This window comes from Chaetodon auriga, chromosome 16 (assembly GCF_051107435.1).
Source record: "Chaetodon auriga isolate fChaAug3 chromosome 16, fChaAug3.hap1, whole genome shotgun sequence".
Taxonomy (NCBI): domain Eukaryota; kingdom Metazoa; phylum Chordata; class Actinopteri; order Chaetodontiformes; family Chaetodontidae; genus Chaetodon; species Chaetodon auriga.
Window position 1 is genome coordinate 21243354 of NC_135089.1, and position 61564 is coordinate 21304917.

At 41.3% G+C, this 61564-nt stretch overlaps 3 protein-coding genes across 5 annotated transcripts; all 3 read left to right on the forward strand.

The window, feature by feature from the left end:
- Positions 1 to 9881: 9881 nt before the first annotated feature.
- On the forward strand, positions 9882 to 17217 carry atp5mc1 (ATP synthase membrane subunit c locus 1). Its single transcript, XM_076752920.1, has 5 exons — positions 9882 to 9995; positions 11483 to 11530; positions 12513 to 12593; positions 13706 to 13884; positions 16797 to 17217. The coding sequence occupies exons 2-5, from the start codon at positions 11492 to 11494 to the stop codon at positions 16909 to 16911; spliced, it is 414 nt and encodes a 137-aa protein (XP_076609035.1). The 5' UTR covers positions 9882 to 9995; positions 11483 to 11491; the 3' UTR covers positions 16912 to 17217.
- A 1097-nt stretch (positions 17218 to 18314) lies between these two features.
- On the forward strand, positions 18315 to 30777 carry ube2z (ubiquitin-conjugating enzyme E2Z). Its single transcript, XM_076752589.1, has 7 exons — positions 18315 to 19221; positions 19762 to 19834; positions 21461 to 21648; positions 22353 to 22464; positions 24947 to 25059; positions 26355 to 26445; positions 27569 to 30777. Exons 1-7 carry the CDS (start codon positions 18764 to 18766, stop codon positions 27749 to 27751), a joined length of 1218 nt encoding a protein of 405 aa, XP_076608704.1. The 5' UTR covers positions 18315 to 18763; the 3' UTR covers positions 27752 to 30777.
- A 3574-nt stretch (positions 30778 to 34351) lies between these two features.
- On the forward strand, positions 34352 to 54480 carry LOC143334660 (oxysterol-binding protein-related protein 7-like). 3 transcript variants are annotated; one of them, XM_076753548.1, is made up of 23 exons: positions 34352 to 34409; positions 42769 to 42992; positions 43294 to 43437; positions 43664 to 43717; positions 43919 to 44032; positions 44220 to 44387; positions 44881 to 45022; positions 45180 to 45298; positions 45586 to 45672; positions 45774 to 45930; positions 46396 to 46529; positions 48014 to 48106; positions 48627 to 48807; positions 48929 to 49003; positions 50200 to 50414; positions 50515 to 50652; positions 50772 to 50835; positions 50925 to 51003; positions 51527 to 51671; positions 52428 to 52578; positions 52895 to 53021; positions 53146 to 53268; positions 53866 to 54480. In XM_076753548.1, the coding sequence occupies exons 2-23, from the start codon at positions 42825 to 42827 to the stop codon at positions 53972 to 53974; spliced, it is 2787 nt and encodes a 928-aa protein (XP_076609663.1). In that variant the 5' UTR covers positions 34352 to 34409; positions 42769 to 42824; the 3' UTR covers positions 53975 to 54480. The 3 variants fall into 3 exon arrangements, with proteins under 3 accessions (XP_076609663.1, XP_076609662.1, XP_076609664.1); XM_076753547.1 differs by lacking the exon at positions 34352 to 34409 and adding an exon at positions 39709 to 39917; XM_076753549.1 differs by lacking the exons at positions 34352 to 34409; positions 48014 to 48106 and adding an exon at positions 39709 to 39917.
- The last annotated feature ends 7084 nt before the right edge of the window (positions 54481 to 61564 follow it).

The following is a 61564-nucleotide window of genomic DNA, read 5'->3' on the forward strand; positions in this document are numbered from 1 at the left end:
AATAACAATAACAATATATGTGCTAATTTTGTATTGTAGTGGTATGACCGAACTAATCCACCTCAATACAGGTAAGGTAGACGGAAATATAACTCTGCAAATCATCCCTGAACAGGAGATATGTAGAGGCACCAGGGTCAGTTTTCTATTTTTTGCTATTTCCCAATTTCTCAGAGCCGAAGGGAATGTCTTCAACTATCCAAAATGAAATTTTTAATTTATTGTTGGATAAAACAGAGATGCACAGAGATTATTCCTTCACAAATGACAGTTAAGTGATCACCAAAATTGTTGATGAATAATTTTTTCAACTGAACATTGAATCACTTCAGCCCAACCATCCAGAATAACCCAGAGAGACTGTTTCTGGAAAGACATGTTGTATTTTGATGATAACAGTGTTGTTATCAGTGTTGTGAGCACCAAAAATGAGAGTGGCATGTGTCACTTCCTGGAAAATGAACACCAAAACTGCACAGGTATACACAGGCATACAGGTATATCTATATGTCACAGGTGAGAAATGTTTCTTTCATTCACAGTGAAGCAGCTCTGCTAACAAATATTTGATCAACCACTGAACTTTTGATATTAGTTGCCTCTAGTGTTGGCAATAGGTGAAGAGACAATAAGAGACTCTGCTCTGTACATGCATGCTGCATGAGACTGCGATCTCACTTTAGTCTGAGACCCCGACTGCAATTAAAGTAATGTCTGCGCCCACCCTCTGCCCCCCCACCCCCACCCCTCACTGCAGCTTCCTCATAAACTGAGCCAGAGAGAACTCAATACCAAACCAACCAGCCTATTTCATTCACATGGCGCTTATTGGAGCTGCCTGTGTGTGCATGTGTGTGTGTGTGTGTGTGTGTGTGTGTGTGTGTGTGTATGTGTATGTGTATGTGTGTGTGTTCTGCTCTTTCTTCGCTGTGGTGGGGTAGTAAAAGTAGGTGTGCGCCACACAAAGCAGTAAAGAGATTGCTTGTAAAACTCCCTCACAGCCACACACACACACACACACACACACACACACACACACACACACATAGACAGAGGCAGTGTAATAAGCACCACCCAAACACACAAATTCATGTACACACACAGAGACACAAATGGACACAGGCCCTGGCAGTGATCACACATTGATACAGAAGCACGTGAACTTACAGTGTCTTTGTTTTGAATTCAGCATTTGTTGCAAACTGTCACAGAGACCAGACTTAATCAGACAGGAACAGAGGCCAGTTTATGGCTGACATCTTCTCCTGCTGGCAGCTATGGCAAGCCCTCAGTCCTGTTTTCGTTCTTGCTGTTGTTGTTCAGAATTGACCAAAAAAAAAAATACATATTGCATTCACTTTATTGAAATTAAAAATCACCAACTATATTCAACTGAGCAGCGTGTGGAGTTACTCTTCAATACATCCAAGCTCGTCATCTTTAAAGGATGCTGCATGTCCACTTTTTTTTTTATATGTCTCATAACAAAAGTCAGATGCCCGTGTGAACGCTGAAACAGGTTTTACATGTTGTAATCATTCCTCTTGTTCATACTGGCTGTTAAAAGAAGCCTTCTTACTGTAATGCCCTTCCACTGTAAGTAATGGGAGATCAAATCCACAGTCCTACTGTTTATCTCTATGTACCAACTCCTGGTATTCACATTACAGTAGTGGAGGGAAGTTCTACAGTAACATTTGTGATAAACTGGCTTTGATACTGTAGGGAAGGTATAATATTGGTACCAGTATGGAAAATTTACAAACGATACCCAGGCTTAAGCAGAGTTCATGTGAAGCTATTAACATTGACGCCGGCTGTGTTCCATCTTGATGTTCCACTAAGCCATGCAGCGAACCAGCAGGCACCACTGCAGCGGATTTACTGGGACTGTCTCATTTTCTACAAACACGTTCCATCAACGTAATTTGAGATTCCTCTTTGTGCATCACGAAGCAGAATGTGATTAATCACTAAATACGCCCCTACACATTACATCACAGCAGCAGCCATTCCCATTCTGTCACGCTCAGGCCAGTTAGACTGCTGAATTAAATCTGAGACAGTTCAGGGTTTTCCCATGAATGAATCTGATACAAATGATTAAAGGGGGACATTCGGAGTCAGAGTTTCGGTCCCGATAATTAGACTATTTGGGTGTGTCTTATTATCACATTTTATTTGGCAGTGATATTCTGTGACTTAGCTTCTGGTGACATCTGAGTCACACAGCTACCCAACAAAGAGTTTATTAGAACACATCCCACTGTCTGCTACCCACACACACACACACACACACACACACACACACACACACACACACACAGATAGAGAAAGAGTGTAGAGAGAAGACACAGATATACAGAAATGGCTAAATGAAATAGCTGACATGATAATGGAATTGAATGCAAATGACACTATAATAAATAATTACCTCACTTGTTTTTATGGTCAGGTTTTGTTGATTCTGTTGGATGTATTTGATTCTACTAGTCTCCTATTACCCTCCTTTCATGTTTGCAGAATGAAACAGGAGAAAAGAAACTCCAGGAAGTGACGATGTCCTACCAAGAAATAGTCTGACAAGTAACATCCCAACATCTGTGTGTTGCGTTACTAGAATATTTGATACGAAACACGTGGTAAGGCTTCATTTAGCTAGGTAAATATTGCATACTCACCATAGACAGATGTCAGGAGGCTGTGATGTGCAGGTGAAGAGATTCTATCACCCCCCTCTCCTGCAGTACTCATAGAAAACACAAGAGAACAAGAGTGATTCATGTTTCCATCACAATGCTCAAATAGCTAATAATAATAACAGTTGTGATATCTGTGTTCTGTACATCTATGCACTCATACACTGAGAAATTACAATTTTATTATGCCAGAAAATCAAAATACACATTAATCTAATCAATAGTTATCAGTTTCTGCAGAACCAGGACAGACAGGTAAAAGCAGTGTAACACATGTTCAGCTCAGCTGCTCATATATTACAGTGAACTAATGGAAAATACAGACATGGGAGGTACTATGGGCCTTCTGGTGCTATGGTGGCTCAATAAGGATATACAGTGTCTCAGGAGGGACATTTTCACAGCTGGCTATAGGTAAGACATCCCTACTGAATAAACTCGTAGTTGTAATTGAATTCCATAAACTGGCTAAACAAATAAGTGATATAAACATAAGTCACAGGATTGGTGAGGACAGAGAATGGCAGTTTCTGTCTGTGGCAAACGCCTCAGTAGGTGGATTTTTCAGTGACAATTGGCGACAAGGACTCTTACTTTCTGAACCAGGGGAAAAACAACTGAAGTAATGGATGCTCCCTCTTCTCAACCTTACTGACATGAGCAATAAAGGGTCTGTAATCTGTGGTGGAGCAACACTGTTGGGAATGAGACTGGTGTGTTTACCCATAGTCTGTGTCCTCCACACACATTCTGAAGACATGCACCTCTAAAGTGCCTGTGATAGACTGACGACCTGTCAAGACTACAACCTGCCTCTTACCTATTGCATGCTGGGATGGGCTCCAGAACCCCATCACCATAAACTGGAAAAGCAGTTTAGAAAATGGATAGATGGATTTGAGGGAGGGAGGAATATCCAGCCATGTTTCCATCATGCAATAGATCTTTCTCGAACACACACACACACACACACACACACACACACACACACACCATGCTATCAGTCTTGTAAAAACATTATTAATTGCAGGGTGAATGCAGCTATCCATCTTCCTGAGCTTACACCAGGCCAGCATAGTGAAGATGCGTGCGTGTGTGTGTGTGTGTGTGTGTGTGTGTGTGTGTGTGTGTGTGTTAACCAGGCTCATCTGTCTCCAGTCTATTGATCCCACTGAGGTTGGTCATTATTACTAGGCTACTGTGGAGTGGAATGCTGAGGAGGTGTGTGTGTGTGTGTGTGTGTGTGTGTGTGTGTGCGCGTGTATGTGTGTGTGTGAATGCGTGTGTAGCTATGTGTGTATACAAGTCTGCTTCCCCTCTGCCTGCCAATAAATCCAGAGGCCACATTGGCACTCAGCACTAATGAAGATGGCAGTCCCTCTTGGTGTGTGTGTGTGTGTGTGTGTGTGTGTGTGTGTGTGTGTGTGTGTGTTGCGTGGATATGTTTGGATGGTAAAGGGAGAGTTCAATCTGTCTGCCTCAGTAAAAATGGGAAAAAAAGGAAAATGAGCAGAGTTTTCTTGCTTGCTGACAAACATTCGAGTTAATAGATTTATTTTTCTGCTGTGACAGCGCTACCCGACATTAGTGTTCTTGTGGGGGGCGTCAGTTTTTGGCACAGACTGAAGCTGATGGTACTGTTATTTGATTGAATTAATATCTGTGTGCATGGACACTAAAAATATCATCTCAATTCCAACAGCCAAACAGGCAGTTAACCAGCTGTCGACGGCACATGGCTGTATCAAAAGAGCTGAATACAGTGCTGCCAAGCTGTCCCAGTGGCCAACCGCAGTACTGCGGCCATTTTCCCATGTCATACTCTATAACGTCTGTAATGATGTCTGAATTTCAAATCCACGAAGGTTTTATATTTGCAAAACTTTCTCAGAAAATTTAACCATTTTTGTTTTTGTGACATCATCCCAATATATGCGAACATGGAGGCAAACAACGGGTGAACAATTTTCACTTGAATGGGCGCCATCTTGATGCTTTATCAATATAAACCATGAAACAATGTCATTAGCCATTTCTTTGCAACATCTGTATTTGGGCACTCCCTATATTAAGCTACTCTGCACATTACTGTCTGTCTTTGCCTCACCAGGTAATGTACTGAGATCACAGTACCGGATGACATGGGTTTTGACAGTCAGGTCATTTACGATCACCACAACTGGAACCATAAGACAGACAGCTGACACTAGCTAGACCCCACCTTCCTAAATGTGGGACAAACACAGCACTGTCTGTAAAGCTGCTGATGACTCAGTGAGTGTTGAAAAGTGAAAAATAGCATCCTGCAAAAATCAGGGATACTGTTAGGTAAATGCTTTCCAATTAGAAGCTACTCAGCCTATCTTACTACCTTCAACTTTGTGAGTGAAACACAAACGTAACAGCGTCCTCTGTCAGAAAACAAAGATTCAGGAGCAGTAAGCAGAGAGGACACTGAGGCAGCTTCTCTCATTGGATAGTACTGATGGTTTGAGGCAGGCACAAAGGAAAAACAGAAAAACCATCAGCAGAAGGCGACGGAAGTACACAAGAACTCTAGCTGGTAGATCAGGTCGTTACACTCAAGCATTGACTGGTAAAGAGAAGCGACTGTATACGTTGTGTAGGCTTCAAGAATGAGCAGATCTGTGTTAATGAAGGGAGTTGTGGTTTCCGTATTTGAAAACTCATCTACAGCTGTGGCATGATGGCACATAGCCAATGCTATGTGTCCTTCTTTATTAAGGTAAAAAACATGTTTTAACCTTTGTACAGGTCAGTAGTTTCTTTTGAAACACTAAGAAGTATGCACAATAGCTTTCACATAATTTATATTTCCTTCAACAAACAGTGAGGACAACCAGGACAAACAGCGAGCATTTCTTGACCAAAAAAAGTCAGAATCAGAATCAGAATGCTTTGTTTATTGATCCCCACGGGGAAATTGGGGAAATATGTACACTATACAATGTAAATCATCCATAAACAATAAGAAATATGTAAATGTGAATATGTAAACTATGTGCAATATGCAACAATAAATAGCAGCTGTCTATAGAAATATCTCTGTTGTGCAACATTCTACATCAACTTTTGTCTTTTTTTGTTTTCATTAATTCATATTTGGCTGTAGCTGTTATATTGTGTTATACTGTTGTATACTTCGCAGATATCATGTTTGAACAGATATGTAATGATGGAATTAAGCATTCATATGAATGGAACAGATTAAATGAAATGATCTGTATGTGTCAACTGACCAGAACAGTACATAAAACTGATTATAACAGACCTTATAACAAGACAGTGTTAATAAATAAATGCTAATAATGAATAAAATGAAACAATACAAAAATGTGTACAGTGTATTTTCTTGCTTTCAATGTAGTTTTCTAATTAGGGTGGCAAACATATCCATAGTTACACTTGGGGGTGGTCCATTTCTGCTAATGGATGTAGAATTTTCTCCTCTTTAAAACACCAGAAAAACAGAGAAAATTAAATCTTTAACCGTCTTGTTGCCTTCAAAATAAAAATAATGTCTTTATTCAGCATCTTGTTAATTTGCTCAGTCTTTCCTCATTTAAACTGTTGAAGGTCTATCCAGAATATTTTTTGTGAAGTCTGAATTCAGCTTCGTGAGTGTATTGACTGTGACAGAATCAGCTCCAGCTCTGCAGTCTCATGCTTAGGAGGACATCTGTTGGACAGCTAGAGGACAGTTTGAGGCCATGGCGGAGGGTCCATCATGGGCAAACCTTTCTCTTCTGCAAACTGGGCATCTGTGGAGCTGTTTATCAAAATGCATAGACAAGAAGGAAAGAACAGAGAATGAAACACACAGTATTGTTTGACTGCTAGTGTCTGTCCTTTTCTGGAGCGTTTGTGTGATCTGCCTTTATTAGATAGAGACAGAGTGAGAGTTGGACAGGAAAAGTAAGGGGAGAGAGGGTATGACCAGCAAAGGTTCCCTGGCAGAACTCAAACTGGGAACATTGTAGTTACTGTATGTGGTATGTGCCTTAACCATGAGGCTGTCAGGATACAACACATTGTAAACGACCACAAACATTAGCCATACAGCAGACCTGGGGCAGCAGTCACGGTTGTTGCTGCATCTCTAGGTAAAAAAAAAAAATGCTGTCTTGTGTATATGGTGTACACATGTGGATGTTTGAAATAGATGGAGAACATACAGAATGCACAGAGAGATGGGGTTAAACAGTTTTTTCAATTTCTGAAAGAGGGACAAGGCTTTGAAGAGGTCTGCTCTCTGAGGAAAAGCCTGTGGTTGTTGTCTCTACACCTGACTTTATAAGATAGAACTTTAGAAGTGTAACCCAAACATGGAGTCATCCCTCTTTCAGTGACACCACAGCATAGAAAAGGACACTGCATACTCTATCAGTGCAATAAGTCAGAATCAAAGAGAAAACCATGAGAACACTTTGTATGATAGGCAAGAGTTTCCTCACTGCATGTCTTCACTTTTAATTGCCATTGTCAATTGAGGTTGCACATATCGGAATCGTGTTGTGGTGATTTGTTTCTGTAGGTTATTTAGAATAAAATTATCAGTAAAATATAAAATATAGAGCATGCAAATACTCACTGTCAAGAGTCAAAGAAGAAAGTATTCCAGAACCCAAACTGAATCTAAACTCAAACAAATTCTGACATAAAGTATATAAACTTTGTGTGGCGAGTGGAGGGAATCTTTGGTTCGTCTTATCTTCTGGCGCCCTCTGCTGCTACAGAGTCTGAATAAATGAGCTTTGTGTCTCACCCTCTGTCTCGGTGAGTCTCTATAGAGGAATCTGTAATTTCTTTTACAAGATCTAATGAATATTTATGAGCAGGGCCTTCATCTGCGATCAGCCAATCGGCTGACAGCGTGCTAAGCATAAATCAGCTGACAGCTTGCCTTCTCTGCTCAGTGGTGGCAGTAAATGGCACTGAATTATTTACATTTACATTTTCAACATTTAGCTGACGTTTTCATCTGAGTGCGCTATGAGAGGATGTTACGCTGTGCAGGGGTCAGAGGTCACAGTGCCTGATAATGGGTGGTATGGAGGGATGAAGGAAGGGATAAAGACTACAGAATTCTACAGCTGTCAATGATGAAACAAAATCGTTTAAGGATTTAGAGATTTATTAGTCAAATTCTATTATAATATGTGTAGTGAAATGCAGTGTGGCATCCTCCTAAAGCTGTGTTAAAAAGAGCAGTGCAAAAAATGCAAGAATTGCAGACTGGACTTGTGTATATGAGTTTGAATTATGTCTGTTGACATCCACAGATGGGACAAGGGAAAGAAATTTTTAAAGCATCTGTATCAAACTTTTCTTCTTCAGACAGGAGGTGCAGTGTTACTTCCTCCGAGGCTGTCCAAACATTAGAGGATGAAATGAAACTTTGTCGGTGCCAGTTGCTAAGGCATATGGTTATGTCATTGATGTATCAGAAATGCCTTTGTTTAGACAGAAGTGTTAAATGACAAAATGACATATTTCTTTTCTCTTTTTTTTTTTTGCATCTGTACATACCAGAAGGTGACTTTCTGATGGCAGCATTTTCTGCTACTTAATACTTGTGCTCCACTTCAAATCAGAGGGATATATTGTACTTTACAATATTTATTTGATAACATTTTTGATCATTCAGTACTGCTCTCATCCTTAAAACCACACACATCTACTTCCAGCTGGCCTACATCTGTTCGTCTGTCTCTCATTACATTTACTGTGATGAACTACCACTCACTGTAATTACATAACACTGCATAGATTTTTATCCTTGGCTTTCATCCTTCCTTCCTTAACCCTTGTTTTTGTTCCTTCTGTTTTATCATAATGCCTTTGTCCCATTCTCTCTCAGAGACCAGCTATCAGCATGGTGCTGGGGATAGCAGTGCCAGTTGGCCCACAAATTTGCTTCAGGCTGAAATATCTCAACCACTATTAGATGTACTGATCTGTCCATGGCCCCCTCAGGATGATTTGTTATAATGTAAGTGATCCTCTGACTTTTAGTCTGGGCCATTATCAGGTTAACTTGTCTAGTTCATTATGGTCTATGGGAATCATGATTTGAACTGACACTTTAAATTCACTCACATTTACACATAAATTGGCGCTCCATCTTCATTAGTGCTTAAACTGAAATTTCAGCTTGCAAGACTTCCATTTTAACTGCTATTTCAACTGCTTTCAGTATTTGTGCTTCACCTGATACTTCAATAAATGATATTGTATTAAATATTTATTTATTATTTATGTACTTAATATTTTAATTGTATTTTGTTTTATTTTTTGTCTAGCACAATGGTTTCTGTGCACATGTGTATAGAATTTTATGTTATGTATGTTTTGTGATATGTGAATTGCTGCTGCAACACTGGAATTTCCCTTAGGGAATCAATAAAGCAATCTGTGTATGTATGTATGTATGTATGTATGTATGTATGTATGTATATGTATGTATGTATGTAAGTATCTGTCTATCCATCTATCTATAAGTGCAAAAATTCAGCAGTGAAAACAGAAATGTAAATCTTTCTAGTCTTAAGATAAGTTTGGGCATGAGATTGTCATTGTTTTGTCTACCTGAAAGTAGCTTCTCCAAGGCATGCTCTAATAAGAATAGGGTTATATTTTGTCAATTGAAGCTAATTGTGGATGAATATGTTGGTAATTCACTACATTCTTAATTAGAAACAAGCAAATGTTTGTTAATGTATTGCATTCATTTGGGTTTAATATAAAACAGTCTGTGACTGAATTGATACCCTCTGTCATCCAGGTACAATGGTGGTATTAAGGGGTGAGAAGTTGTGTCAGAACTTACATTACAACATAATTTACCTTTGGAATTCTGACGTGGGGAACTTATTTATACTCTTTATAATGGGCGGGACTTCCCATAGACTAACCAATAGGTACATAGGACACTGGATGTACTTTAAAAGGTCGTTCCTCGTAAACTCATCATTCCCGGCAATACTGTCCAATTAAATTAATGAAAGCTCCTCTGATCCCGCCCTCGTAAACCTTCCGACCAGTCACAAACACTGTAGTTTAATAAAGCTGTCTCCGATAGGCTAGAGTGACGGGTGTAACATGGCGGTGAGCCAATTCTGAATGCAAGGAGGCTCTCTCTAACCAATGGGCGTTTAGGACGTAGACGCTGATCTTATAAATGACAAGGTGACAATCTACACATCCTACATTCATTGACTGCCGCTGTGTGCGAGAGCAGCTAATCCCGGACCCTCCGAAAGCCGTAACAAACCGGTAATATGTGCCTTTCATTCTCCCACGCTTCACGCGTACTCACGTTGGTCCGTGTTGTAAATGCATGTGCGTCTGATATCCAAGCTCAGTCGCCAGGGGAACGTTCGTTAAGTTAGCTGTCAGTGCTAACGTTCGGTAGCTAGCAGGCTAGGTCGGCCATTCAATGACTTGCTTACCAGGAATAACTTCGGAGCCGATTGTCAGCTCTTGGTTTACACGTGTGACAGGTAGTAAGGTGGCGGCACCTTCAGGAGAGCGTTTCGACCAGTTGCTGTGGTTGTTGTGCTGCAGTTGTAATCAGCAGGTCACACAGTGGTCACAGCACGGGGAAGCTGGGTTGACACTTGAATGTAAAATGTCTGACAGTCTGAGGCCTACCGTGCTCTGAATCAGTCCGCCGCTGCAAGGACATCTCTGTCAGAGACATGCGATGTCACGTCGCCCCTTGCCATACCACTATATCAGCTTTATTGTAGCAGGGAGTGCACCGTGCCTAGTTTCCAGGCCAAGTGTGACCGTCTGTGGCTCATTTTTGACCTTCAAGACTGCAGGCTGGTTAGCTTAGCACCTTAGCTTAGCTCCGGCGCTTCCCTTCTTCTCCGAGGACAGTCAACCAAACTCAGGTCTAAACAGGTGACACAGTAATGCAAGCCAACCTTTATTCTGGCCTTGTCAAAGTTTAAAATTGTATTCGTATTTTCACAGAATACTGATGTTTACTGAACCCCCACCGTGGGCGATGTGAATCTTCTATGTAGAAATGCCCTCGAGGTTACTGCTAATGGCGTCTGGAAGTGGGAGTGTTAACGTTAGCCACTCACTCTGCAGCATGTGTGGATAGTTAGCGGTTTATCTCGAGATGATCCTTGCTGTAGTCGATGCAATTGGATTAACTGAGCCTCTTGGCTGAACTTGCCAGGAGCAGCAGAGCAGAACTGCCCCTCTTGATCAACTTATTGCTAGACTTGACCTTTGCATACTAGATTTTCCTGTATGTGACCGGGACACTTTTCCTGAAACTGATTAATTTCACGTGGAGAACCTTTTTTGTTGCACTGGAAACGTACTTAAGTACATGTGTGCATGTGTAGTGTGACCCTGAGTTGTGGACCTAAGGTTACTTCTGTCTACAGTGACGCTGCCAAAGATACAGGTCATTGAATAGCAAACTGGCGCTGAGCTGCAGCCTCTGCCCTGTGTCTTTGTGAGATGGATGGATTTATTGCACACATCGTGACATGAAGATGAAGATGACCAGCACCTAATGTACATATAGTTGTACACGTAGTGTACTGTCTTGTTTCAGTGTCTCAGACTTAACTCATCACAACCTCTAGATGTCCACCTTTCTCTTGTAATTACCATCTGACTGTAGTTCCAGGTTTGATTCCTGTAATGGTCTTTAACCACATCACTGAATCTGCTGCCTGATCAAACAGTGCATGAGGACATTGACAGCATATATAAAATGTTTCCTCTCTCTCCAGCTTCCAGCCATGTATGCCTGCGCCAAGTTTGTCACTTCTCCTGCTGTGGTATGTCAGCTGAAATACGTTTTTTTGGAAGAATATTCTTCCTTCTCTCCTGTGTAGACATGTATAAGTGTGTGTGGGAGATGAGGGTTGAGGTTTCTAGCTTTCGAAACATCAACCCATGAAATGAAAATTTCAGTGACATGACTCCAAAGGATGATATGTTCAGAGTTATGTGCCTGCATTAGCTTTTCCTTCAAGGACACAGTAGTTTTGAATGGCAGCCATATTTGGTCCATGCTCTTTATGACAGTTGCACAGTTAGTTGTTTTTCCATGTCAGCTGACCCTGCAGCATTTAGGCATCTCAGTCATGGAGGTGTTGTGGAGGACAACGTTCCATATTTACATCTGACACACAGTTCAGCAGGACAGGCAGATCACCACAGTACAAGCAGTGGTCTAAATGGATTGTGATGCAGAAATGCTATGAATCACAGTTTGACACTGATCAGTCACTGCTTTGCAAAATTGGCTGCAATGAGCAAATTTTAACCATGGTAGAAACGATACAGCTTAACTTCTGCTGACTGACTGATCACTGTCATGTGTGCACCTGTAGCTGCATTGTCTTACTATACCTGTATGTTAAACTACCAGTGTGATGTGTCAGTGGATATTTCATAGTTTGACCTGTACTAAATCACAATACTGATACAGTACAATCATTTTATCAAACTTGAAGTGTAGTTTTGTTATTCTGCTGTCCATTTCAACAGAATCCACTTTCTTTAAACTTCTGTTGTGGACTGACAAAAGGCTGTGGTTAGGAAAATGTTGACACATGCAGCAAATTGCAATTTTTAGCCCATTATGTACATTACATTGCAGCAGGTCCGTGTCCAAAAATGGCAATTTCATGTAATTCTTTAGTTTGGATTAACTTCTACATGGGTGTTTTTGGCCTTTTGTTTGTTTTGCAACAGATAATAACATTGTGGAAGTGTGCTAATACTAATAGTTATGTTCTGTCTGTCTGTCTGTAGCTGCGTGGGGGGTCCAGAGTCCTCGCCCGGCCAGTCTCAGTCTCCCTCTTCAACAGACCTGAAGCCACAGTGGAGCAGCAGGTCAGTCCTTTGACCTTCAGTGATCCTGCTCACAATTGTCTTTAAATAGCTTTTGCCTTCCTGCCAAGTCCTGGGTTGTGCAGAGGGATGGCCAATACTAATCCAATCTATAGTGGTATATCGCTTTCTTTTAGTGTTCATCTTCATCAGGATGTAGTAGTTTTCTCTACAGATTGGTCTTTTTAAAAAAGGCATGGCTACCTCAACTATACATTTGTAGAAAAGTCTGACTTTAGCATTATCTTGATTTTGGCCACATCAAGCTGAGCACAAACAGAACCTCATTCAGATTCAGGCTAAATGTCTGTGTGGTGTAAAATGGCTCTGCAGTATTAAGTAACAGAATATATCTGTGAACAAAGATATAACCCCAATTCCAAAACAGTTGGGATGCTTTGTAAAATATTAATAAAAGTCCATGCAGTAATCTCCTTTATACATTCATGTGTTCACAAATTGGTGACCCTCTCTCCATCCTCGCTTGCGAATGACTGAGCCTTTCCAGAATGCCCCTTTCAGACCCAATCATGATACTATCACCTGTTACTAATGAACCTGTTAACCTGTGGAATGTTCCAAACAGGTGTTTTTGGAGCATTCCATAACTTTTCCAGTCTTTAGTTGCTCCTCTCCAAACTTGTTGTTCCAAACAAATTCAGAATAAGCAGATATTTACAAAAATCACTGAAGTTGATGAGGCCAAACATGAAATATATTGTCTTTATACTGTTTTCAATTGAGTATATGTCCAAAAAGGATTAGCAAATGACGGCATTCTGTTTTGTTTTTGACAGCATCCCAACTTTTTTTGGCATCAGGGTTGTATGTGATGGTTGCGGTTTACTGATGTTTTCCAGCAGGATGATGATATATCTGCCATTTTACCTTTAAAATGTATGTCATGAATAATCCTGGATTTCAGTTTTGGTGTGTGCCAGCACCCTGCACATCCTATGGTTTAACAATTAAGTCTCCAGTTTCACTGGAAAAGATTCTTCATAAGTGACTTATAGTGGACTTCACTTGAACACATGAAATGCATAAACAATATTCGAGTCTGTTCTTGGCTGATGCAGAAGTGGCATGTACTGTAGCAGTTTCTTCTCTTCCAGGCTCTTTTGCCAGTCAGCCAGTCTGCAATCCTGACCCGCTCCTTCCAGACCAGTGCCGTCTCCCGGGACATCGACACTGCCGCCAAGTTCATTGGTGCTGGTGCTGCCACAGTGGGTGTGGCCGGCTCAGGAGCTGGAATCGGAACAGTGTTCGGCAGCCTCATCATTGGCTATGCCAGGTAGTTTTTCCATCATACATTAGAATTATCCACAACACCCTGAAATGTGTACAGTACTGACACTGTTCTTCAACCCCTGATATCTACCTGTCATTGGTTTTTACAATAGTCCTCACTAATCTGAAAATTTAAAAGCCAGACCTCCTCAGTGAAGTTGACTCGAGGCAGAGTAATATAGTTTATTGGGCGCTCCCTGACAGATTTTTTTCAAATGAAATCAATGCATACATCAACATCACAGCCTTTCCAAACCTGTTGCGTGTGTTTCCACAGGACTTCCCACTGCTTTTCTACAATCACTTCGTGTTCCCTTCTAGTTATTTAGATAAGAACTGGATTTTGAAACCTACCTGAAGACTCTGTCTGCGTCAAGTCTCTTGTTGACCTTGGAAACTGTACTTGCACAAAATAATCACAACTCTTTCTGCTTACAAGTACTTATAAGTATATCTTGCTGTCTTAAGTAAATGGAGTTTGCTTCGTGTTGTCAGCTGAGCAAGAAAATGGTCTTGGAATTAGGTTTTTGTCACATAACAGGACAGACGACTGCATAGTGATATAATCTACTGACTGAGCTACAGTTTATCTATTAGCTTTTTCAGTGTAATACAATACCTGAGGCCACAGTACAGAGCAGGCGTCATCAGAAAGAAACTCATTTGTGAGCACAAATTAACAATTGCTTCAAATTAGTGATTTATTTTTGTGAATGAACAGATGGTAGTGTTAATCTGTATTAGCATTTAAGATGTTAAAGTGGATGGCAAAGATGGAAATATGCAGACGGAAGTATAACCAAAGTATTTCGAAAACAAAACAAAACTATTCAAGCTGCTCCTTTCGATCACACTGTTCATGGATGAAAACTGTCTCCGTTTTGGACCACATGATATTACAGATTGTGTTGCACATCTCATGGGCTGTTCACACAAACGCACTCAAAAGATGGGACAGCAGCAGGCAGCTGTTCATTGTCAATGGGGCCTGGAGTCACAGCTCAGCGCTGCCCGCTGGGCTGCAGAGATTTAAAAGGTGCCCCGCAACACTACGCATAAAGTAGAGAAGCTCTATTTTATGCGGCTCTCCTGTTTCAATGCGAGCGACAATAAGGTTAGGGTCAATCGTTCTCATTTTGATTCCCGTGGAAGCAGAGTTGTATACTACTCTGCTCCACAAGAGGAGTGGGGGGTTGCTTCCAGTGCAGAAACGGGACCACAACTCTGCTTGAGTGTCATTGTTGTATTAAAGCAGCTTCAACAACGCATACCACATCAAAAAAAAGGCTGGAAGAGCTTTTCTGTACTTGAGGAAACTACAGCAGCTGCCTCCTGAAAAGTACGATGGCTGCATCAGGCTGTCACAACTGTCCAGTCAGAGCAGAATGTGTAAGTGCTCGGCATAATGCATAGGGAGCTACAGCTTCATGAGAGGGCAGAGACGGCCTATTACCTTCTGTCTGTATGTGGAAAAACAGCTGTACTGAACAGCTTCTCTCTAGTTTTAATCAGTACAAAAAGAGGATACATTTATGTTCTAAAATGTCGACTAGCCATTTAACTTATTTTCATTCAGACAGTGTGTTTTCGGGGAGTTTCAGGCCATTTCATTCATGAGCAAACTAACATTTATTACGATTGGTTTTCTAGTTCTTTTTGGATTTAATCCAAAACTTACCAGTGGAAACCTATGTGTACAAATGATGGAAGCTCTAGCCCCAAAGGGAGCCAATGGAAGCATGTCTGACATGAGGGTAATTGGAACCAAATAAAAAATGCAGTACACCTGAGCAGACTCAAACCAAATGATAAGCACTGATGCAGCCACAGTAGAGAACGCAGCAGTACATGTCATCGTCCCTGCATGTTACAGGTCACACACAGGTCATGTTAGGTCATGTCTTAGGGCTGAGCGATGCTCAAAAAATATGACCACAATCATTTTACCCATACAGATCAATATCGACATTTAACACTATATAATTTTATAATGCTGCCAGTTTGAAGAGCATCCTGATGGTGACTGAAGCCTGAAGAAAACTAGTTGGTCCATTAGACTTGAGAATATAGTTTAACATGAAAGATAAAATAACACTTAGTTGTGCAAACATGGCTTGATTCAGAATCTATTTTGCAGGCTGTCTTAGAGCTTCGTTGTCATTTTTCATATTCAGACCACTTCCATATGACCTTTTTATGTCAATTTTCTCAGCTTTGAAGGATAACATAAGTTCACTGTCAGCACTTTAGCATGAAGTGCAGCTGTTTAAAACAAAGCAGGTGTCACGTTTCTGAAAGTTAGTCCAACAGATGTTTGCTCAAGTGTTCATACTCCCTCCCTTCTGTTGCACTCATGTTTAATGAGCATTGAGCAGGTTGTCGATGACTCCTGTGAAATACATCGTGAAGTCTGTTTGGTTCCCTCTGTGATGGTTTTGAAGTCACGCTTCTGTCCACTCTGTGTGGAGCAGAGGAGAGGCAGCGCACTGACTCACTGCTGTCCTGCTCATGTCTGCTGCGCTGCTTCATCTATTATATCAAGACCAAAGTTTATCATTATCAACATAAATTTTATCATGATCCCATATCAAGAGTTTATTGCTCAGCCCTGCTCCAGCTTGCCTCTAAACACATTCACATGTACATGGATTATTAATTACATGAAACTCACACAGAAGGCATCCAAAACACCCAAATTTAGCTCATTTGGTTTTGTAAATACAGTGATTAATTTGAGTTTTCAGTGTTTGCATTTTTGGCATGGAAAAATTTGACCAAGCTATGTGTTGTGTTGAAGAACATGAGCTGTGTGTCCACCCTGCAGCACTGCTCTTGCAGATGTCTGTCCTTGTTTGGTTGTGATCAGATTATCATTTGGTTAGCGGTGTATTTGACTTCCTGTGTCTTCCCCCACAGGAACCCCTCCCTGAAGCAGCAGCTCTTCTCCTACGCCATCCTGGGCTTTGCCCTGTCTGAGGCTATGGGTCTCTTCTGTCTGATGGTGGCGTTCCTCATCCTCTTTGCCATGTAAACCTGGAAACAACGCCCACAGATCCCTTCACTTAACCCTTCTTCCTGTCTCCTTTCCTTCCTTGCTCCCTTCTCCCTCCTTCCTTCCATCTGGAGGGGGTTTCCAGAACGGGAACTGTGAATGAGCTGGTATGCCATTCCAATCAACAGAAAAATAAATAAAGGAAAATTATTTACATCTGAGGGTTACAAACCTCCAATCCTACATTTTTATGTTCCTACGCTTATTTTTGTTTTTCAGAAGTTTTATGTAAGACCTCACTTCGGTTGAAATCTGTCCAGAATAAATGGTTGGGATAACTAACAACAGTCTGCAGTGTTTTTAATCTTTCCTTACTAAGAAAATGAATTGCTCCATATGTACTCTGAAAATACAAGTGGTCATTGCATCAAATGTAAATGGTATTTTACTCTTCTACTATAAATGAGATAAGCTGCCGGCCAAGTGTTTTGTACTGTCTTCTCACAGAATCCAGACTGCCCTCCGTGACCTCCTGTTTTTATATATATATATATATATTACATGTTTGAATAGTGCTGTAGATGTATCCTGATTGATTATGTCAATTTACAAAATGACTTGCTAATTCTGAGCAGAACTACATGTACTATTAACCTCAACTATATCATGAGTATAAGTTCTTCACAGGAGCACTTGAACTTGAAAGAGTTTCAAAAGTTACCTAGTTTTCAGATGTGCTCTTGTGTTTTACATGTGGCCATTTTGAACAGGAACCACTGCAAATCACCATTGGGTTAGATGTCCCCCTTCATTCAGTGTGCCGTGCAAAACCATTTGAAGAGTCATGAAACTTGGCTGACATGGGGTAGCAACTATTTTTTATCAGACTGTCCATTACTGACTTGGTTTTACAGATTTGTCCATAAAATGTCAAAGTGCGGTTTCTCATGTGGGAGGAGGAGTACACTGCCACTGTCATGATCAGTAGTCATCTGAGGACTTTATATTTTGCAGTGAATGTGAAATAGTTATTAACTTGGCCTGGATACCACATCGCAAGAGATCCATTTTTGTATGGAAGTATAACTGTTTTTGACACCTCGGGGCCTCTATAAAGTACAGAAAGGTTTGTCGGGATGCCTGCTGTTAAGAAAGATACCACACAGAGCAGTAGCTAACTAATAAGAAAGAAAAGTAACTGCATAAATAATAATGATGTGCCCATTGCCTTTTCATGAGACATTCCATCAATGATACTGTGTGGCTTGGACTTCATCATATGAAACGAATTTAAATCGATTTACAATTATCACAGGTTTCTCCATAAACACTTTGATCTAATTATTAAATACTCATTCCGCCATACCGCCTTCAGCAGTACTTATTGCGACAGCCAATGAGGAATTTTATTTTGAAAGTCCGCACCGGATGTCCCGTGTTTTGCCATTTCAGTTTGGCTTGACTATTTAGAAATCGGATCTTGAACTTGCGTGATGTGAATGGAGTAAAGAGGTTATGGTCAGCTTAAAACCAAACATTCGGACGCTATCTTCTCTTAAACCGACACCAGCCGGACAGTGAACTGCTTCATAAGCCGTATCAAGGTGGAGGAAGTCATTTTGCTGACGACTTAATACTTTTTTGGAGGCCTTAGGAAAAACACACAAGCTAACGACAAGTAGCCACCATGTCGTGGGAAGAAATACCTTGTTTTGTGGCCTCGCCTCTGCTCTCGGCTCTGCCCCGTTTTTCCGCTCTCTGATCCTGCTGGACAAAACAAGCAGAGGGAACTTTCTCACGCAGCTGTCAATGCAGTTAACAGTTAGCTAGCCTTACAAATAAGTCAACGCCATCGATTTTACTGTAGCTTAACATTATTAGCTTGCGAGCCATGGCGGACAGCTTTGGAGAGCAGTCCAGCGGCGGTGCCCTTGGCTTAGGCGTTACCGGACAGGGCAGCGGAGCTTCGCTGTTGCCGACTTTGGCGAACTCTCTGCCGGTAGGACACTCGACAGCCAGCGGTGCTCACTCCAGCGCTAACCCGGCCTCCCCTCCTCCCGCGGCTGCGGCGCAGAGTGGCCTCACCGCTGTGGTGGCCCCCATGTCCGCCGTCACTGCTACCCTGGCCGGTTTTGGGAATACGTTCACTCCTGGCTCCTCACCACCCGCCGTGGCCGTGTCTCCGACCGTGCACGCCTCCTCACCTCTCCCCGGTGTTGGGCTTGGGGTCGGCGGGGTGGCAGGAGCGGGCCTCCTGTCCCAAATCCACGCCACTTCCTGGGACCCGACCCTCAGCACGGACTGGGACAACGAGAAGGCTTCCCAGCAGTGCATCCTGAGGATAAAGAGGTAAGAAAACACGGTGTGGAGGATTTTTCCGTATTGTCACAGTTGGATGTTTTTAGGTAAAGTTAAGGCCCTCACATACCAATGAGGTGAATAAAAATCGAAAGTGAAAGCTTAACACAAAGTTTCTGCCATCACTGGAAACCTTAAGGGACATTAAAATGACGCAGAGTTTCAGGAAACTCCAGCATATACTGTAACTTAGTCGATGATACACGGATTTCATGTTGAACTTCGGATAGATGGAAGGAATACCTCTGTAGTTTGCTTTAACCTACACTGAAACGAGAAACACATTTCACACATATTACGAACGGACGTATTTCACTTAACCCTCGTGTCATCTCGACAAGTAGAAGCAGTAGTTTTGGGTTGGCCTGATGCTGTGGTTTTGGGATGTCAGTGAGACTTCAGCTGCAAACCCATTCAATGAACATGAGTGGAATTTCATCTGTGATCAGGCGTGAGACAGATTCTTTCTATCTCTGCTCTAACTTTCTCCTTTCAGGACACTAATTTGTCTCCCTTCCTCTGTCTTTGCAGGGATATAATGTCCATCTACAAGGAACCTCCACCAGGGATGTTTGTTGTCCCTGATCCTCAAGACATGACCAAGGTAAATGTCCAGGTCCCCTGTGACAAAGCATTCACAGCATGGCCTCATTTCCACTTTTCATTTATTTCAAGTGTCCAGATAAAATCTGGATGACATTTAATACACTTAGCCTCATATATGTGTCTTCATTGATCAGATCACAGATCTGATTGGAATTGCAACTTGGTCCTCTCGGCCTATAGGGGTCTTCTCTACTCCAGGCCAGAAGGTGGTGGTAATGCACCTGAAGTTGTTTGGTAGCAGCTAAAACACACCAAAATAAGATTATCATATACACAACAACAAGTAGCCATGAACTACCTCAGACACATGCTGAGATTCCACTTATGGACTACAATCAAGGCAAAAAACGTTATCATCATGGACCCTCACTCACACTGCTCCCTCATTCATACACACCGTTCAGCGTTTGAACTGATCAAGGATCAGACAAACACTACACCTTCTTCATGATCATTTATGTTGAAATTGCTGGAGCTGCTTTCTACCTGTTGTTTGATATGACAAGAGAGTGGCAGCTGATTTCAGTGTGTCTTCAGAGTAAGTTAAGCTGCTGTTATCACAGGATATTTGTATTATTTCCAGAGAGTACTTACTGAGATGATTACATGCATCACACACATTCATGCATCTGATGAATGTGTGTGTAGCAGGTGTGTGCTTGAGCTAATGTTCGCTAAGTGAAGGAAAAGGTGAGCCTGAAGTTGTGGTTTTGGCAGTAAATGCACAGTATAGACTGCAGTATGTCAGTTACTGAGTAAATGAATGGGCTTGGCCCTAACCAACATCTCCCCTGTGCTTCTGGCTGCAGCACAGGCGCGCAGTGTGTGTGCTGGCTGCTGGGTAACGTTACCCAAATTTATAGGAAGTAACAATAATTACAGGACGTAGCTGCGTGTTAGTGCTTCCTGTGTGCTTGGATTTCTCTGCCGTTACAAGGCGTAACTGTAGCGCTCAAGCTGTTTTGGGCAGCACCACTTCACTAAAATGTAAAATAAGTGCTGAGAGCGTCAAAACTAACTAAATGACTTTTCCCAGGTCTAATGGTTGTAGTTGGTCCCCAGTGGACTTCTTAAGCAAGCGTTGTCTTGAAGCTTTTTGGATGTTGTTTATTGGTGTTGCTGCGAAACCAAATTGATAATAAAAACAACGTGAACCCTGTAAAATTGCTGCAGTTAATAGAGGTGGTTGAATTATTTATAGATTGTTTGGAGATGAATATGTTGGGCAGTATCAGGGGTTTTCCAGCCTGTGTCAAACTTTGACTGCCTTGATGGGAGTTTCCACTTCAGCTGGAGGTTAAACCAGACTGGGAACCACCACCATTAACAAACAGGGCAGGAGTGAAGTTTTTAGGTCATGGTGCTGGAATCACTGAAACTTGATGTTCCTCTCATTTGTACAATTCTTCCTCACAGCAGGGTCTGATGTGGATGTTGTCAGTTGTATTCTAGGTCAGATATTCTGCTCCAGAGTCTGTTCACTCCCAGCATCCCTCTCTCTCATGTGCCCTTGTCATGATTTCCCAACCCCTCCCCCCAACACATTAACATACACCATTCTTTCCTTTCCTCTCATCAGTTAATCCAACTTCACTGACACGGTTTTTCTTTGATTTTCACGCAGATCCACGCCCTAATCACAGGGCCGTTCGACACACCGTACGAAGGCGGCTTCTTCCTCTTCCTGTTCCGCTGCCCCCCCGACTACCCCATCCATCCACCGCGGGTCAAGCTCATCACCACCGGACACAACACTGTCCGCTTCAACCCCAACTTCTACCGCAATGGCAAGGTCTGCCTCAGCATCCTGGGGTGAGTTTGAGTGAGGGTTCATTTCTGTCATACAGCCCTAATTCTGAAGCTTGGATGCTGTGTAAAATGTCAGTGGAAACAAGATGTAATCATTTGCAAATGAACTGTGTTTACTGACAATGGACTTACAAAGTGTTCCTGAGCCCATGTAGTGATATCCTTAATTCCTTCATGTGTTCACAAAGTGGTGATCCTCTCTCCATCCTCGCTTGTGAACCACTGAGCCTTTCCACGATGCCCCTTTCAGACCCAATCATGATACTTTCACCTGTTACCAATGAACCTGTTTACCTGTGGAATGTTCCAAACAGGTGTTTTTGAAACGTGTTGGTGACATCAAATTCAGAATAATCACATATTTACAAAAATGAATGAACCTGATGAGGTCAAACATTACATATATTGTTTGTACTGTTTTCAATTGAGTATATGTCAAAAAGGATAAGAAAATGATCACATTCTGTGTTATTTATGTTTTACACAGATTCCAGACTTCTTTGGAATCAGGGTTGTAGTTTGTATTTGTCTCCACAGGAATTTGTTTAGGATGGTTGATCATGGTGAGAAATGGTGTGTTTAGTGTGTTTCTGTCTTACAAATTAGAATTAACACACTGTAAACAACTACATGATGGTGTAATCTGTGTGTGTGTGTGTGTGTGTGTGTTTGTGTTTGTGTGTGTGTTTGTGTTTGTGTGTGTGTAGGACATGGACAGGCCCAGCATGGAGTCCAGCTCAGAGTATCTCATCTGTCCTCATCTCCATCCAGTCTCTGATGACAGAGAACCCCTATCATAATGAGCCTGGCTTTGAACAGGTAGTGTAGATGAAGTGTGTGAACACATTTTTGTTACCTATTGGGGAACTTTTCTGGTATAATCACTGAACTTTACAGGACTACGTAGTCGTCACTGGGACCAAAGCCCAACCCTGATGAGGCAAAGCATCTCGAGTGAGGTCCTGTTCAGCTTAGGGTTAGACATAATTGGTTATGGTTCAGGATTGGTTTGGGATTACGCTAGATGTTCCAAAATCAGTCAATCTGTCAGACTTCATTTGTATAGCAAATAAAGAAAACTATGTACAAATAGAAATTAACATAACATGCTTCACACTACAACAACACTCATCTCCCACCAAATACATAAATGAATAGACAAATAGATAAAATTAAAAGCAAGATTAAAAAGGTCGGCCTTGAGTCTCTGCTGGCCGCAGGTCTTCAGGAATGCTGTAGCAGTGACATGGACCATAGTAATGAAAGGATGCCTCGCCATGGGTTTAATTCTGACTTTAGGGTTGATAAAAATATAAAGAATGAACAAAAATACCAAAGCTATGTGAAAGTTGTTATTAAACTCATGACACACACTCCAACACTGTGGTGAACTTTGCATGTATATTAGAACAAACCTTATTGCAGTGTTTACCTGCAGCTTGCTTTTCCTACCATCCCCTGAGCAGTCCTGGAATTCAGCTTCAGAAGCCAATCCCAGAGTGCGAGCAGAGCACTGGAAACACAAGCAGAGTGTGACAGTGGATATTAGTTCTGTTATGGATTGTTAGGATCCTGTAGGAAAAAGGGAAAAATGTACAGATGCAGCTTGAGATTTTGTCATTTGATGTATTTTATTCTTATTTATTCTCACCGTAAGCGCCAGCTGCCAGCCAAAACAGCCGCCTTTTCATTTAATTTCAGCTTGCTAATTTATTATATTACTTTTTTGATTGTAATAAAATAGTTGGGAGTAAAATGTTAATTGGTTATGCAGATACATTTTATAACCACGAGCCTCCGCTTTAAAACAGTGCGAGCGTGATGATAGAGAAATGTGCCCATCTGTCTGTATCAGTCCTGCCCACATTGTGTGTGTGCGTGTGTGCGTGCTTGCACGTGTGTGTGTGTGTGTGTGTGTCAGCTGAGTGGTTGTGTCCTGCTGATTAGAGAGCGGAGAGTCAACGTCTGACAGATATTAGCAAATGAATTAATGACTAAAGACATTAAGAAGTGAATTCGTTGTGTAGACAGGGTCATCCTTGTTAGACAGGCTGCTTCGAAAAACACCAGAAATGGCAGCAACTTAACGATTGCGCTGTAAGCACAAAAGATCTTTATGGGTTTAACGAATAAACAAATGAATTAGCTTTATTTACATTGAGCTCTTTACAGCAGAGCCATTTCTATGACCCATTGCAAGCAAACACTAAAACAGGCAGCGTTGTCCAAGTACAGCACCTATGTCCTGTGAGGAAAATGAAGGCTGTGCCTCATTTTAAATGGCTTTTGTTTTTTTTGTTTGTTTGTTTGTTTTTTTTGCCATTATCCAATTGTGCTAACTGTCAGATGGCTCAAATCGCATGACTTCCTGCAGTGCTGTATACATCCATCTCACCAGGCAAATTACGTGCTTATTGTCAACCTGCAGTTGATTGGACCAATCAGCGTCCTATAAGGAACTACTGGCAGCTTAGGGTGGGCATGGTTTAGGTGTGTTGACAGGGAGAGAAACAGCACATTTGTTCATTGAAAGAAGAGCAATAAACAAAGAGGTTTTCACTCTTCTCCCAAATGAGTCTGGCAAGAATTTGTAGTAAGCAGCGGTGGAGGTTAGGTGGGCTTGAATGGTGAGAGGAAGATGGCTGCCGCCTGTTCTTCTTGCAGTGAACATGGAGCAACTGGGTGCCCTCACCCTCCAAACCTTAAATGTATTCCACGAACAGTCAAGTGTTTCCTTGAACATGTTGTTTTGACAGTCTTGGCAACAGTGTAGTCAAGCCTCAAAACACACACACACACCCTGTCCCTGTCCCTGGGCATAACAGGGTTTTTCCTGCTTGCCTCTATGACAGCCAATCACAAGCCCTATCACATCATGTTACCAGGATTCTTCATGCTTATTGCCTCACTGACACTTCTTGAGAGTTACTCCTTAGGTTTTGAAATTTGGGACCAGATGACAAGATGTTTTTCAGCCCTAGCCACAAAAACAGATGATGCCTTTTTAGCTTTGTCATACATTGTTTACACTAAGAAATGAGAAATTGAATTTAATTGAGAGGTTATTCCAGTTGAATGATGTAAGTTCTGAAGTTCCAGTGCGACTGTATGAGTGAAATAATATCAACAATGCATCAGTTACACATAATTCACAGTCACAGCCATTATAGATGATGTTTGTTTAAGTTGGACTTTCAGCAAGGTTTCTTTGTGTGTGTGTGTGTGTGTGTGTGTGTGTGTGTGTGTGTGTGTGTGTGTGTGTGTGTGTCTGTCTGTCTGTCTCCATCTGTCCCTTTCTCAGGAACGCCATCCAGGGGACAGTAAGAACTACAACGAATGTATCCGCCATGAAACCATGAGGGTGGCTGTGTGTGACATGCTGGAGGGAAAAGTCCCCTGTCCTGAGGCTCTGTGGTGAGACCAACATACCTGTCCATCTTTTCTTTCCTCCTCCTTCTCTTCCATCTGTCTTTGAAGGTTCTATATATGAGATTTTGAACATGAATGTAGCAGCAAATAACTATTTGCTTATAGGGGAATAGATATAGGGGACTAATGTCATCCTGAGTAGAGAATGAAGACACACTCCCTCTATGTGTGTCCTAATCCATGCTTTTCTGGTCTGTGTTTTGGTACCCGGTCAGGTCCTGTATGTATGTTAGTTCATGTGAGTCCCTCCCTGTGAAACAGTTGGCCCTCCCCATGTTTATGAAGAGACTGGTGTGTGTGTTGTTTTTCAGTTCACCATCTGGCTGAACTCAACAGAGCCTCTGCTCTTTCTGTTCGTTTCGTCTCATCTCTCTTCTTTTCCCTCCTCTCCACTTTGTACGCTCATGAAGGAAAGTGCATCTCCCATCCAGTCAGTGACATGGATGAAGAGAGACTAATTACATAGAAACGCCCAACAGCGCACCTCTATGGTTCGCGGCAGTAGACATGCTGAGAAGCAAGAGTGAAGATCCACTTTTTAAGCACACTTGAAAAAATAAGCTCTTCTCTCGGCAGTGAGCAGCTTGGGATCACAGCGTAATCCAGTGTGTTTTATTCCTCCAGAATAACCCCCTGGCTCTCGCTTCCACAGCTTCCCAACACAGCAGCTGTCTGTCTGCAAGCAGTGGTTCTGTCCAACTGCTCCGCCCAGTCCTCCCACACTGCGTTGCAAAAGCGAGATGACAGAGTTTGAAGGAAGGAAGGAATTCACATTCTATTGAAAGCATCACACTTCAGCTACTTCAGGCACATTTTCCTTAATGTTTTAGGTAGCTAGCATTAGCAGGATTACGTGGATTTACTGTAGGTTGCTCAGCAGATTGAAGAAATAGCTCCTTACTGAGATGAATACGTTTGTAATATACAGCTGGGATAAACTGTGTGTCGATAAATTGATGGTTCATTTTGACCAAACCACTGACTGTTGGAACAGTGCAAAGACAAACAAGACAGTTTTGGAGGGTTTTATGATGATTTGCGAAGTAAAATTGCTGTTTTTGTTAATGGCGTCAGGTGGTTTTGAGGAGAGCAACAGAGCTGTCTGCTCATTGTTTTGGTGTGAGATGCTGGTGCTCTAGTGTGACATCTAGTGGCAGTGAATGTTGTGTATGGAAGCTTTAACATCATTTCCTCCTTGTCTTCCTTTCCTCTTCCTCTCTCTCCTCTTCAGTCACTCTTTCTGCTAATCAGCTGATTGGTGTGTGCATGTGTGTTTTTAGGAGTGTCATGGAAAAGTCCTTCCTGGAATACTATGATTTCTATGAGGGAGTCTGCAAAGAGAGGCTGCATCTACAGGGACAGAACATGCAGGTGACTATTTGTTATTATTTCATCTAATCTGTGTTCTTGTCTTCTATGTCTATGTCTTTAATTTTCCATTTGTAGATTAATGTCAGTGTGTTTTAGTGACAATGTAAGGAGATTCTGTGAGATGAATATTTGTAATGCAAGGATTTACCAATATACATACATCCAAGGGATGGAGCAATATCACATAGTTCTCAAAAATGCATGTTGCAGCTTTGGTTATGAAGGTTAACATGTTAGAGTTAGTAACAGTTAACAAGATCCAAGCAGGAATGTTTGAAGACACCCTTTTTTTTTACGTCCATTATCAGTTAGTAATGCTCTATCCTTATTACAAAGGACCTGTGTATGGACACAGAAGCTCTGGTTGTGTTACCTCTGTCCATCATGCAGTGTTGCCAGGGCGGCAGTGCTGCTTTTTTTTCTACAATGGAACATTCATTTTCACAGTGGAATGTATCGATTTTTGTTGACGGCGCAGAAACTGTATGGAATTCATCTCAGCTTAATAGAATCGCTTTGAAAACACCAAATGACTTCTGTAATGGATTTTGGTTGTTTAGGCCTTCTCAGTGAAGAATAGGCTGTTTCAGCAGGCAGTGATCTTGGCTTTTCATATTGCTTAGAGCTGCAACGAAATTCAAGCTGCATGCAAAGTTAATATGGTGTTAATTCTAATGCTGATCGACATAAAAGGCATTCTGTTGCTTAATAATTCTTAATAATTAGTAATACCAGCAAATAATAGACTAAAGCGGTCAGGTTGGGAACCCGAAGGTTTGTGCATATTTCTCCTTGGTGGATTAAGGTTTGCTTGAAATATGACCAATGCGTTTTGACTGCAGCTAAAGTTGTACCTTTAAAAACCAGTATAATTCCCAGATAGGGTCCCTCTGTTCACAGGAGAGAAAATGTCAAATTTTCTGGAATAATATTCATCTCTGATCTGGACCTTCTTTCCTTGCTCATCTGATTTATTTAAATTATGCAGTTGCAAGCAACTAACTTAAACAGTAAAAAAACAACACAGAAAATGAGTCTAGATCTTTTCTTAATATAAAAAGAGCCGTATGTTACATCCTACTCTAGTTCACTTCTCTGTTTATTCTTCTGTCCGTCTACCCAGGACCCATTTGGAGAAAAGCGCGGTCGTTTCGACTACCAGGGCCTGCTGACTCGTCTCAGCGCCACCCACAGGCGAATACGGCAGAAAAGCCTGGCGGAGGACAACCACAACGACGAGGATTCAGACTCGGACACCAGCTCCTCTGGCACGGACCCCGACAGCCAGGGCAGCTCCCAGCCCTGACTCCCTGGATGGTGCTGGTCTTAAAGCCAGGCCAAGAACTAAAAGCAAAGGGACTTTTTTTTGTTTTGTTTGCAGTGGAGGATTAAAATCACAGAAGAGAATGCAACACGTACGTTTCAGGCTTTGTTCAGGTTCAGGATTGGAATCAAGCTTCTGTTATACGGATGTTGCAGAGAGAGAGAGAGAGAAATGGTAGCGCTCTCTTGACAATGAGAAAAAAAAAAACACCATCCACCAGTCAAATGCTGGCAAATTTGGCCTGGAGCGGTGTATTTGTGCTACATCTGTAGCTAACCAGCAGCCATTTTGATGCTGTCAGTTTAATTCCCAAATGCCTGTTAGATTTTGAGATTAACCAGCTATTGTTGCTTGTGAATATAAAAGGTTAGATTCATGGCTCAAACCTTTGACCACACTGTAGGAACGGACAAAACGCCCACAAGCCCAGACAGAAATCTAGTCAGGCTTTGGAGTCCCGGCAGGTTTGGGCCAAACGAAAGGACATGGAGAGAGTTGGATGATTGGCCTGAGTTGGCTGGAACAGTGGAAGGTGATGGAGGTCATCGAAGCGGGCTGTCCTTCAAAGTAGCCTCGTCTTCTTTGAATTCTAGAGGGGAGGAAGGAAAGGTGCACCTTTAACAATTGAAGGTAGTTTTAGAAAGTTTGGACCTTCTGGCGAGACTCTGCGGGGCTCGTGCCTTGACTCCTCTGGCCAGGTTAAAGCCATGCCGCAGCTCTTTCACAGTGGACTACAGCCGCCTCGACAACCAGGCCACATAAAACATCAGCAGCTCGTGATTCTGAATACAACGATTCCTGTGTATTATACAGAAACTTCTGCTTAGCTTTCAGTTCTAATAGTGCTGTTGAAATCTGTTTACCAGATAAGAAGCCTTTAGAGAAATGTCAGTTTCATTGACATTCACCTTTATACCCTTTGCTATGCTGTTTTCTCATTGTTGTGCTGAAACTAATGCTAATTTGCTGCTTGTAGGGTGCATTGTTTATTTGGAAACCTTGCTGTTCACTGCATTGCTGGCTCTTGTGATTAACCTGTCAGCATAAAATCCAAACTAGATCCACCCGGGGGGGGGGGCTAATGAATGATCCATGTGTCCATACTGCAAGCAACAGTCACTCTGTTCCATCTTTGCTTTCATCTGGACAGAGAAGGCAAGTGAAGTTGTTTTACTGCTTTGGCATTGTTCTCTGCATAATTTGATTTAATACATAAAGATGGCTTTTGCTGGCTAAGTAGCTTTTTGATGAAAATGAACAGATAAGCCTTCTTCTGAACTGATATTCATTTGTGTGAATTTGAAATCTGATTTGCCATTTTTCAGCTAACGCTTTGTTTTGTCTGGGTGCACACTGGCCAAGTGTCCCTCGTCAGTGACAGGAAATTAATGGATGTGTCGACAGTGTTGCCTGCAGTGTGAATACAGTGAGAGTTGTTATCAAGGAAAAGAAGAGAAGGCAGCAGAGGAAACCCCCCACAAGGATAGTTTTTAGGTAATACAATCATCTCATATGCCTTATGTACACTGAAGGTGTTATTGATTGTTATAGTCATTCCACCTGTTCATCTGAGACCCCTTTTAGCTGGATTCAACTGTTAGAAATGGGACAAAATCTGAGGCTTCAACAGTGTAAGTCACGTAAATCCATTGGTTCCATTCGATAACCTCCTGATTTGACTAAGTGGTAATGCTGAAGCCTCATAGGATCTCTAATCGGATGCATTTTTACACTCAGCATTAGGAAGGGACCCTTTTTTATATTATGAAGAGGAGGAATGATTACACCAGTACCAGTAGTACTTCCAGTGTACACACAGGATGTGAGTGTTGAGATGGAGTTAGAGAAAATCAGAATCTATCCTTTTAAAGGAACAGTTTATTTTGGGAAATATGCGCGCTCTCTTGCTGAGCGTTGGGTAAGAAGATTGATAGTGTCTGTACACTTCATATGCAGCTGTGGCCAGCAGCTGGTTAGTTTATCTTATCTGGTCACAAAGAATGGAAACAGTTATGCTGTCTCTGTCCGAGAGTAACAAAATCCACCTGCCAGCGCCTCCAAAGTTCAACCATTCACATGTTCTATCTCATTTGTTTGATCTGTACAAAGTCGAAGTGGAAATGACAGTTCGCCATGTTACGGGGGTTACATGCCACGAAATAGTCCACTACAGTCCCCCATGAAAACCATAAAACGTTGTTTTTGTGCAGATTAAACAAGATATAACGTGTCAGTGAGTATTAGAGGTGGTGGTACATAACTTTTGTTCCATTTGGACAGAGCCAGGCTAGCTGTTTCCCCCCGTTTCCAGTCTTTGTGCTGAGCTAACTGGCTAATGACTGTAGTTTCATATTTAACAGACATTAGAGTGGTATGAATCTTCACATACTCTCTCCTAGAAAAGCAGTTGGTTTATTTCCCAAAATGTTGAAATGCTCCCTTCAGTCCAAATGTGGGCTCTGTAACTTCAGCATACCTCCCTTCTTCTACTCTTTTCAAGAAGCTTTCATGTTGAGGCAAGGTGTCAGACAAAACAGTGAACATTGTGCTTGTTGTATATCTTTTCTGCCTTCCATTGTCCTCCGGTCTGCCTTTAGCTCTCTGCAGCCATGTTGATGGAGAGAGGAGCAGTTTGCCTCTGCTGTCAGTGTTTTGTCAAACCCTGGTCCTCCGGCAGGGGTTCGGTTGCTAAAGATTCAAATGGGATCACTAATATAGGGCATTCCTTTTTACTTGTTTTATTATGTTATAGAATGGTTATATGAGAAGCAACTCCTAGCAGAATATATGTGATTGCCAAAATGTTGATTGCAACACACTTCCTGAAGCGGAAGTGAAGAAATCCTGTCCCTGTTTGGTTGTGTTGTGTTGTGCTTTAAGCAGGGTTCTTCTGTGGCTCTATAAAGCCTGGATCACTGACACAGGTGATTCACTCCAGGTCTTGAAAATGTTGGTATTGTACAGAAGTTCTGGAAAAGTACAGAATAAAATGTTGTTCAGTCCTGATATACTTGACTGGTGTTTTTTTTTTTTTCCCCTGTAGATGTGCACCCATTGCCAGGGCAGAGGGGGTATTTGTTTTCAGCAGTAAATCCAAAGAGAATGTGCAGTTTTCTTGGACACTAGCTTTTATGCGAGTGTATTTTTCCACAATTTATTTCTCATTTGAAAGCTGGGACAGAGCAGTGGACGGTGTCTTTTCATTTTAAACAAGATGAAATAATGAGTTTACTAAGCCAAATGAGCTGTAGTTTGTTAATATATAGATATATAGAACATTTCAAACATTACAATCTAATCTGTCTTTAAGCAACACTTTCTTACACTGAGGTATTACCACCTTAAAACATAGATATGTGCTACTGTTCCTTATTTGTGATAACATTACCATAATGTGGAGTCATGTTTTTGGTGGCCTGGCCACTGGGAATCCAATTTTTCTTTAGCTGCTAAATTGTCCAATATGTTAACCTGCTAGTCTCTAACTGTGTCTGTCTGCTGTTTGCTGCTGAGCAGGTGCACAGCGGTTTCACCAGAGCTTTTTCTGCTGCTGGAACCCAGGATGATGAGGGTGCTGCGACCAAAAGAGTGAAGGAGTGGGCCATGAAACCAAAATAATGTGTTCAAAGACATTAAACTGCAGAACTGGTCTCCAGTCTCTGAGTTTGTCACTACAAGCCTTTCACTTTAAACATAGTGCTTCGATCTACTGATACAATTATTGGTTAGTGCTGCTTTCAGAATATGAACAGAAAACCACAACATCATCAATTAGTATGTGACAAATATGTCTTTGAATCTTGAATCTTAAAAAAAAAAAAAAACTTTTATTTTGGTAAAATTCTTGTAGGGCACACACGTCACTGTCTGTGCTCAGCGTCTCCTCCCTCAGTGTGTGTGTGAACCCACCTAGATGTCACATTATTGAACCCTCGTCTCTTTAGTGGCTGTCCCCACGTATTACACACCTCCTCCGCGCAAGCATCTGTGTAATGCAGTCCCCCTGAGACTTCCACTCAGCCCTCTAGGTCTGAGACCCACATGGGCTGCACTGGAGAGCTCACCTGCAACTGCAGCGAGGGCTTTGGCTTGGCTCCGCTTCATGACAACTGCAAGTAAATGTACACCCGCTTCCAGAGCATTACTCAGACTGGCAGTGCCTGGATGTCCAGCCACTAAGGAGGACAGGATTGGCAGCTCTTTCCTCTGCAATGACATGCCTCTATGGAAAGTGACAGCTCTCTCTGTCATGCAGCTGCTGGGTGTGATGTCAGTAGGTCAAGTGGTGTTTATAGTGGCTCTTTTTCACATTAGATGGATGCAGAGGTGGTTCATTCACCTGCACATCAACCCGGTGCAGCAGCAGAGACATGGTTTACATTCCTCCCTCCGTAGGGTCCAATTTCAAAGGAGAAGAAATAAGAAGGAGCAAAGGATGTGAGATGCTACCGAGAGGATCAATCACAGTTGTTGCACAGGCTAAGGAGTGAGCTGCACGGCAAAAGTAGAAATCAGACTTCAGCCTACTGGAAAAATCTTCATCTCCTGTCGGCAGGGGGACCTCTGGGCAGAGCTGGATCACACATCTCAGTGTTCACAGATGCCTCTGTGAGCGTGTCTGTTAAAGCTGGTGGGGGGGACAGAGGCCACATCATGTCTCTCCACGTAAACACACTGGAACTGCTCACTGTGTGGAAAGTAATCCAGCATTTCACCCCACTGCTGCAGAATCAGCATGTGCTGATTCATACAGACAACAGAGTGATGGCAGGATGTATAAATGACCAGGGACGAGAACGTTCAGGGCAGCTTCCAAACATAGCCAGACAGCTGCTGCCCTGTGCGCGCGCACACACACACACACACACACACACACACACACACACACACACACGCACACACGCACACGCACACACCTACTCTCCATCAGAGCAGTGTAGTGTGTGTGAGGTGGAGGAAAGTAAAGGCAGGTACTGGTGTCCTGAGTTCAGCCTCCCAGGCGACATGTCAGTTTACAAGTCCTGCTGCACTCAATATGATGGGCAGGCACCCTAACACACCATCTGCCATCTTAAGTATTTCATTAGATGTATTATTATCTTGCTGGAAGCAGTATATCAAAGAGAGGAAGTGCTGCTGGAGAGGCTGTGCTCAGGGAGCCCATTTTTCTCTTTGTCCACTAGATGGTTGTGGAAATCTTTTGCAGACCTGCATAATTCTTACTTGGCTGACATGTAGTGTTTCGTTACTGGCTCAGGAATTTGATTCCCTGGATTTAGACTCACAGGTGAAGCTTACTGCCAGTCTTAACTTCAGATCAATCCATTATTTTTTAGGATTTCTTCGTATCTCAGTCTGTGCTCCGGGCCCTTTGGCAGCCCTTGATTAGCACCTGAATTAGCTGCACATTGTTCCAAAATACACATAGAACCCTGTTTCCCTGAGTGAGATGTTTAAGTTATGGTTTGGGTTATGGATGAATGCAATTACATTAGGGGTGATTTGTCAAACTGTTGACACAAAGTTGGAAGAACACTATTATATAAATATCATGGTAGCCTGGAACAGTAAAGTTCCCCATAGAAAAGACCTGAGGGTTCCAAAACACACAAAAGCATTGCTTTAATATGTTTATAATTTCACATGTTCTATCAAAACCTCCATATTATGTCCATTTAAGGTAAGAGGAGCTTCAACTCCCCATGTAGCACAACTTCCACATTCCCACTTCTTCCATGTCCTCTTTTTTTTTTTTTTATTTCAGGAACATTACATGATATGCTATTGGAGCACACATTTCATGAGTGTCAAGAACTCTGTTTCATTCATTGGAAGAAGAGCTTCATCCGCTTGACCTGCAGCGAAGTCAGCAGCAATTCTGCTAAAATATTAGTTGAAATCGAAAAGGTTTTACACACAGTTATAAAAGATGATAAAAATTGATTATGACTGTAGTACAAAATCAGGAGTGTGCTGCATCAAAGTAGAATTCATTGGCCGATGGCATTTTGATTTGGTATTCTATTGTGGGCTCATACAGCAGAATAATCATTTAAATTTAAGCTCAAACTGTTAAAATTAAGTTTGTTTAGTTTGTTTAATATGCATATAAATAGTAGCCAGTTTATTTCTTCTGTTATAATCTAAGACAGATTGCCCCACTGACCATACTAAATTATCATTTAGCATGTAAATGGAGAAAATATCGCTGATGAGGAAATAAAAAATCTGCTCTTAAAACCTAAAACCATGTCTGAATTTATCTTAAGTGTCACGCATTGTTTGCAGTTTCTTTAATTTTATGTTAGGCCAGGGATGCTTTTTGTTTGTTTGTTTTTTATTGTTGACAATCTGATGTTTTATCGTTATAATTGTTGACAGTTAGATAATATTCCCCAATTGTAAATTTGAATTCAAAATTCTGTTTTACACACACAGAGAAACAAAAAAGAAAAAGAAAAAAAGAAAAAGAAAAAAAGTTGTTCCCATGATGCACCTGTCTTGCCGGTGCACCTGCGCAGGTGTGTCACGCGCACGCAGAGCTCGCGGAGCGGCGGTTGCTCTGAACTTTGAAGAGGCGTCTCATTAGTTCAGCTGGTGGTTTCCAGTTGAGCAGGACGCAGCCTCGCAGTAAAAACAGGTAAGTTCCCCTTCAGAGAAATGGCTAATTGTATCGTTTCACTCGACGCTGTGTTAACTGTTACATGTTTACATTTGAAGCGAAGAAAGTTAAAAAACAAAAAAACAAAAAAACGGAGAAGTCTCAAAAATTGTACGCAAATTGTATCACTGTTCTGTTTTTTTATCGTTTAAAACAAATTCTGACTGGCCGTCCCGGAAACTATTCAGCATTCAGAAACGGCAATTAGCCAGTGCTAAATGTTTTAAGAAATATGTCAAAGGCACATTCGAAATGTCTTTGTCGGCTGTGTAAAATATACCTCGTCGTGTGTCTCACGCTGGGGCCATGTTCAGCCCCCACCTGTCCTCAGGAACACATGGGCACATACTGCTCCTCACACACCCTCCTGTGTGGCTCTGCACCAGAAGCCAGTTGGGTGTGTTGTCTTGTTTGGTAGTTTTTTTTCCCACACTGCTGTGTTTGCTGCTGTGTTCAGTACCTTTTTTTTTTTTTTTTTTTTTTTTTTGTCTTTGATAAGTTTTATTATTTAGTTTTGTTGGTATTGCTAATATCCCCAGTTTGTGCCTCCTAATATAATTCTAGAATCACAGAGTTAAACATGAAACTTCACTAACAATAAATACCTGCTGCTTGAAAAACCTCAGAGATACAGACTATTCTAACCATCTTTACTGATAAATAATCCATTGCACAAAAAGTTTCCCCACTCAGTTAGCTGGAAACGACACATTTCTTTGCTCTTGTTGTAAAACACAGGCAAAGTGTTTACACATAATTTTGTATGAAAGGTGAAAAACTGTTAGGAGTAGGGAGGAGGACCTTTTTAAAAGGTTAAGAGTTAAAGCAGAGGAGAAATTGGTGAAAAGAGAAAGCAGAAGGAAAAAATTCTCCAAATGCCAAAATGACAGTGAGTTAATGAAATTCTATAGATTAAATGGAGCAGGATAAAATTTGTGATCGATCTCGTTCACATTTCCCACCAAACGCAATAACGCTATAATGGCAGAAATGTAAGTGACCACAATGCTAAGACATTTGGCATTTGGCAGACATTTGGCTTCTGTCACAACCTTCATCAGTAGAGCTGCAGTCACACTAACAGTTGTAGTGCTTTCACAGTCTCATGTTGTGGAGCAGTTCATCCCATTTCCACTGAACGTCTGCACCTTGCAGGCTCACAGACGGGCATTCATGAACACAGCAGGCTTCCCCACTGTTGTTGGTGTAACTGATGGCAGAGTTATGTTCTTACATTTGGAATAAGACCTAATACAGAATATCCAAACAGAATATGTTGTGAACATGAGCCTTATCAAAATTTGAAATACTGTCATCTTCTGAATAATATTGGAATATTAGTATTCATGTAAACTTAATGTTTGAAGGGTGCTCCTGATTCTCATTCATTTATACTGTGTTGATGTGCATATCAACAGCTGCTTTGTGGGTTTCTATCACCATTTGTGTTGCTTGTCTTCACTGGAGGAGGCTACATGCATAGACTGCATTAAGCATTTGATTTTCACTTATTTTTGACATATTAGAACAAAACTGCATCCGAAGCTGTAATGTTGGCCTGTAAACACTGTGTTGTAAACTCCCATTGGCCACATGTGGCCAAACAGCCTGTGCATGTTGCTGTGGCACATTCCTGGAGGGAAGGAAGGGGAGGGGAAGTGAAAGATGGAGGACAGAACAGAGAGCAAGAACCAGTCTGTTCAGGTCTTGGCAACATCTGAAGTAACATCACATAGACACGACTGTGATAGAACAGATTGTTCTGGGCAACGATTCTCTTAAATCACACATCACGATACAATCTGCATATGTTCATTTGGTTTGGTCACGTTGCACCATGGTTAGCAGTCAGAGGTCACACTCTGTGCTGCAGTGTTTTTCATCACTTGGATAAGACTTTGCGTTCTTTGGAATGGCACAGATGCAGGAAGTACATTCGCATGAAGGCAACACAAAGAAACATGGAGGGAAGTGAACGTGACACAGAACCTGTGTTCACCTGTTACCGCCTATGATTAGAATCATGTCAAACAGTTCTGTTTTGGAAAGAGTGCTGCTTAAATGAGAAATTGCAAAAGTTTCTAAATAACTTTTTATTTGTTGAATATATTTCAAATGGTAGTAAGAAATAGGTCTTTCAATGTGGTCATTTTATATAAACTATTCATTGAATTTACAGAAAATGTGCTATGTCATGATATATATCGTTATCTGGATATGTTTCCCACTGCTAGCATTAGCAGACTGCTTGAACTCTGCGTTGTGTTGGTTCTTTAGATGTTTTATCAAATTGCATGTTTTAAAGGAGCTGCTTCTGCGGTCTGCTCTTACTTCTGTCATCATCACTTATCCTCGAATTTCTCCAAACTGGTGACGTTGCTTCTCTTCCCTCTACCTGCTCCACTGACGAGAGGTTAATGCTGTAAAATGGTATTGGAGGCAGTTGAATCAGATTAGTTTTAGGATTACAAGTACATGAGCACAATATCGGAGCCTAGTGTAATGGTATTTAGCTTTCTTCTTTTTGTTTTTAAATTTATTGATTGATTTATTTTTCAAAGGCAGTCCTACATCTAGGTGTCATATGTCATTTTTCGTGCACGTCTCTGCAACATGTAATGTAAGTCACCAGCAACATTAAATCTTAGTACAAGCATGCTGCATGCTTACTAGCTCACTAGGCTGATGAGTTACCAACTCACGAGGCATTTTTTGATACAACATAGCATCAAAGCAATTCCTTTTGTGAGATTAAAGTTTGAAGTTCAGTACCCAGCCCTAAATATTTATGTCTAAGTTACAACTAAATCTGTGTCTGATAATTATTTGTATTCCATTTTGAGTTCCTGAGTGATCCTTCAGAATGATATTAGCAATGCATGAAGCCCTCGTTAATTTCAGTGATGCCACTGTACTGGGACGGTTGGAATACACAGGGAAAAATGCTGTGTAATCTGAACCAGGTTCAAGTTTGAACAAGTTTTCAAACTCAAGGAGCAATCCCTCAGATTGGATACCTATTAATCATTCAGCTTTGTAAGCTACTGGTTGGGCACAACATGCTTGACTTTAGCCAGGAATTGTTCAGAGTCACATTTAGCCACTGTTTGTGATAGCACCTTGGAATGTGCAGTGACCTCTGGGAAACCTGTTGTTGAATGAATTCATGAAATTCAAACACGATTGTACAACTAACACATGGCCTTGTTTTGTGCTCCAGGCAAGGTTTAAGAGGTGTTGGTTAAATCATGCTCTCAGGGCTCTATCGGGTTTACTGGTCAGACCACATACTTCTCATGGTTGTTCTGAACTCCTTACTCTGTCCCAGTTAATGACTCAACACGTCAGTGTCATACCTTGGTTATGAAATCAGCTTTGAGCATTGTTGTGAAGATGTGCCATTGTGGATGTCCACCAAAGAGAGGCAGAGAGGGGAAAGTTACAGTAGGGGGTATTGCTCAAGAAGCTGTTTCTTGAAGCTGTTTTTCAAGTAAATACCCTGTATACACTGCTGTGCTTTACTATTTGCACATATCCTTAGTTTTCACTGTTTCCAGTTGATTGATCATTGGGAGTGGGTGAGGAAATTTAGACCAGTGAGGGCTCATTAGCCATATCCCAGTGGTGGCACCACCTACCACAACATGACAATGATTTGTATAGTGAGTCAGTAACCAAAATATGTACAGTAATCACATAATGATGATGTGTAGCGCTAAGCATGTAGGGAATGTTTTGGCCCTCTTTCGGCTCCTCTAGCTTCATGTTCTCTGGTTTCAATGAGCACCAAAACTCCTAAGCACGAACTGGTTTAGTAGTTGTTTGGTAACTAGGAAGTAATTCCAAATACTTCACAACCTTATGTCCTCTCTAAGTCCCCCTTTCCAAAGATGTAGAGGTCAACACAATAGCAGAATCAGAAATATTACAAGTATCCTGAGGTAATGCTGTATTCATGTGTTGCTGGTGAAAATCAGAAATGTGATACTTGCAAGTTGGCTGCTAGACAGTGCTGCTGTATATACTGTTCTGTCAAGGGAAAAAGACATATCAAGCAAGCCAAGGTTGCCTTAATGCTGCATGATTTTTCTTTTTCAATGAATACATGGCATTGAAACAAAACTCTTAAGGCAACTTGAAGAACATGCATTCCCTCCACCTGCACCTTTTTTACAACGTGAATACCCGGCATTACTGGGACTTTACGTGTTTCCGTGTTTGTTTGCTTGTTGAACACACAAACCCGCCAAAGGCCTTAAAACAGAGCCATGGACATACTGAGTGCTCCGAGGAGGATATGGCCTGTTGTTCTCCATTTTTCTTATTGTTAGCAAATCCCATGAGAAGCCCATGACCAACAACATGTTTGTCCATCTCTTGATGCATTGACTTCTCTATTCCGTCTATGGCTTGGAGCTGCATGTGTACTGTTTCCTACTGAAGACACACTTTCAAAAACACTGCTCAGTTATATAACTCAGAAGTTTCCTGAAAGGACTGGTTACTGTAGTTGTAATCGATGTTACTCAAACAAAAGGAAATGGTACATTTGTTGGGAACTACATTTTCAGCAGTGGATTAATCCACATTTTGTGTTTTGATGAGTGTTTCTGGCAGCAAGACGCTGTATGTGAGATTGAGACAAAATAAGTTAGTGTGCATTCATGGTAATAAGAGAACAAGTCACCCAGTGCAACACTGTTGTTCACTGATGTGTTTTGAATAGCTTTTGGTGCACTGGAGAAGACAGTATAGCAGACTCTGATAGACACACAGTACTTGTTTGTAAATGCATACATGTTGGTTTTGCTGTACATGTGTGATTTCATTTATGGCCAGACTTAACCCAAAACCTTTTGGTTTGACTTTGAATAATTGAACTTTTTCTTTTCTTTCTTTTTTTTTTTTTTTAATCTTTCCTAACAGTATGCCTGCTGCAAAAGTAAAATGTCCATAGTTGATGCCATTTAAAAGTGTGATTTAGCCTTCTGTGAAATGTAACCTGTTTTGTCATTTGCCCTTTTTAAATCACCCAGTTGCTACTGTTTGCCTTTGTGGGGTAGAATTGATTGTTGAACACAACGTACACCTCTTATGTTTCTGATGTATATCTGCTGACAACAAATCTGTTACAGATCTTGTCATCCTCATGATGACAGAGCTGGCAGGCCTGTTTGGTCAGGTAGAGCAAGTGTTGTTCTACTTTCAGCCCCGCCCAGATACCCACTGGCTTTGATATGCACCAGTCTGACAAGCACACCATCAGTCAGGTGTGGCATCGCTCTCAGTGTAACACAGGACAGTTGAAGGGAGTTTTTTCACAGGAAATTTTGATGCTGAAGGAAGTTTAGAGGATAATCTTTGTCTATGATTTTTCTTTTAAATAGCTACTGAGGGATATTTTCGCAGTCCTGCAGTTATTCTTAAAGGAAAGTCAAAGGAATTACCTGTGGAGTACTGAGGGAGCAGCTTGTCAGACAAACACAGGTGTGTTGTGTTTCATTTGTTAGATGTCACCAAGGCTTTCCTGATTTAAAAAAAAAAATTAAGTGTTGCTTTCCATTGCCTCATTTAGGTTTTATTGTGTTTTCTACATTGACATCAGTATTACCTCTTATTGTAGTTGTGCACTTTTTCCATTCATGGTCAAAGTAAGAGTGGGCACTATGGATAAAATCAGCACATTGTAGTGATTGGTTAAACGGCATTGACTGCAATGCCCTAATTTATTCAGAGCTATAACAAGGGAAGCTACCAGAGTAAAGACAGGATAAATGAGAGTAAAATCTCAGAAGGTTTACAAATTTATATCATTCATGTTCATGATCTTTGAACACACCATCATGTACCATCAGTATCCTGTCAGGCTTCTCAAAACATTCAACTGGAATTTCAACATTGAACACTTCCTCTTACCATTACTCTGACCCACTGAATGAGAAAAGGCTATGCCAGCAATTGGAGAGACGCATGTATGTTTGTTTTTTTTCCCCCCTACACCAGACAAGGAGGAAGACCTACCAGATATTCAATGGGACATTTGTTAACTGTGGTTTCATCCTAATTATGCATGTCATTGTGTGTCTGTCTGATCTAATGATTGAGTGACTTTCAGACTTCCTACATGAACACTGATATAAGGTGAAGGTAGCTTTCATTGCATTTGTATTTGTGTTTGTATTTTAAGTGTCCAGCCTTAGAGGTGTTCAAAACAGCAACATTTTATTTAACACGCCTGACCTGCTAAAAGTACCTTTGCCTCTTCAACAGTTTGTCTGGTGTTTCCTTTCTCGTAGTTGTAAGTTAAAGATTAGCTGTCATTTCCATGCATGTGTGTATGTGTGTGCTCATAGTCTAGGAAGTAATTTATTTAATTTATTTCCAGTGCAGCTATTTGTGTGAAATTGAGACTAGGAATTGGTATTAACTCTGCATTGGTAAAGAAATTGTAACATTCAAATCCATAAAAAGTGATGTGCAGTAATGTGGAATGTCAAAGGACAAAAGTATTGAACACAGTAGGAAAAAGCACTAAACCAACTGATTCCACTAATCAGTTCATCTACCCATCTATCTGTGCCACTGTAAGACTCAGCTGGGTTAGTGCATGTTGGCAGGACCTCCACTCCACTAGTTACCCACCTCTGAATGCAAGTAAACAAATTATTTGTTACCAAGTTGTCACGCAAGAAACATCTAGGGATGGGTAGAGGCAAAGAGCTTTCCCAAGGACAACTTGAAAACAGCTCCACAAAGAGAAAACAATGGCAATAAACTTCACTTCCACAGTCTCCATGCGTCACCCTGCAAGACTCCATTACTCAAGACAATGTATGTTAAAGCTTGTTTGAAGTTTGCTACACAACGTTTGGAGAAGAATGTTGATTATTGGCAGAATTTACTGTGTTCAGACAAGATGAAAATCTCACTTTTCACCAGCACTACTAAACAGTACTCCATGTTTGGAGGAAGAATGGCTCTGTATATGGCCCTGAAAGTACCATACCTACGGTGAAGTTCAAAGGCATTATGGTGTGGGGCTGTTTCTCTGCTGTTGGTATTTGCAGAATTCAAATTATTGAAGGAGAAATGAATGGAGCCATGTACTGTGAAATTCTTGAAGAATCTGTTGCCATCCACAATGACAATGAGGATGAGGGTGGGTGGACCTTCCAGCAGGACAACAATCCAAAACATACTGCAAATGCCCAGTTAATCATCAGATGTAAGCCCAATAGAACATTGGAAGGAACTCAAGTTCAAGACTCACCAGTGGCCCCCCAGGCCCTTCAAGAGGGAAGAATGTACCAAAATCCACCTGAACACTGTGAGAGATTAGCGTGTTGAAGCTGTCATTGCCACTAAAGCTTGTATGGTACTTTTTCCTGTGTCAATCCGCTTTACTGCACATAGCCGTTTTTATGGATTTGGATGTTAAAATTTCTTTATCTTTGGAGTTCTATTGACTTATTACTAATATCTGGTCCCAGTTTTATGTGAATAGCTCTACTGGAAATACGTTGAATGAAGAAAATGTTGCCACCTTGAATACTTCTTTGCCCCACTATAACATAACTGGCCTTTCTTTTACATGTTTAAGCCAAAATAAATTGATCAAGGTTTAGAACTTGAAATAATGATAATAAATGAACTCCTGTCACGTGTGGTGAGGGCATCCATTGAGGCCTATCTTATTTGGCTAAGAAAATATGAGAACTGACTGTTCAGAGCATGTAGAGGAGAAGATAAAAGTGACATGGTTGACATGACACGAGAGGCATTAAGAAATGACAAGAATGTGAAATATTGGTTTGTGTCATGGATTTTCTGGTTGCAGTAGTTAAACACTCTTGGTCTTAAGTAATGTTTGAGATAATACTTGAGCTTGTTTGAGAATGCAGATTTGTTCCTATTGTGCTGCGAATTAATTTTAATCAGCTATACTAAAATGAAAATCATGGCTATTCATGGAAGGTTTCAATCAAGCTTTGTTGTTTTTTGAGAAGGTGACTACCAATAGGATATCTGGAGCACTGAGAAAGTATTTGTAAGAATTCGTTAACAGGAAAGATAATGATTTTCATTGCGCGTGTCCTTGTAAACTTGTGGTTACATCTTTAAAAAAATTTGATTTTTATATTTAAGAAGAAAGTACTCTACTAACTTAAGATGTCTAATAACATTTGCAAGGAATCAAAAATCAAATAATGGTCGTGTCTCCTTTTGAAAATGACATTTATTGTAAGGTTTTACTCAGTTTTGACCTGGTTTTATTACTATTTCACTGTGTTGGTTGGTCTATCACTGTGCTGTTGACAATTTTTGTTGACTTCCACAGTGCTCTGTGTACTTTGCCATGAGACATAACCTTCCCTGAAGGCCCTCTCTCCCTCCATGCAACGCTTTCCTCATCACATTACACCGATGGACCCTCAGGTTTGTCCACCTCCTCTGACCAGCAGCCAGTCGATGATCAGTGGTCTTGACAAATCCCCAGCCTGTGCCTTCAGACCGGGCCACTCACGGAACAACAGCACTGGCTCGTCAAAGCTTTCAAAACAGGTAACAAGACCCACAGGTACAAATTTATGCAGCACTCTTTACTGACTGTATTCATCTGTATTTAGCTGATTGATTTAGTTGATCTATTTCGTACCATTCCAGTTACTTACAGATGCACTTTTTTGCTTCTTCCAAAGAAGCAAGGAGGTGATTTTTTTTTTTTTTTTTTGGCCATTTTCCACAGCTGTATCCTGAATGAATAAATAAATAAAATATATAAAATACATTATATAGATAGAGATGGAATCTTTTTAGTTTTTGGGTTTGTTTTATAATAATGAAAGTGTTTGATCTCTGTCAGTCTCGTCACTGGGAGGTGATGGATGATTTGCAGCATCTGGATATGTGTTCTGCTCCTGGCTCAACTATGGACCTTAGTATCCCAGGGATCTGTGAGGGCTACTTGATGAAGAGGAGGAAGTACCCGCTCAAAGGCTGGCACAAGGTGAGCACAAATTGAACAGCATCTGAACTTTTCTGCTTTGTTTACACATCTTTTCAGTGTCATTGTCTATGTTGATGTCTGTTCAATATGTGGATATTTTCTGGTTAATGTGATAATTTTACTGAACCAGAGCTGTTTTATCTTCTAAACAGTCAACATAATGTGATTCCAGAGTCTACTGGAACATCTTTGATTTCTTTCTAACACTCTGATTGGTCCTATCCAGAGATACTTCCTGTTGGAGAAAGGAATTCTCAAGTACTCCAAGACACAGCAAGATGTAAGTCATAAACAGACTGCAGCTGCCACACTAGATTGTCCCACAGAGCAGTGATGGCACAGCCATGAACCCTGTCTGTGTTTATTCTGTTGATTCCAATGAGGTCTTAATGGCTCAGTTCGAATGTATTTAATAGGTGATTTAAAAAATAATAATAATAATAAAATACTGTTTAAAACATGCTTTGTGGTTGTGTTTTAGATTCAAAGAGGGAAACTCCATGGCTCTCTGGATGTCAGTCTGGCTGTCATGTCCGTCAACAAGAAATCCAAACGCATAGACCTGGATGCTGGAGACAGCCTCTACCACCTCAAGGTAACCTACACGACACAGTTCAGAGAGATTTCAGGACTCATGAGGTAGTTGCAGAATAACACCGGCAACATGCCCGTGGATATTCTTTAGTCTGCAATGATGTGGACTTCTGTTGCCTTCTCCTTGTTCCTCTCTTCCTGGTTTCATGTGTGTTATTGTTTTCTCTCTCGTCTTTCCTTCCTGTTAGGCAAAGAGCCATGACCTCTTCTATATCTGGCTGACCAAGCTGTGCGCCCATCGTGTGTTTAGGAAAAACGAGGCAATGAGTGTTCATCGTGGTGTACTTCAGGCTCTTTCCTTGGGCCCCAGCACCCTGCCAGCCGTGGCCACTCTTGCCCAGACAAACAGAGCAACGGTTTGTAGAGATTCATGCTGAGTGCTTAATGTCACACATTTTATCACAAAATTGTTAACAGAAAATACACAACTGCCACACCTCTGACATTTCCCCCCCCGACTGTGTTCTGTCTATGGTGACAGCAAAGAATTGTAGCAGATGGTTGCTTAAGTAGCATCATCAGCTCGATACTGAATTTATTAATCTATTGATATTTGAACCACCAGTATGGTGTAAGCTTATTCATACCTCTCTAACCTTAAAGAGGTCACGGCTAGACTTTTAAATAACCGTTGTTTTCATTATTGATAAGCCAATTGTGTTGTCAATTACTTGATCAATTGCTTTGTTCAAAACAGGTTTGAATTTGTTTCTTAAAAAATTCTTGTCTTATTTGACCAGCTGTCAAAATAATGACAATAAACTTAATAACCTCTGTTAGTTGAAAAAGTGATTTTTGTGTCGTTGGTTGTAGTTTGTGACTTAAACTGTGTTGTGTTTGGTCATCCAGCTTCCTCACTATGCCAGCTCAGCATCAGTGTTCCACCAAGAGATGGGAAGCCCCGCCCCTGCCGTCGCCTCTCACCCAGGGGTGGCCAGCAAGGTGTCAGCCTGGCTGCAGCAGACCCATGACATCGACGCAACCTCCAACGGTTAGAATCACTTGTCATCTTGAGCCACAGAGTGAAGCCTGGTTTAGTCATATTTCACCATATAAAATCGATAGAATGCATGCATTCTATGTTGAGATACAGAAAATAAACACACTGTCAATCTCTCAACTGTGACCTTTGACCCTCCATTTCTCAGACTTGGCTCGCTGTCAGGCAGAGCTGACAGAACTGTCCCAACTCATCCAGCGCCTCCATTGGCTTGAAGGAGGCCTACCAATCACAAACACAGACCTGGAGATGCGCATCAGCATGCATGTGAGTATTCTAGTAACAGCTGTGAATGTGTGTGATTCTACAAATGGTACTTCGCTGGAAATATAACAGTGAGCTGAGATCACTTGTCTGTAATCCAGGCTAATTTAGTTGATTGTGCTATATTCTTCGTCTCGTCGGAAAATATTTGAACTAGAGAGTACAGAAAGTAGAACATAAATATCAGTCTACAAATAGACATTCAGCAATAGAAAAACATCATGTTCTATTCAGAGAGAAGCTATAACCCTGTTGGTCTGTTCTGTTTTTTTTTTGGTTTTGTTTTTTAGAATCTCTCCCTGGAGAAACCCAAGAAGACAGGGAAAGGGTATGGTCACTCCAGGACTTTGTCCCGAGTTGAAGCCATGGGGGGATTGGTAGGTCTAACTCTTATGCATTGTTGTGATTGATCTTAACATGGGATTGATCTTTTGAACATCCTCTGTTCAACATGTCCAAACTGTCTGGTCTTCTCCAGTTCACTTCCAGCCACCTGAGTACTAACAGCAGCTCTGGATTGGGGGCGTCCGTTCAGTCTATCCCTGAGTACGTCTACTCTCAGCTGTCCAACCCTCAGGTCAGCTCACCTGAGGCCAAAAAGCTTCACCAGGACATCTTCACTATATCTCAGAGGGGTACGTCCCTCCCACCTAACACCTGTATTTGTCTGAATACTTTCTATTGATCTACTTTTGAAAGGCAAGACAGTGCTCGACACCCAGGACATTTCTCAGTTCCTTGCTCTGAGATAATGAAATAAGTGACAAATGAATCAACAGAATCTGAATCTGAAAGTGACAACTTTGATTGCCAACTCTATTTTATTAATGTAAGCAAAAAAAAAAAAAAAAGATTTTGTTAAGATGAACTATTTCAAGATGTCATTTTAGATTCTGGCTACTTTTGATTATCATTAGCTAGTATGTGTGGGCTTTTTTTTTTTTTTTTTGACATTTTTATAAACCAAAAAGTATTTAAAAAGTGAAAAGTGCTCTAACCTACTGTCTGCAGCATTTATGCTTTTTATTACAGGTAGCTTCATGTGCTGATGAACTAAAATTCGTCTTTATAATTCATATTCTCTGTGTGCTGTGTTACAGTTCACTCTTCTCTCAAATCCATTCATGACATTTTGACTTTGGAGAGAGAGAGAGTGAGGCAGGCCTGGACCGGCCCGGACCTGAGGCAGAACACCTCACAGCACCTTGCTACACTGTGCGGAACACTGTCTGAGGTAACACACACACCCTCACGCACATACACACACACACACACACACACACACACACACACACTAGCTGAAGCTGAGCTGGGCTGTGTAGAAACAAAACTCAAAATGATCCTCATTCATCCTGAAACTGAAAATTGGAAGACAACAAAGACTGACAGAGATGAATGTAGAGGTGCCTGTCCTTCTTTCCCTTTCTGTGCACTTTGTCACCACCCCACTGTTTCTCCCAAAGTTAAAAACCTGATTTTTGGCACCAAATATTAGTATCAGCTTGCAAAAACACAATGGAGGCCAAGCCCTCAGTGTGTGTTCAAGTGCTGTGTGAAACTGTTAAGCAGGTTTGGGTTGTTTCTAGTCAGGACAGACACAAGTTCTCACAGGCGCGTCCTGAAGGAACACACCTCAAGTCTTTCTCTCTGTTTCTGCACACACAAAGACACAAATAGCACCATCGTTGTCACATACTGAAACCGAGTCTTGTCAGTCAAGGGTTGATTAGTTCCTGCTGTCAAACTGACGGTGCTCAATAATCCTTCTTGTTTGGTATTGCATAAGGGTTCTTCCTGGCTGCCTGCTTGTTTTCTGTCCATGCTGCATGTGATTTGTCTTTTTCAACCTATGGGACATCAGTTGTTGTGACTTTGGCCTTTTACTTTGTTTTCGATTGCCTGGCTAGCTGGCTATGACCCTGCATTCTCACCATGAGCAACATACACAACAGTCATCAAGTCAGTTCATTCCTGCTCTCCTCAATACAGAGAGGAGAGCAGGAATAAATTACTCTTAAATGACAAGTTTTTGCTCCTATTGGTTGGGTGTTTCACTAAGGCATTCTGATTTTACATATTAAGATCATTGGACTCCTCATGGTTATTACCACTCAGCTTGTTAATATTAATGTATTAAATGTCTGGAGATTTTTTTCAAGTCTGAGGCAATAACCCTGATGATGTCATCATGTCTATCTTAGCTAGGGCTCTTAGACAACACATTCATAATGGCAAGCCTCCCTACATTACAGTCTGAGGGTGTGGAGTTTGGAAGGAATGAGTGTTTACCAGGCAGCCTCTCAGCCTCTGCTGCATTGATTTTGACCATTCTTTTTAATCTTGCACACCTGCAACTTTGTGAAAGTATTTAGTCACTGGAGTGCTCCCCCAAAACCTGAAAACCTTTTCCCATTTATTGAACCTAATCAACACTTGATGGAGAACTAAGTTAACCTGCCAAACATTTTTAGGCAGTACTAGTGCAACTTGTACTGTAAATACATTAATAGCTGCAGACCACAACAAAGATGCAGTTTTGTCCTCTGGCCCAGTTGCACAATAAAGCAAAACATTATTTTGTTCTATTGTGCTGTGCTATGTGCTGTGTGACTGCTCTGGAGTCTGCTTGAGACTTATGTTTGATCCTCTGTGTTTCCTCCTCATGTGTCTTGCATGGCTGGTCTGTGTATATGTGCATGTCCATGCATGCGTGTTTAGCTTGACATACAGTCACGTCTGACCAAAGTCCACTCGCTTTCCCTGTCCTCTGACTCTACTGAGGAATCCTTCTGCACCGTCCGTCCTGACCAGGTGTGTACTGCGTTGTGTTGGTGTGTAAAACAGTTGGTCTTTTTGTGCATGTCAGTGTCATTGTCTCACCGTTACTCATACACATTCACTTTCGTCTTACATATGAAATTAGTTAGATGTTAGCTATCACAGCACAGCACAGCGCATCTTGGACAAAGTGATTATTCCCTCATGATACAGTCTGTTACAAGAGAACACAAATGACTGACCGACCGTGTTGTCATATGGTTGGTGTGGCTCAGGTTGGTCGCTTCATGCTTTTTGGACAGCTGCAGACAGGACAATGTACACATTTTGTGAGTGGCTCCAGTGGGTGGCACCAGAAGTTCAGTTCTGACTGTGTGTGCGTTGAGTCATTGTGTTTTGCATGTTTCTTGCCTGTGTGTCTTACACTCCACATGCCTGCTCGCTAGTGGTTGTGCTCCGACTCTTACTTTGTACACACTGTTCATTTGAAAAATATAACAATAGTTTGAACCACAGATCCTTTTCTCCTCTCCTGCTCTGCGCTCCCTCACAGAGGACACCTTCTATGGGTCGTCACAGTCATCGTGCGCCCTCAGTGGCAGAATCCATGGCAGAGTATTTTGATGCCAGTGAGGTGATTTTGTGTGAGACCTCATCAGAGGCAGAGGCTTCAGATGAGTCTGGCCTGAGTGACATCACCACCACCAGCAACTCAGAGCCTGAGGAGGGACATGGTGAGCTTTTACCTTCTGATCAGTTGTCCATAGCAGTCAGACCATATTGGCCAGCCATTTTCTGACCAGCAAAACTGAAAAGTAACTTTGAATTACTGACTTGCTCCTCTCTCCTCCTCAGCTACTGCCACCCTCAACTACCGGGCCAGTCTGAACAATGCTCCTGAGAGACCCAGCCCAGTGCCTGCTAATACTGGTAACACCACTGTTGTTTAGTCTCATGTATATTGTGAATGAGTAAAGTAGTGCACTCTGTACAGCTGGTTCACTGTAGACATTCAGGACTGATTGAGACAAAAGATAGACCATGCTGCTTCTTGATGGTGCAGTGAGAGGACAGGCTCAGCAGTGAAAGCACACAGCTTCTCCTTACAGCACAGATGTGTCTGAATTTTTTTAAGCAGTCAACCAGTCAGTAGTAGACACAGTTTAGATTTAGAAAACACCTGCTGTCACTTTTAGTTTCAGGTAGACTTAAATTATTTTTAATACAAGGTTGCATCATTGCATGCAACAAACATTCTGTTGTCATAGTGACACTTTCTCTGTCTGAAGTCTGTTATGCATATGCTCCCATGTAAGAAGCTAATTAGAAACTAGAGTGAACATAGTCCAGAAATCTAGCTGAATAATATGTAATCTATCATCTCCAATAACAATTAGAATAACAGTAATAATAATACCCCATTTATGGAAACTTGGCTACTGAGCTCTTTGTGACACCAAAGAACAAACATATACACATCAGACGTATAAAGGTGCTGCATAAACTTCTGTCGGTCACCTGAATCTGACTTCCTCATGTGGGTTCTGATGATGTGCTGATGATACAGGATGGCAATTGGCAAAACTGTCCAATGAAGAAGTTACCTGGCAGTTTGTATGACCTCATATTTACTCCTCTTGGTTCATTTGTAAAAAGTCAGAAACTAAAGACAGAACTAAAATACAACAATGCATAATTTTTTTTCTCTTGGTCTGGAACATGTGAACCGAGCTATAGGTGTGAAACCACCTTTAATGAGATTGTGCACCCTGGAGTGTCCTAAGGTGGAACCAAGGCTATCACTGGATTTGTTCATTTACTTTTTTATTGTAAATCTTTGATAAGGTAAATATATAAAACGAGGCATTCACATGAACGTTATTTTACGAAATTGTTTCTGAGTACATCAAAAAGGCAAGAATTAATAAAGGTCGAAACATTAATTCTGCCAAATTCAAAACTTTAATGTGCAGCTCAGATTGAGACATGATCACACATCACACTTGCCGGTGGTCACAGTTGGTTTTTTCAGTTGCACAGCTGTCCAAAATGGTGACTGTCACACCTCACTCAAATGCTGATTAGTTGAAATTTTCTTTAATTGTATTGATCTGTGTTGTGTCTAGGCCGTCGCACTGCCCTCCCCGCCCCAGGAACAGACAACAGCCACATTGGCATCATGACCATCCTGTACAACAACATCGGCAAGGACCTGTCTAGAGTCTCTATGCCGGTCGCTCTCAATGAGCCGGTGTCTTTGCTGCAGAGACTCAGTGAAGAGCTGGAGTACTCTGAGCTGCTGGACATTGCCAACAACATTGATGATCCATATGAGAGAATGGTGAGTTTGGTGTACGTAGTTCAATCCACCTGAAGCTGAGATACAGTTGAGTTCAGTGGAAAGTTCATTAAAGAAAGACATAAACAAAAAATGTTTCCAGGTTTATGTGGCAGCATTCTCCATCTCTGGATATGCCTGGGCATCCTGGAGGTATCGCTACAAACCCTTCAACCCTGTTCTGGGAGAAACCTACGAGAGTCACAGAGAAGACAGAGGCTTTCGCTACATCAGTGAGCAGGTAAGCAGCAGAGGAGGATATCAAATCAAATCAAATCACTATATGCAGATATAGATACATGCTGGCCAAACCTCTGTAATTGAGTCTCGAACATATGAAATTATTTATTGTATTTTCAGGTCAGCCACCACCCTCCTGTCTCCGCCTGCCATGCAGAGTCAGAAAACTTCACTTTCTGGCAAGGTAGCAGTCCTGTACATAGAGATGAGTGCTGGTTAAACCTGTACTGTATGAGTGGAGGCAAAACTAATGCTCTGTCTGTCTGCTCTCAGATCAGAGATGGAAAAACAAGTTTTGGGGGAAGTCCGTGGAGATCATCTCTTCTGGACTGGTCAACGTTACCCTGCCCAAGTGAGCCACTGCTTCATTTAATAACACCAGTCGCACGGTGCAGCAGATAGCAGCTACATGTGCAATGACAGTATAAACTGCTAACTTCTAGCACAACCATAGAGTAGTACAACTGACAGCTCATTGCTTGTGCAGTACTTAAAACCCTGTACTGTCCAGCATGCAGTCACTGATACAGTGACCATCGTAACAAACAGAAATATTGTTCAGTCCGCACTCAACATTAGATAATTTAAGGATATTGCGACTGTGATGATATTTATATGTTATCTGTATATTAATATTTCAAATATTGTAATCATTTTCATGGTCAGCATAACATTTAGGTATATTTTCAGTGCTATAGAATTGAACTTTTAGACATCATTTGTAATGCACTGTGGCTATGTGCTGGAGACTGAGACATTGAGGATGTCTAGACAGTTCTAAACAATTTAAAGCGTAAAAAACAAGCCTGAAGATGAAGGCAAATGCCCAGAATTCAGTGAAGTTTAATGATATTGCCTCACATGCGTGTGTGTAGGTACGGTGATCACTACGAATGGAACAAGGCAGTGACATGTATCCACAACGTGCTGAGTCAGCAGCGCTGGTTGGAGCACTATGGTGAGGTGGTCATCAGAAACACAAAGAGTGATGTCTGCACCTGCAAGATCACGTTTGTCAAGGTGAGGACACACACGCACACACACACGTCCTGATTTAAAGATCCAGTGTGTAGGACCAACTTAACTTTAGGATTGAAGTGAATGATCTCCAGCTGCCCTGTGTATGCAACATTACTAACAAGTTATTGCTCAGTAAAAAATGTATTTCAAAATGGAATATCTTACACTTCAGAACATATTGTAGCCTTTTCATAACACAAGATGGCAGGGGTCCTCAAATACGTTTGTTCAAGGACCAGATACTGTGAGGAATAAAAAAGAAATGTTTAGGCCTAAGTGTCCTATTGTTTATTTTTACTTTCTTCCAAAGTGTATGTTTTATGAGTCTATATCAGTGTGAACAGACGCCTAAAAAAGACATGGAAAATCCACAATAACTAGATACTGAACTAGAAACTAGAAAACCCATTGTTCAACTACCAATGGATGAGTCCTTTTCTCAGCAAAAACTCTTCAGGATCCCATGAAGCAAACAGAAATATTCAGTTTTAGACTCAATACAACAGCTGGCCAACAAAAATAAACCCAAGTGATACCTCTTGTGTCCACGGGTTTAAACACCAATGAAAACATACTTCTGAATATTATATTCCATTTCTGCCAATAGATCTCCCTAAATCCTACACACTTGACCTTTAACCAGCCTCTGCTCTAATGTTTGCATCTGTGACTGCTAGTTAGACAGCAGAATAATGCACATCAACTTTTTTTGGCCTCTTCTCCTATTTAACCACCCCCATTCTTTCCATTTTCCAGTCTCGCTACTGGAGCTCAGACAACAGTAAGAACGAGGTGCAGGGTGTGGTTCTGAACCAGGCTGGAGAGGTGGTTCATCGTTTTGGAGGTCTCTGGCATGAGGGCATTTTCTGTGACACCCTGGTCACACCAACATGCATCTGGAAGCCCAGTGAGTGCACCCTTCCTGAGCATTGGCAAATCTCTTAAAAGTCCTGTGAATTTTAAGTGTTGACCTCATCTGATGTGTCCCACTTTGATCAATACATGGTGACATTCAACCAGAGCCACCACTGACTCACTCTAAAATCTTGAAGTGTTTTAGAGGATACAGAACAGATTTACCATGGAGGTGAATTTCAATGACAAATACATTGTTTTGAAAATGCAAAGAGTTGTTGACCACAAATCCTCCTCTTAGGATTTCTCACATTCCACATTGTTTGATGACTTGAGTCTTAATGTGCGTAATGTCTCTTCCTGTTTAGACGTGCAGCCTGATGACCACTTTGACTTCTACGGCTTCTCACGTTACGCAAGAGAACTAAATGAACTGACGCCTGACCTGGAGGCTGTCCTCCCTCCTACAGACACACGCTTCAGACCGGACCAGAGGTACAGACAGGATTCTTATTTATTGAAATTGAAAATGTGTTTTTATGTATTTTTTCACTGCAGTTATTGCACCATCTTCCATGTTGACCAGCTGATTAATTCCTGTGCCTCTTCTCTCCATCAGGCTCCTGGAGGAGGGGAAGGTAGCAGAGGCAGATAAAAAGAAGGATGAGGTAGAAGAGAAGCAGAGGGAGAGGAGAAAGGAGATGGCCAAGATAGGGCAAGAGCACATTCCCAGGTTTTTCAGGTGAGGAGCTCTGCCTTTGAACATTTGGAAAGGAAAATGTAATATTACACATTTATCCACAGCCAAATGTTACCTAACTCCTTATATCAACAATATGTTAAAGGGGTACTCCAGTGATGTGGGACTCACAAAAGACCAATTAAAATAAAAGAAGCAGAGGTATTCTGACTTTTAGTCCCAGTCATGATTTAATCTCCAACAACGTTTGTTCCTTCATCTCCCATAACACAACCAATGGCGTGGTTTCACAACATCCTCCCTGACCCCTGAATGCCCACGTCTGTCAATCAACTCCAGACTCCACAATGGAGTTTGTACAGTACACATCCTCTGTTATAAATATCTCGTCTCCAAGCCCAAGCTGAAACAACCCTGTTGACATCACCAGGGGTTGTTTCCTCAACCTTGACAAAGTTAGGACTGCTCTAGTTAACTGACCTGAATTGGGAAACAAAGTCCACCTACCATCATCTCTAATGCAACTGATTAGTGGTACTGGCCACTGTAGTGGTTTCAATCAGTCCAATAGTGGCACATTGTGGTTTTACGATGTCAACAGAAACAATGGCAACAGTTTTCTTTTGTTTGTTATCTCAGGAAAGCTTTGGACGAGGCTGGCAGGGAGGTGTGGCTGACCAATCAAACCTACTGGAAGCTCCGCAAAGACCCGGGCTTTGCCAAGACTGAAAATCTGGACCTGTGGTAGAACACTGCACCTTCCTTAATGTTTAGGTTAAATGAAACTAGCCAGGCATTAAACATGTGGCAATACAATGAAGAGGAACAATTGGTCAAAGTCATTACCTGTACATATGTTAGTCCAATAATCGATGCATGAATATACTCTAGTGACTCGTCAACAAGGATCCAGAGGTCTGTTTAACCATTACTGCAAGGATATAGAGGGGAAAGGTATTTGGAAGCATAAATGAACCTCTCATTGTTTTTTTTGTACCATGAAGAGGTGAGGTGCCACTATGGAACAAATGAAGACTGACACAGATGTGGCCGGATGTCTTTCCAGCCTTTCACTTACCTCTTGCCACTTTCAGTATAACCATTTGTGATTCAGTAGCAAATCTTAACTTGAAATCCAATTTTATTGCTCCCCTTTAGGACATTGTCTTTAAAATAAATGTGTGTCAGGATTGAGGCCTCTCTCTGCATGTAAAGTGTCTTATACTTGTGGGACAAATGTCAGATTATATGTTATACTTTTATTTTTAACATGTGTATAGTTTTAGTCAGGCTCATTTTTAGGACGTTGTGATGAGAAGCTTGCTTCCTGCGGAGGGTTCTAGAGCACATATAGGGCCAATGCTGGTGCTTGTGGGGTGTATTACAGGTGAACTGGTGCTGTCCTTTCTTCCTCAGTGGGTCTTGCTGTATAAACTCGTGTTGATTTGTCAAGTCAGTGTGTATTTTCTCTGGTTTAATTGTGACACATTGGTGAGACATTGGTTTTGTCCTTGTGTTGGTTAAATCTAGCAGTCCTGTTAGCCTTGCCTTCTTCCTCTCTGTATGAATTGTTGATGTCCAAAATGAGCTGACAGATAAGGATTGCGTCTCTTGGTCTCAGTTGATGCAATGAAGTATTTTTATTGATGTTTCAACAATGGATTTTATTAAGGAAAAGAGACTACTGTTAAAACCCAGTGAAATGTTTTTTTCTTCATGGTTTTGTTTCAAATAAAAGGTTCCATAATCAACTGTGTCCTCCTCCTTTTCAACTTCTGTTCACTCGGTTCTTATGTCAAGGTCCACTCACTACTCACTTTTTTTTAAAGGGATTTTCAACTGCAAGGCCTTCAGGTAAAGAGACTTCATGGAGTTGCAACATACATTTGATGAGATGATTTGAACGCGACCAACTGAACTGAGGAACTGGGCAGATATCAGATAAATTAAGAAATAATGTGGACCGAATGATTTGTGGGTACCACATTCTAATATGGCACTCCCAACACAAGCATACAATACACACATGGAATTCTAACCTGAAATCTAATCAGTAAAAATGACTCGGTGAAGGTTTGTTGTTGCATTAGATCAATTTGGCACGGTGGCACGGTGGCAACACTGTCGCCTCACAGCAAGAAGGTCCCAGGTTCGATTCTCGCTGCGGGCACCGGGGGTGTGTCCTCCACCATGCCTGCTGCTTGAGGAAAAAAGGCCTTTCTGTGTGGAGTTTGCATGTTCTCCCCGTGTTCACCTGGGGTATCCTCCATAAAAATATACCCCCACTAAAAACATGCAAGAAGATCACCACCTGACCAATGGTGACGATGAGATGGGTCCCCGGGCGCCGGTCTGGCTGCCCACCGCTCCTGGTCTGCCGCGTTAAGATAGGAGGGACGACCAGGATGGGTGAAAAAGCGGAGGATAAATTTCACCTCGTGTGCAGTGTCTGCATGTACGTGTGTGACGAATAAAGGGGAATGTCTCCCCCCGATTCTTCTTCTTCTTCTTCTTCTTGATTGGTTAGGTTTTTTTTAGCCCATTGTGAGTCCATACTGTAGCTGCTGCCACTGATCAGTTGGATTACTGCTCTGTAATGATCGATTCTACTCAACACCCTCAAATTGTTTGTGCAAACAGTCCCAGTTATCCTCAAACAGAAAATGTTTACAAGTTGTTGATAATTGGATTTTGGTCCAGATGGCCTCTTTCTGAAGAGCTGAAAGCACAAAGCACATGACTCACCTGTGAACCACTGGTACATGACGAACCATAACTAGAGCCATTAGTTACACATTATGAAGCCTTTTAAAGGATGCCTTATTAGATTATGGCTCCATTCAATCCATGGGCATCTTAAAAGAAAGCAGACCTACGGTAAACAAATGTAATAAATAAATGTACATGTAAATATGTCACATAAAGGTTCAAAAATGAAGACTGGCCCGAGCTAAACAGGAAGCATCATCTTGTTATGTCTGCCATAATTTTGGTACTTGCTAATTTCACTTCTACTAATTACTTTGATAGCTATGAGAAAATGAGTACTCCATGTCCAAGTGTACATCATCTTCAATTCTTTGTGGGCTTTTCCCAACCAAATAACTGTCGCACAGTCTCTAAAAAGACCTGATGTCTCTGCAGTGTTTGATTCACTGCTCACACTGACTTTTGATTTCATATTAGCCTTTTTTATTCTTTCTTGCTCCAGATCATTTCCACATATGATCACATCTGATTTATTCAAGCATTCACTCTGGTTTCTTGCTCATGTTGTAATCAGTGAAGTAACAGTGAGGTATTCAGGACAACTGTGAGTGGAACGGGCAAAGAGCTGCTGGCTGCATTCAAATCCTCATTTCACAATCCTCAAAGAAATGGTCATCATCTGTTCATCAGAATAAATCATGAAAGTTATCAACAAAACTATGCTCTACAATTACTGTGAAAACTCAATCTCCCAACACACTGTAATAAATGAGTTACATCAAAGGAATTCCTGTTGTACTTAATTCTCTGAAATGTCCCCCTGAACATTCCAAATTAAAACAAGTTTGATGGCATCTATAAACCTGATTGTTCAGATGACTGACACCATATGAATGAATGTCTGTGCAGCCACATGTAATGCAGCAAACTTGCAGATGCTTCAGGCTCCATCCACACTGCAGGCTTTCTTGATTGCCTCCAAATATCTTCTCACATGTGAAATTATATTTTTAAACATCATCAATTTGAGGTTGTATCCTAATGACAAGTTAGAGCTGGCTACCCTGTGGACATGTTATGTAATATAAAACTGTTCAATACATAATCCTGCAGATCTTCATGAAATCAAACCCTGCTTATGATGTTATTCATCATTTGCATTTTTTTTAACAATAGCCATTCAATGTATTCAATACACTGTACATTCTGTTATTATCTGTCTATCTAGTCATCTTACCATGCTGGATTAAAATTGCTTGATGATAATGGATTTAATGTTTACTGTTCACGCTCCTGCAGTATCAAAGTTCGATTCAGTTCATTGCTTATGCTAACCTGCTGCTTTAAGAGCGTTCACGCTGACCTGATCAGCGCTGATCTACAAAATAACACACGGTCATTTTGGTCATTCTTTGTCAGTGGATCAATTTGAAATGTCAGGGAGTAATGAACATATGTCGTGTTTGCCCAATGTTCAAGCACAAGTCTTGGTTGTTTGTAGAATCCGACCAGCATGACTGTAGACTCTTAGACATGTCACCTCTAAGTAACGTGTTTTAGATAATCTAAACTGTTTGCTTGCAACCTGTCGGATCATCTGACTGCCTGTGTTTGTTGCCCCATTGGACCTATTTTGTGGTTCAGATCCGAGATCTTAACAATGGCACTGTGATCAATACTGATCACTGAAGTTACAAAAGATAAAACACAACTTGAAATAAATCATAGTTCTTATTTTGGACGGATTCTAAATCATGTGGCGGAAAAACAGAGCTTAGACAATGTCAGCTGCAGTGTTAAAGGAGCCTTAGTTGAAGAGACGAGAAAGAAAGAAGACGAGCCTTTCACCTTCTTCACTTTCCGAGAGGTTTTCCAGAGAGGTTAAAGTGACAGAAATTATTGGAGAAACACATCAATAAAGAGTATCCTCACATGATTTCTCATGTTATAGCCCCAGCCTAGAATATATCAGATCACTCAGTGTAATATTGTACGTACATGTTACCATGTACACCAGTGCACCTGCACTTAAAATCAATGTGTCCGTCTTTTCAGTTGGGGACAACGTACATACTTGTGCAATTCCACAAACTGTGTGTTACAGAAACTTGAAATAAAAAGCATGTCAGTATGCATTCATTAATATACTGAATGCAGTGTGTTGAACCACAGATATGGTCTGTGCCAAACAAGTGACACACTTAGAGAAACTCCAGTGCTTCCTGGGCAGACATGCAGGCCATGAGAGCAGCATCACATCCTGCTGGGTTTGTCTTTGCAGATGTTGTAACTCGTTGTCCCTTTACCAGGTGAAGATGGATCATGAATTCAAACAAGCATCTGATTTGAAGTGATAATGTTTTGTTTTTGAAGGAGTCTGTGTGGTTTGTCCACATTCACACACCATTAGAAGATTTCAATCTGAAATAAGTTTAATAGCAATTGTTTTGGAAGCTTTTCTGATAGCAGTCTCAGACATTTCAGCTTCAAAGTTCTGAACTTTGGATGCTGTAAGAACCACATATTAAATCCCATTCTCCTTCATTTTGATGAAGCGGAGGCAAAGATCTCAAAACATCTCACAATAAATTCAATCAATTAAAGAACCACTTACTAATGTTTTCTAGAGCTTTTATCTATTTTACATAGTCCACCTCAGCAGATTGAGTGAGCAAAATCCATGCATGGTGTCACATGATCTTGGATAGCATGTCATATGGACAGCAGTTTGACCCCTGAGTGTAACAGCACAGAACAGCTAATGCTAAGTTAGATGGTATCCCACCAGCATACAAAAGGGAATGTACACACATCATAGACACACCCAGAGGTCAAACTGTGACCAGTGTTCCCATCTGAAAATGGTAACTTGAGGAGGACTTTAATGATGAAATGAAAGGAGGCTGAATTCCCTCAGAGGCTGATCTGGAGTCATCTCTGTCTTCATGGAAGAAGGATTCAGTGAATCAGTGAGAGCTCAAAGTGCCTCTGGTTTGATGTGCCAACAGCCAGTGTGTGTGTCCAGCCACCGCCTAGTGTTCTGGTGAAGTGTCCTTGAGCAAGGCAGTAAACCCTTATCTGCTGCTCACCACACTGTAAATCCATCTGAGCAAGAGTCAGATGTGTAACATCTTTGCTGTCCCAGGAACGACTCACTGTGCAATTATAATGAAGATTATTTTTGCTTCATTAGTTTTAATGAAGAGTCTTGTTTTTTTGCTTAATAAGTTTGGCTTTCATCCTTGAAACAATAACAGCTAAAAGTCCAAAAAACAGTGTCAGTCTCTTTAGATATCCGCCCATAAGTTCTCGAGATGAGTCCAGGTCTTTTCAGCAGAGAAGAAAAAGGAAGTCATGACAAGTGACATTTCTCTGGCGTGTGGCAGGGGCTGATCTTGACCTTTCACCGTCTTTTTAGCGTAACGGGAAACCTGTGGAGCTGCATTTCTCCCGAAACACAATCCGTAAACTCATGAGCCTATTAAGTGAAAAATGTAATGTGTAACTGGATTGTGAAACATGTTCGAACTGAAGCTGTAATTTCTTGCTGGACTAAGTCATAAAGATGAGATATTTTATGAATGGCATGCAGTTAAAAGCTTCTGTTCACATGACTTTTTCATGGTGGAATATTTAAAAACAGACAACGAATGTTAAAAATGAGCTCAGCACATTTGTTGTGTACCGTCTGTCTTGTAGCTGGGCTGGACAAAGAGACGCTGAAAGACTCTCTGAGACTCTGTATGCCATGAGAAAAGCAAATTTAGATCACCTTACGACTAAGCACTTCATAGTCAATGAAAAAGAGCACTGAGGAATGTAATCAACTGAGGTCATTATCACAGAGAGAAACTCTTAATATGTACCATACGCAGGCCAGAGGCTCTCCTAAAGAGGAAACCATGTGTGGAGGGCTGCACCTTGAAGAAGGCTGTTTGTGCCGCCACATGTGGGTTATTACTCAGCTCGTTTCTAACATGCATGAACTTTTTCAGTATTTCACCATGAAATGACCTGGATTTCTTTTTTTCTTTAAGGATTTTGAGATATTTTATGATCTGTCTCATAAAATATTTCACTCATATGTGTCTTTAGACATACATCGTCTATACGTAGGACACTATGTTTGGTATTGCCTGACTATTTCACAGCAGAAGTGTTTCTCTCTGATCAACAAGCGATTCTGCTCCTCTGCTCTTTTCTAATCACACATGTAGCTGATTTTTATAATAACCTCATGAATTTCTAACATAAAGCTTTTTATGTGTTCCTGGATAATGTGTCCAATGATATTCTGCAACACTGACGTTTGAAGGACCACTGCTTTGTTAGACGATGTGCAGGGAGGGGCCTCGCTCCTGTCTGCATGTGTGTCTGCTCCTCTCTCTCGCTCTCTGTTTCAACACAGTTGACAAATATGTGTATGTAAAGTGTATGTATGTAAGTATATAACTAAAAAAACACAATCACAAACAGCAGCAATCCTGTTTCTAATAAATGGTCATTAGGCAGATTTTGATATTTCATCAAGTCGAGGGGAGAAAATCAGTGGAACTGAAACCCAGGAGAGCAGCAGGGACAGGGGCAGGAAAATCAAAAGGGTTGGCAGGCATGGAATGCATATTTTATCATTTATCAGAATGAGATCATATCTTATATGTAATTTATATCTTTCAGAAACACACAAAACATAACATATGCCCAAACTACTGCTAGTTCAGCTAACAAGTAAAATGAGGGAGATGGAACAACTTCAGGACAAGGATGCTAATGTTAGCACTGTAAAGCAAAAATTAGATGATTACCAAGAGTTGGCCAGAGGGTTTGGAGAGAAAAATCATGCTCTGACAAAATTCATTAGTGAAGAGGAATTTACCATCTGTTGGTTTGAACCTGAAGCACATGAGGCCAACAGTGCTAAAACTAAGAAACAGAAGCAGGTGGTTGAGGTGTGTACTAAGCAAACAAACCTATGCGATGAAGAGGTGAAGCCTTCAGATAGCATATGCACAATACTGTCTGCTATCAGAAGAAAGCATAGAAAACATGGATCTGAAAGTGGGACTTCATCTGTCTGCCTTACAGCAGAAGTGGATAGAGCTTTATGGCGAACTAAGACCCCTACATTAAAACAAAAGAAGCATCAGAAAGCTGATTAAGGGCTAAACTCCATGCATTGTTATGCAGCAGCAAGCTAATATCTCAAAGCTAATGATGAAGCATTGGACACCTTTACAGGAGACCTACTTGACTACCATCTGTTCATAAGGGCCTTTCAGCGTGGAGTAGAAAACCGCACTGATAATGTCAAGGACCATCTCTACTCTATGGAGCAGTTTACTAGTGGTCAGCCCAAAGAACTAATCAGAACCTGTCTCCATATGAATCCTGAGAGAGGACACAACAAAGCCAAGCAGCTGCTGAAGGAATATTTCAGAAATTAACACAAGTGTGCTGTGGCTGACATGCACAATGCTTTAAACTGGGCTCTCATCAGACCTGAGGATGCAACACCATGACGGACGTTGACTACTTGGAAGAAAGGAACAACGCTGCCAACATGAAAACCATTGTCACAAAGCTACCTTACAAGTTGAGTGAAAGATGGAGGATAACGACACACGACATC

Bases quoted from the DNA above. Each gene is read 5' to 3' on its own strand.
- atp5mc1 (XM_076752920.1), top strand. From the start codon at position 11,492: ATGTATGCCTGCGCCAAGTTTGTCACTTCTCCTGCTGTG. The intron at 12,594-13,705 runs GTCAGTCCTTTG...CTTCTCTTCCAG, and splicing joins AAGCCACAGTGGAGCAGCAG to GCTCTTTTGCCAGTCAGCCA. The intron at 13,885-16,796 runs GTAGTTTTTCCA...CTTCCCCCACAG, and splicing joins CTCATCATTGGCTATGCCAG to GAACCCCTCCCTGAAGCAGC.
- ube2z (XM_076752589.1), top strand. From the start codon at position 18,764: ATGGCGGACAGCTTTGGAGAGCAGTCCAGCGGCGGTGCCCTTGGCTTA. The intron at 19,222-19,761 runs GTAAGAAAACAC...CTGTCTTTGCAG, and splicing joins TGCATCCTGAGGATAAAGAG to GGATATAATGTCCATCTACA. The intron at 22,465-24,946 runs GTAGTGTAGATG...TCCCTTTCTCAG, and splicing joins ATGAGCCTGGCTTTGAACAG to GAACGCCATCCAGGGGACAG.
- LOC143334660 (XM_076753548.1), top strand. From the start codon at position 42,825: ATGCAACGCTTTCCTCATCACATTACACCGATGGACCCTCAGGTTTGT. The intron at 42,993-43,293 runs GTAACAAGACCC...GATCTCTGTCAG, and splicing joins CGTCAAAGCTTTCAAAACAG to TCTCGTCACTGGGAGGTGAT. The intron at 46,530-48,013 runs GTAACACACACA...ATGCGTGTTTAG, and splicing joins TGTGCGGAACACTGTCTGAG to CTTGACATACAGTCACGTCT.